Genomic DNA, 72,089 nt, shown 5'->3' with positions numbered 1-72,089 from the left:
GAACATGCAGAATTTTCCTCTCTGAGACTGGCTCACTTCACTTAAATGTCCTCTGGATCCATCTGTTTATCTACAAATTACAACATTTCATTCTTCTTTAATGACTGAGTAATATTTCATTTTTTTTAAATCAAGTCCCCCTTAATGGATTCTTTTTTTTTTTTTTTGTTGGGAAGCAAGGAAATCATTCTTGCTAAATTATTCTTTAATGTTTACTATGTAAAATAGTGGTACTTTTACAATCAGAGCTGGAAAGTGTTGATGAGGGCTTTGCAGGGGATAAAAGCAGATATGAAGGAGAGAGACTTTGTCCTTTCTGTACCTGCCCGTGGATCTGTCAAAAGACAAAATTACAACTTACTTAAAGATCTAAATTGGCTTTATTTTTGATTATAGAATCAGGCTACACTTCATTCCATAAAATAAAATGAATATTCAAATGGGCTGAGCAAATAGATTAGTTTATAGACAGAGAAGAACTGATAAAAGTAGAAACAAAGAATAGAGAGCAGATTGATCATTTCAAAGCCACTTTTTTTTGTCAGGTGGGATAAGGGTGGGGACAGACAGGAAGACAGAAAGATAGAAAAATAATTGATTATTTATTTTTAAGGATTGAAGCAGAGAGGATTTTATTATCATGAAACAGGCCTGTTTAGGAAACTTGCCTGTTATCTCTTCTGGTTTCCGAGAAGATCAGATAAAAATTTATTTTCAGATGTTGTCTAGTTTTTTGGAGCCAGTGCAAGAGCTTAGTCCTGCACTAGTTTATTTAACAGATAACAATGGACATGTGGGACTTCTAAAATGAAGTCTCACTCACTCTTCTTTCAAACAAAAAATGTACTCATAGTTCAGGAGCTGTGGCACACACGCATAATCCCAGCAGTTTGGGAGGCTGAGACAGGAGAATCACAAGTTCGTAGCCAGCCTTAGCAACTGAGCAAGGGCCTCAGCAACTTAGTGATACCCTGCCTCAAAATTAAAAAAAGATGCTGGGAATGTGACTCAGTGGTTAAGCACCCATGGGGGTTCAATCCCTAGTTCCAAAGAAAGAAAAAAAAATGTACTCATAGACACATCATCTTTACCCTGTACTCATGAACAACTTATACATGTGTGTGCCTATAAATCTGGTGTATGTATGATCCTTCCTTTAAACCGTTTCATTTCTCCCTGAGTAGCCCTTCATGGTTATGCAAAATAATTATGCACATAAACCTAATTGAAATATAAACTATTCAGAGAATTTAGATTTCCAGAGAAGAGTACAGCTGCTGATGGATCAGGATTCCTGTTTTGAGGGGGACAACGAACACCTTCACTGAAGGGCAGGCAAAGCCACTGCTCCCTGGCAGCTTGCTGTTCACTTAGGTGGTGTGAGGTCCAAGTGGGTGCTCCCCATGTTCTCCCCATGTTGTGGGGCAGGGATCCTATGTCCTATCTCAGTTGTACCAGCTTTAGGAGAGGCTGTGGAAAGGCAGGGAAGGGACATGAGGTTAGGTCGTCCTCAACATTCAGGACTGTGGACTCAAAGATCCTTTCAAGAATTTCCAGATACTTCCAAGTAAGAATTTGTGGGAATGACAAAGCAAATGGGTCCTTACCATCTGAAGTCAAAGGCAGTTCAAAAGAGCCTTACTGGTAAGGCTGATTCTGTTTTCATGTTCTGCTTTGGTGAGTCCTTGTACCGACCGAGGAGGGATAAGAATAGGTGGGGGGAATGGCAAAGAAAGGCAACGATAAAGTTTATACTTGTTATTTATTCATAGTCCTACTGCCTGCTTTGAATGGAGAATGGGTCAGTGGTACGAAGATAGAAAACCCATCTTTATGTATTTATAGTAAGGCCTGGTTATATAAAAATATGGATAAGGAAAACTTTAGTGGGAAATTAATAAAAGGGTACCAGTGGTGGTCTCTTTCTGTTGGAGTTTTGAATGCACCTTTTTCTTTCATTTCCAAATTTTATGAACAGAATAAGACATTTATCATAAAAATAAAATATGAAAAAAAAGCCATTTACCTCTCTTTTGCAACCTGTACCACGTATTTTGTCTGAATACTTCTTCAAAGGTGGTCATCTTCAACCTTGGGGACATGTGTCCCCTGGAAAAGTTAAAATTTGCAGAGATTTTAAAGACTGTTTGGGGTGTTGATGCACAGCCCAGGTTGATGATCAATGAGCTTATGGTTTCCATAGACTTCTCATTAATCTGGGTATAATAACCCTGTGAGGGCCCAGGTAAATGAGGCTCTAGACCAGCATCACTGGAGCTGAAGAAGATGTCTAACTGCTGCCCACTATCATGACTATCAGATAACGGGGTGTGAGTCTCTTTATTACTGCACCCAACTCCATGTGCTTGCTGCTTTAAAGTTACAACTCGGGAGACAAGAGTTGGTGGGAAGGAAATTAGGTTTAGGCAGTGGCTGATCCCCTGAGAAGATGTGGGGAGCTATTGTCCCCCCAAATAGAAAATCTTTGAGAACTCAGGTATGAGAAAGGGGCTTTATAGGGGAGGAAAATAGGTTCAGGGGGCAATATGGAGTCTTTTGTTATCCAGGGCATACGTTTCTCTGTTTTTCTGGCTGGAACATTATAATCAGTCTCAACTTTGACCTTCAGGGGCTGGTTCTGTAATTCTTTAGACAAACATATTTCTTTTCTACAAGTTAAATATCACAGAAATTTGTATGCTTTTTTTGTTTGCTGATGTACAGAACTAAAGAGTAAGAAGGGATGTTACACATTCTGATGTAATTTGCAGGTTACCAAGTACTCTGGGTTCTGTGACTATAAGGAAAAGTTGCTATTTAAAAAGTTCCTTTTAAAAGGAATAGCTAATCTTTCAGTTAATCATTAAGATTTAGAATAGGGGAGGAGAGCCAAAGGGCAGCTTCCACAGGAGAACAATTTTAACCCATTAGGCAGCTTCGACGAGAATAGCACAGGTAGTAGGAGACTAATAATATATTGCTCAGCTGTGTGACCTCCAAAATCAGAGTTTTTTAAAGTCAACTAAAAGTATATGAAGCTAGAAGTTTTATTAGGTTTTTCCCTCCATTATATCCTGTACACATGCATTTGAACAGGATTCCTCACAAAGGTTTCCATGTTCCCTATTAGATTATTTATTGGATATTAAAAAATAAATAAGTTCATCCTCAAGGCAATCTTCTTTAAATTCATTTTTTAAAAAAGTATGGATCTCATAGCACTCATGGAAATGCTAGAGGGTTAATGAAATGAAATATATAAGGGACACTACAGGTTGGGATTCACCTTGTTAAATAAAAATTACAGTTGACCATTATTTTGAACTAAAATCCTGCACTAATCTTCAGTAGTCCTGACTAAAAATCAAAATGGTGTCTGTGTTGGTGTGGATTTGATGCAACCTTTATAAGATGGGATCTAGTGAAAGGAAGTGAGGTCACTGGGGGTGTTCCTTTGAAGGGAACACTAGGACCCTGACCTATCCTCTCTCCAAGTGGCCATGATATATGTAGTTTGTTCTGCCACATGCTTCCTCCATGATGTGCTGCCTTCCTTACTACAGGCTCAAAGGCAACAGGGCCAAGAGACCATGGATTAAACCTCTGAGACTATGAACCCAAATAAATCTTTTCTCATTTTAATCTGATTTTCTCAGGTATTTTGTCATAGCAATGGGAAGCTGACTAACATTGTCACGTAAAAGCTTCACTTCACCAAGTTGAAACTAAGCTCTTCATCTGACCTTCTGAGAAATCAGAATTAGGAAGAGATAATAGCCAATTTTCCCAGTCTTTTTTCTTTTCTTGTGCTGGGGGTTGAATTCAGGGCTTTGCACATGCTAGGAAAGTGCTCTATACTGTGTTATACCCACAGTCACCAAACTGGCCAATTTTATTTGGCATGATAATGAAGTTCCCTTTGCTTTATTTCTTACACAAAAAGTAACCTGATGTTAACCAATCAATTTTTTTTTTCTACTGTCCTACCACAACCTTACAGGGAAAATAACTTTGAAATGACCAATTCTTTTTGTTCTTTTGTTTTTGTTTTCTTCAGGCTTTTCTGTCTGTAAAACCAGCTTCTTTGGCTCAGTTCATAGAATACTCATTGCTATGTTTCCTGGAATGAAGCATTGCCTGATTCTAAAATGGAAAATAAAGCCAATTAAGATCTTTAAATTGCTGTAGTTTTGTCCTATGACCACCTCTTAGATGATTAACAGATGGTCAATAGTGACAAGGAAGTACCATTTTTTAAAATATCTAAACATGTGTAGGAGGATCATAAACTGTAATATATGAAATGATACAAATCCTCAAAATCAGTTTGCAATAAAGAGAAAAGATCTGGTTCAAAATACTGTAGACTTCGATTTAAAAGTAATATCACCACTTAAGATATTTTTATCTTAATTACCATCTCCTAGGAAAGGAGAGTATTTTCAGATTCTAGAGAGCCTATAAGTAAAAATTTCCTGAAATACAACCATACTTAAAAAAGCAATTCCTGCGGGGCATGGTGGCACACATCTTTAATACCAGCTGCTTGGGAGGCTGAGGCAGGAGGAGCACAGGTTCCAAATTAGCCTCAGCAACTTAGTGAGGCTGGAAGCAACCTAGTGAGACCCTGTCTCAAAATAAAAAATAAAAAGGGCTGGGTTGTAGCTCAGTGGTTAAGTGCCCTTGGGTCCAATCCTTGGTGCCCAAAATAAAGAAACAAATAAACAAAGAGAACCAAAGCACATGACAGACAGTTTAAACCTACTAGGCAGCTTCAGCTAGAGACTCATCTCTAGCTGTGGCCTAGGCCTAGGCCTGTAATAGGGAGCATCTGGGGAGGCTGAGGCAGGAGGATTGCAAGTTGGGGGCCAGCTTTCAGCCATTTATAAGGCCCTGGCTCAAAAATAAAATAAAAAGGCTGATGCAGTTCAGTGGTACAGTGCTTCTGAGTTCAATCCCCAGCACTGAAAAACAACAAACATAAAGAGCATATTCCTCTTTAAATGAGTGGAAATGAGCAGGGTAGGAGACACTGCTGGCAGTCTCTAGCCCCTCTCTCTGCAGAGTTGCCACAGTTCATACTCAGGAACAACAGTCAGGTTTGCTACACAGGATCTCATACCTGTGTTAATGGGATTAACAGATTCTCCATCCTGGGAGCTTTGAATCAGGACTGTGAGATGCTGTTTAGTCACCCTGCAGGTCAATGAAGGGAGGATACATAAACTAAGGACAAAGCGCATTGGGTCTTGCGCATGCATGAGCAATGAATGCTGGTTTGCCAAGAGATCAACAGACCAGGCAAATTTGCAAGAAGGAAAGCGATGGAAACTGCTGGTTTCCTGGCCCCATCCCCTGTGGGGCCAGCTAAACTCCATGCCCTTGGATTCCATTAGCTATCTCAAGAGCCTTCCAGGAAAGCCTTTTTGCTTAAGCTGGTTTGAAGTAGTGTTTTTAATCTCATGACTCAAAAAGTCTTAACTAGGAAAAAGCAAAATGTATGATTTAATCAAATAATTAATATTGAGAAAGAAATGTAAATGGAAGCAAACATTAGATTATATTAGTCATTTTCCCTGCTGAAAAATTTGAATTGTCCTTTTTTTGGCTTTTTGAGAGTAGTAATGGAGAGAATTATTTAAGAAGTTCATGGAAGTTATGGGCCCTCTCTTCAGAAAACACACACACACACACACACACACACACACACACATTTCAAGTATAATCTATGGACCACTTGGTAAGTACTTGGTGTTCTGAGCCTTAATATATGTACTCATATGGCTGCTATTCTCATCTATCTCTCATTTAGACTCCAAGCTTCTTTCTAAAGGAAAAAGTTGTTGTTACTTGGTAAATTCTCTTTAGTTCCTTTACCTGGTGGCTCAATTAATATTATTCAATAAAGTTATTATCTGTTAAATTATAGGATGTACATTTTCTTATGTTTCTGCCATTAAAATAAAGTACTATGTAGAAGCAGTGGAAATTTTATTAATAAATTAGTTGACCCCAAAGAATGAGTTTAATCTTGTGGACATTATTAATATCCTTTTTGAATGTACACCATGATCTATGCCCCAAACTTAGTAAATGTTCTGTTAAGGGGACTAAGATTATTTCACATTGAAATTAACCTTCTCGCAGACTATTTATTTATTTTTTAGTATTGCATTACTTTTTTTAACCTTTATTTTATTTTATTTCATTTTTTTTAAGAGAGAGAGAGAGAGAGAAAGAGAGAGAGAGAGAGAATTTTTAATATCTATTTTTTAGTTTTTGGTGGACACATCTTTGTATGTGGTGCTGAGGATTGAACCCGGGCAGAATGCATGCCAGGCGAGCGTGCTACCGCTTGAGCCACATCCCCAGCCCCTTAACCTTTATTTTATTTATTTGTTTTTATGTGATGCTAGGGATCGAATCCAGTACCTCACACATGCTAAGCAAGCGCCCTGCCCTTGAGTTACAACCGCAGTCCCTGTAGACTATTTTTTTTGACTCTATTGAATTTGTAATTTATCAAAGAAGGGCCCAAGTAGGTATGGAAGGGAGAATGTCTTGCTTGAATCCAGGCTCTGCTACCTACCACAACATATCTGAGCAAGTTGTTTAATCCTGGGCTAGATTTTCTCACAGGTGAATGAGATTAATAGCTGTATTTAATCATAAGGTTTTTGTGAGGTTTCAGTAAGATAATCCACTAGGAAGACACGAAGAAATGTTAATTTTTTATCTATGTGAATTGACATAGACACTCTTGACCCTTTTAATTCTCCACCCTTACACCAGCCAGCAGTATTGGGCCAGGGAGGTACTTTCTACACTAGCAAAGCAGGCCCCACAAAGTTGAGGCAAATTTTTGATATTTTTGTTTCAGTCAGGGCACAAAATTTCTGCAAGTTAACAGGCAACCACAGCTCACATTTGCTTAAACACTTGGAAAATGTCTTATGTATCTATGAAAGTCTAGAATTAGGTTCTAAAGTTGGGCTCAGCCTCATCTTGAAGCATCTACATTTTTTTCTATCTTTTCTTTCTGCTGCTTTCCCTTATGGTGGTAAGGTAGCTGCCAGCAGTAAACAGGCAGCATGTTCTCCTATTCACATCCAGTGGGAGAAGAAAAATCTCCTCCCCCAACTATGAAATATAAGTTCTTCCCTTAACTTGTTTTAGGCAAAACTTAAGTTACATATGCTCTTGTGAACCAGTGAAAGGTTAAATATTCATTGGAATGGACTGATTAAGTTTAATCCATGGTTTGAGTGGATAGTTGGACAAAATTGAGAATCTGTTAGGAAGGGGGACATTGGATGCTATGGTCTGAATATTTGTGGTCTACCCCGAAATCATGTTGAAATCCTATTTACCCAAGGGAATGGTATTAGGAGGTGGGGCCTTTGGAATATAGTTAGGTCATGAGGGTGGAGTCCTCATGAGGGGGCTTAGTGCCTTTGTAAAAGAGACTCAGGGGAGTTGTTCATTGAAGGAACCATATGAGCCAGGAAACTGCCCTTACCAGACACCAGATCTCCTGGTGCCTTGATCTTTGACTTCTCAATTGCCAGGAATGTGGGAAATAAATTTCTAATAAACCACAATATATAGTATTTTTTAATAGCAGCCCAGAAGGAAGAAGACAGGGAGGGTGGATGCTTGACCTTCCTCTAATGTGGCTCTTTTGTGCAAAGCTGTAATACAGGGAGGGGCTTCCTATGAGGCAGAAAGAGGGAGGCCACTTTAGCAGAATATTACGTACAGCATGAGAGTTTGCTCTCATCATATTTTATATTCTTCTTCTTTTTTTTTTTTTTGAACTAGGATTGAACCCAGAGGTGCTTTGCTACTGAGCTATTATACCCTCAGCCCTTTTTATTTTGACACAGGGTCTAAGAGCTGATGATAAGTTTGCTAAGTTGTTAAGGCTGGCTTTGAATTTGTGATTCTCCTACTTTAGCCGCCTGAGTTGCTGAAATTACAGTGCAACGCTCTCTTCATATTTTAGTATTTAAAACTAAGATGCACTTGGTTTTGCCATGTGGCAAAAGCAGATTTTATTTATCTGTCTGTCTGTCTATCTGTCCTATCTATCTATCTATGGTGCTTGAGATTGAACCTGGGGCCTTGCACATGCTAGGCAAGTGCTCTTCCATCCCTAAATCTAATAACTTGCTTATAATTTAGTAAAGAGCTTTCTGTTCTTTTTGCTACATTATGATAAAGTTTAAATGTAAAGAATGCCATCTGGGATCAAGTGTGGGCCGTTCTTCTGATTACAAAGGATATGGAAGACCATGGCAAAGCTTTCCTGGCCACAGGGTAAACCCTCAGTCACAATCTTCCCTTTTGTGCGTAATCATTTAAGCAATATATATATCAACATCTACAACTGTGCCAGCCTGCATTAATAAAAAGGAAACATTTTAGGCACAGTTATGGGGTAAACTGAAAGACTTGAAACCATTTTTTTTTTTTTTTTTGGTACTGGGGATTGAACTCAGGGGCACTCAACCACTGAGCAACATCCCCAGCTCTATTTTGTATTTTATTTAGAGACAGGGTCTTACTGAGTTGCTTAGTGCCTTGCTTTTCCTGAGGCTGGCTTTGAATTTGTAATGCTCCTACCTCAGCCTTCTGAGTTGCTGGGATTACAGGGGTCCAGCTTTAAACCATTTTGTTAAAGGTGATCAAGTTCTAAACTGGGGGTGTTGTTCAGTGGTAGAGAACTTGTTTAGCCTATATGAGGCCCTGGGTTCCACCCCCAGTATGGCAAAAAAAAAAAAAAAAAAAAAAAAAAAAGATTAAATTCTAAAAATCTGTTCTGTTAAAGTCAAGCATATCTACTTCAGCAATAAGGGACTCTAAAATGTTCTCTTCATGAAAGTGAGGTTGTTCTTTTGAAAGTATACATAGATCACAGAGGGCTTGGGCAATTCATTTTGCTGTTCCTGCAATTGACAATTCCGAAGCTATGCCTTAGAAGCCTTGCTTCCCTACCCAGACAGAATCTGTAGTGAGTTAAAAGGAAAAGTCAGCTTTCTACAACAGGCATTCATGAAATGATAATATATATCTCATCAAAATTTTATTTTAAATTTAAAACAGATACAGCAAAACATTCACCCATTGTTCCTTTGGTGTCAAGCTAAAAACGTGGAATGTGGGCCTGCTGATGGGATTGCTTGTAAGACATCTATTAACACAGCAAGAGTCATTATGGATTTCAGTTTCAGTGGAGTGAGGACTCAAAACATTTATGAAGCAAAATGAGAACAAAAGCCTTCTATATTTTGGTGCTCCCCTCTCCTCCATTCAAATTTTCACAGTGTTTTGCCTACCCCTAATTCCACAGCATTTAAAAAAGTCTTTTATTAGACCTTTCCCAAACACTAAATTTATTTTCATAAAGGTTACAGCTTATTCACCCTCAAAATTGTTTGATTTTTCATACTGATTTTTGATTTTTAAATTTTTAATTGAATTATGTAATTACTAACTACAAATTGCATAAACAAAGTTGGGAACAAATAAAATTAACTTTTGGAAAGCAAACAATGCAGGGAGAGATGTGATTGACCCACCAAGGTATAGGTTACTGACTAGTTGTGAAAATGAGGTGGGCTTGAGCATCTGGCAGTATTTTTCACACGGAGCAGAGACTGGTTCAAAGGTCTGAACCATACAGGTAAGAAAGGAATATTGAGCTGGTTTAAGATGTGGAAAATCTAAATTCAGGGATTTTGCACCACTCAGACTCTTAGGAAAGGAAGAAGTTTTGCTGAAATCCTAATGAGAGGAATGCTAATGAGAAAGATTTGACCAAACCATTCTTTGCTAGTCTCAGTGGGACTAATCATGCTTCTCTGTGGGAGGTCAAAATTCTTGCACCTCTCTGAGTGTATTTAGTGTTGCAAGCCTAGACTCAGCGATTGCTCTAAAATATTTAAATATATCAACCTTTGAAGGAGGCTGGAGTAAAGCTGTTTCTAGTTTATGTTTAGTAAAGTATTAAAGTCTAAAGTGTTCCTAAAAATGGGTCAGATTACTAAGGGTAATAAGTCTCTAATAGCACAGTGTTTGCTAGCCAGTGGTAGGAGAACCATGCTGTGCATTGGTGCCCTCTTGTGGTAAAGCTTCAGGTCTGCAGTAGGAATTATGGAGCTTTAAAACAAAAGCATGGGAAAGAAATCTTCATTTACCTTCTTTAATTTAATGGCAGATTGCATGCTAAGAGTTAGTCCCCAAAATGATAAAAGTGGTGATGTTTGAGAGTGAAACATGAAATTAGAAGTGTTTTTTCCCCATCTTCTGAGTTGTGTAAAATGAAATTGAATCACTTTTACCAGTGAAAAACAAGACACTACTGCAAATTACCACCATAGTTAATTAGTAATGATAAACAGACACAGTTTATAGCTTTGGACAGAATGACCTGGGGCCTGAGGTTGGGATCCCTGTTTGGGTATGTTTTAATTGAATTCAGTAGATTAAGTTATTCTTTTTTTTAAAAAAATTTCCTATTCTTTTGTCTTATGCAGATTAAGAATTTAAAGATTGTGAAGACTTGAAAAAAGGTAAATCCATATCTGTTATCTTAATTAGTATTTGAAAGCTCTATCTTGAAAGGTTTAAAAAAATCTTCCAACAAGGCAACATAGAATATGGTTCAGATCATGAACTTTGGAGTCCAAATGCCACTTATGAGCTGAGTCACCTTGGACAGATAATTATCCTTACCCTCTCTAGGCTTCAATTTCCACAGCTGAAAAATAGGGAGAGTATCATCTACTTGATTAAAAGAATTAAAAACCCATACAAACTAAATTCACATGAATACAAATCAGAGATCCTCTAAATCTAAATTTTCTATGTGCAGAATGGAATTTGGGTGCCCTCATCTAGAGTTCCTTCTTTTTCTGAATGAGAATGATCTGAAGGCTATATTTACAATTAGAAGGCTGTTCAGCGAAGCTTGCAATTAGAGTCAAAATTTGTGTTATTCACAAGTCACAGTGGGAATTGATAAACTGGTCCTGCATCAACAGAATTTTTGGTCACTAAATTGTCACCTCTCCTAGATTCAGGACCTCCTCTTCAATGAATAGCAGTGCATTCTGTCATATTTTGTTTCTCCAAAATCTGTTTTGGTAAGTCCACTATTTCTGTTTATATTTTCCTTCCTCAAATGAGTTAACATTCCTTAACAGCTAACAGAGTACCTGGTAAACACTGAGGCACTTTTTTTTTTTAAGGTTGCAATATTAAATAATTTGCACAATGTACTTAAGAAAACTATGCATCAGTGTTCAGAGTAAGCAGTTGAAATTTAAGCTGTAATCTTCAGATCGTTTAAGCACTAGGCTCTTATCACTGTTTTTTTTTCAGTGTTGGGATCAAAATCAGGCCTTGTACATGCTGGGCCAGTGCTCTACCACTGAGTGCCACGCCTAACCCTACATGGTGATTCAGGAAGTCTATCAGTCTGGGGGTTCTTTGTACCAAGTCCTTAGGGTGTCTCATTGTTGCCCCCACATACTAGCAGTAGTTTGGAGAGGCCATTCAAGCAGTTTATCACAGCTTGTTCAGAGAACAGTTTAAAACCACCATACAATTTCAAAGACAGTTTTGTAATTTTATCAGAGGTTGAGAAGTAAATGGTAGTTATAAAAAATTGCGCATTTATGCAATGTTCTCCTTTTTTCAAAAGCTCTATGTTCAGTTTACTACAATATGGTTCTCCAACTTGAGTTGTGACTATTCTTTCCAAAATCAAATCATTCATATTAGGAACAATTAGGCTAATTTGTACTATTAGTTTCAGAAATTTAAAAACAGTTTTCCCTATCCATAACTACAATTAAATTTGAGAACAAAATTTTAAGTCTTTTTATCTTAGTATTATCTTTTTTTCCTCTACTGATTCAAAAGGTAAAAAGTGTATTCTATTAAATGTATATTCTTGGATTATTAAAAAATATTAAAGAATATTGATTGGTAACAGGAAAAAGGCAAAAAATTTTATACATAAAAATATACAGAAATATGTTTCTAAATTGGTTTTGCAGATTATATGCTGGCTTCTGAAAAGCAAGAGTGTTAATTACAGAAAACCACCCTTAAGGGGCTGGGAGTGTGGCTCGATGACAGAGTACATGCTTAGCAACAGGAGGCCCTGAGTTCAATCCCCAGCATCAGAAACAAAACAAAACAAAACAAAACCAAAATATGCATTTACAATGAAATTCTCAAAATTTTGTATACTGTGTAATTAAGCTACAACAAATTAAATAACTAATGATTATTACTATGTCAAAATAATTTCATAAATTTATAAAAATTTCAAAATCTTTTAGTTTTATTGTCCTCAGAAACCCAGGAATATCACTAAGTAGTCTTTTACTTGTCATCTTAGGATTCTTTCTGAATTTATATTCTTTCTTTTTAAAAAAGACCTTTATTTATTTATATGTGGTGCTGAGGATTGAACCCAGAGTCTCAACAGCCCCAGCCCCTAAAGACATCTTTCCCTGATTACTTTGTTTTGCTGAAAAGAAAAAAAAATTTCTTAAAAATAAGGTGAAGTTTAAACTAATTCAATAGCTGCTGGTATTTCATCTGAAACTTTAAACAGCTACAAATCCATAAGAGGAAAAGTAAGTAAACACATTAGCTTTAGTGCATCATAAAAATTAAGATAGTTACTTTGGGAAGATTAATGCAAGCCAAACTGATTGAAGCAGACTTACTAAAAATTCTGTCATCAGCAGTTTTATTTAGTTTAGCATATGCTAGAATATAATACATAACCTCATGCCATTTCTTATCATAGGTAGTCTTTTACATAATTAATTTGTGCCTAACATTTTATATAACAAAAGAAAAAATGAATCTGTAAATTATCAGAAAAGAGCATAGGTATAGGAAAATAATACATTTTTATATAAATTATAAAGGACAGTTACAATGGAAATCCACTAATTTCCTCTCTCTGTTTTATCAAATAAAGTCAACACACATTATTCTGTGAGCTGCTAAGAATGTACAAACACTGTGGCCCTTTTGAAAGAGAGTAGTCAAAGTGGGAATGTTATCTTGATATATCCTGTTCTCAGTTCTTAACTGGAGTTGAGGTTCCTTTCATAGTCTTCTTTAGGTGGTGATAATTTGGCAAGATTTTCATTAAGAAATCCAGTTGTAGAGTCTGGGGCTAAAAAGATAAGATAATTAAGATTGGTAGAAAGCAGAGTCAAGAATATTAGGTAGAAATGATTCCTATTAGGTCAAAGAATGATAGGTAATTTTCATTGACTTATTTCTTACCTGTTTGTGTTTTTAAAATATATAACAAAAATATATTGGGGTCTGGGGATGTGGATCAAGCGGTAGCGTGCTTGCCTGGCATGTGCAGGGCGCTGGGTTCGATCCTCAGCACCACATAAAAATAAAATAAAGATGTTGTGTCCACTGAAAACTAAAAAATAAATATTAAAAAAATTCTCTCTCTCAAAAAAAAAAATTTGGGCTGGGGTTGTGGCTCAGTAGTAGAGTGCTTGCCTAGCATGTGTGAGGCACTGGGTTTGATTTTCAGCACCACATATAAATAAATAAAGTCTACTGACAATAAAAAAATATTGATTGGTAACAAGAAAAAGGCAAAAGATTTTATATATAAAAATATACAGAAATACGTTTCCAAATTGGTTTTGTAGATTATATCCTGGCTTCTGAAAAGCAAAAGAGTGTTAATTACAGAAAACCACCCTTGTAAAATACTCAAGAGTATATTGCTTTCTACACAGATGAGACACAGTCATCAATCTTTACTATTCAAATGCCAGCAGTGCCCAAACTGAATGTAAAACTCACTTGGGGTACTTGTGAAAAATATGGATTTTTTTTAGGTCTGCGCCTAGATAGAATCTCTGTTTTTATTAAAGACCTCTATATAATTCTTATGATCAGTGAAATTTGGAAAACAGTGTCATACAACATTAAAAATTAAGCTACAGAATCTTGCTTACTTAATTCTAATTTCCTTTTTCCAACTCCTGCTTCATTTCTGTCTTTAATCATTCTTGTTTTTACATAGAAATAAGAAATTACTGATTTTTTCTTTTTAGTTTATAATAGCAGTTACTTGTAATAATAATAATGCCAAACATTACAAAAATAGAGTAAGAATTAAGAGTTTTAATATTTGATAAAATATGTCTAAGAAGCAGAGGCAAAGCAATAAATGTCTTGAAAATATTTCTTTGCAGGCAGGAAAAGGAGATTAGGTAATTAAAGGAATATATATTGAGTATGTCAAACAATGATGCTCAAAACTTCAATCTAATGTTTTATATTCAAAGGAAGTCCCAGATGTCTTATATTTTTTATTGTTTATTCTAACATTAAGGTCCAAATATACATTGCTCATTATTCTTTCCTGGTTTATTAAGAAAATATACAAACACACTTGCTTATTCATAAGCTGTTTTTATAATCAAGCTGTATTATGCTAATAAACTCATAAACAGATCCACGTTAATTTGGTAGGGCCATTCCTTTGGTAGGGCCTTGAAGATTGATATTTTAGGATTGAATCAATATGGTCTGTGAGGTTTGATGATGTATCTTCAGTGAAAATGCTAAGACCAGGAATAGCAATCTGGATTTTCTTTTTCCTCATAATCAACTTGTCATTGTCATTTGTATATCAAATACACACACAAACACAGGACAGTTACCTAAATACTCAATGACTGAGCTGCAAATTAATCCAAGTTTCTTAGAAATGTTTCTCTGATATTTTATTGTATTTATTTGCTTTTTTTTTTTTGGTTGGGATAAAATCCAGGGCCTCATTCGTGTTAAGTATGCACTCAACCAACTGAGCTCCTAATCATTTGCTTTTTAAATGAACTTGTTGTCCGTGAAGACAATTAGCTGGTGTTGGGGAGGGTTAACAGTCCTAGAATGAATTCTTTTTTAAAGAGAGATTGTTCTAGTACCTGTGGTCGCTCAGTTTGCACCCGACGAAGGCAGTCTGCACCATAGATCACTGTATTCTCAGGGATGACTTCAAAAGTATTTAGGTTGCAGCAAGCCCCAATGATGCAACCACTTGTCAATATTACATTTCTGCCTACATATGCTGCAGCAAAAACAGAAAAAAATTGCAACTTAGGACATCATATAATTATAACACTTTTTGTTGTGTTTACAACTCTTTTTTTCTCTGAGATTTAGGTATAAAAATGCAAACAGGCCTTAAGAAAAAAACAACAACAAAAACTAAAGAAAATGCATCAGTTCAGAGTTTGCATAGATAGCACAGGGGAAGGCAGTGCAAAGCATTTAAAACAGAACTCTGCTGCTGACTATTTTTGTGGCCTTGGGCATGTCACTGGTCTTTGAACTCAAGTTTATCTATAAAATGTGGAGACTACCCCACTTCATATTGCAATGAGAAAATAAAAGTACTAAGTTCAATAAAATAAAAGTACTAAGCTCAATAAAATAAAAGTACATAGTTCAATGAGAAAATAAAAGTACTAAGCACAGGTTTGACACATAGTAAGCTTATAATAAAGAATGCCAATAATGATAATAATTGGTAATCTAAATTAAAATTATGATCATTAAGTAGGTTAACAAAAAAGTATGATCTGATTTAAAAAAAGAAGCATTTTTTCCCCCATGCCTTTGAGGACCAACAAACCACTGTTCTTAAAGAAGTGTCACTTTTCAGGTTCTTTCTGCACTTTAGTGGGATAAGCTCTTGGAGCTGGTTCCCAGCAGTTCTGGTGACTTGACCCAATTTTGGAGAGTAGATATTTGTTTCTGATTGGCTGGGGGAAAAGTAGTTCTAAAATAAAAGAAACAAACCTGCTTGAGTAACTAACTGATTTTTTTCTATGACTACACTAATCAACTAAAATATCACTACACTAGGATTTAATAGAATTTTTTTTCAAATCTTTCAATGGAACTTTACGATTTAATCCAATCACAACTTAAAAATACACACCAGCCTTTTAATTTTAATGTATTTAACCACATTATCAAATAACTACATAATTAGATTAGGTTCTTTTGAGGCAAATAATTAGTTTGACAATGACTTAAGTCCAATTCTAAGCATACCACCTTGTCATAGTTTGAACTCTGGTTGTTTCCCAGGACATGACAAAAAGAAAGTAAGTAATAAAACTCTGAACATAGCTTACCTTTTGATTCAATGACATTGTTATCCCCCATTTTCATGGCTTGGGAATCTGTGAGCCCAGTTAAGTAAATACTATAAATAAGTTCACTCGCGCCCCCCCACCCGTTTTACACAGTATGTCTTTACATTACACTGGAGCACAGAGACATGGGAAAGACTTTGCAGGCTTTCCCTTGTCAAAAATCTTTGCTCAGGGAAACCTGTAATAAAGTTTTTTTAAAAATATTTTTTAGATGTAGACAGACACAATACCTTTATTTTATTTATTTTTATGTGGTGCTGAGGATCAAACTCAGTGCCTCAAATGTGCCAGGCAAGCATTCTGTCACTGAGCCACAACCCCAGCCCTATAATAAAGTTTTAACCCTTAAGTATAAGTATCTCGAGGTATAAATAAATGAATCCTTTTTTTAAAAAAGAGTAACATAACCTTGATTTTATATATTTTCACATTCTTTTAAGAAAAGCAAAACTATCCATTACCCAGTCACTGAAATACAGTAGACAGTGTTTTACGTTTTGCTGACACCATGGAAAAGTTTTACTATTTTTTCAGAGTATAAGACAAAGCAAAAGAACTGGTGACACCCTGGGAGAAAAGAAACAATATATATAGAATAAAATATTTTCACCCCTGCCCACCATATTTTTGAATCAGACAACATATTGTCTATTTAAAATAATAGAGAAATCAAACTGACAAAGGTGTGGTTCTTATATCAAGACAGAAGCCAGAATTACTATTTCTGTGTCCACTGCCATTCAGTCATTGCTACTTGACAATAAGTTATAGTTCCAGCAAAAGGACTTTCAAAATGCTGAGCTAAAGATGTATGCTTGTGTGTCCGAAAATGGTATGTGATATTTATTCTACGAATTAGTCAACAGATCAGGAAATATATATTTTTCTTTTTTCTTGCAGTGCTGAGAATCAAACCTCACACAAGCTAGGCATGTACTCTACCACTGAGCTATAGACAACCCCAACCCCAGAAAAGATTTTTTAATATACTGCAAATACGTCTGTACAAAAAGCAAGACAATGTACTCTTAAAAATGTCATTATAGTTTATATTATAAATATATTTGATAGATAAATCCTGATAATTTCTACAGGGGGAGATCTGGTGACCATAGGACATCTGGGAATGATTTATGGCAGAATAGTAAAGGATACAACAGCCAACTTCAAACACATTGTTGGTGCCAATGGTCATAGTTTTGGGTTCTGGATCTTCAGTGTCAGGAGTGATATTATCTGGATGACTATGAAAAGAAGAGATAAATGATAAAACAAAACAAAACAAAAAAACCAGTAACACAATAAGCTGTTTCCCTTTCCTTTAAGAGTTTGGGTTAAGGGCTGGGGATGTGCTCAAGCGCACTGGCCTGGCATGCACGGGCTGCTAGGTTCGATCCTCATTACCACATAAAAAAATAAAATAAAGATATTATGTCCACCTAAAACTAAAATATAAATATTAAAAAAAAGAGTTTGGGTTAATTCTCTCAATTTTACTTGCATCAAGCTTAAACTATACCACTGTATCAGTTATTTCTTGGTCCAAGTGAATCATTTCTTCTTTATGTTAAAGAAGCTTGATTTTTTAGTTGATCAGAAATGTATATAGTAAGGGACAGCCTTCCTTTATTTCTTAAACTCAGAATTCAGAGGAGACTGACTCTACTTTTAGCCTGTTAAGTTAGATCATACCTAACCTGAAACTTTTCCATTCTTATTAATCATTCAAGATTGTAAAATATAAACAGATATGCACATAAAATAATTATTTTATGATATTAGTTGAAATATTTGAAGACAAACGCTTGTACTCTTAGGAGGAAACTGTTTTAAAATGGTGTTTATCTCTGACAGTTGAGTAACTGCAGAATATTGCTTTTGTTAACTGACTTACACTGAAGGTGCCAAATGTTTTTTAAAGAGAAATTGCTTAATATACTGAGACTCCCAAATCCTAAAGCATTCAGACAAATCAGTCTTTTTATCACAGTTAAATATTTTCCCAAGGTCTTTCTTACAAATTCCATACATTGTTGCTATAAATTAGGTATAAGCCAAATTTTCTTGCCAACATTTTATCTAGAAAGACTTATAAATGCTTATGAAAATTTCATGAATTAGTTCACTGAAGATCACATACATGTTCTAATATTTTATTATTTTTTTATCTTTAAAGTTTAAAAATTGCCTCTAGGATCACAAATTTTTCACCTATAACTCTTGGTATTATTGTGCAGAACATGGGAAAACATACAGTTGATTTAAGCTCAAAATTTTTTGGGCATGAGTAATATTTCAATCAGAACCAGGAAATCCAACCAAAACTCTTCATAGCACCTGGAGGTTGGAGGTGCTCAGGAAGTGTTTGCTTAAGAGAAGGATGACAAGATGATACAGAAGGGGAAGGTCACTGGATCCAGAGGTGGAGATTCTAGTCAGCCATCAATCAGTAAGCTCTCACCCTGGGCAAATCTTTTCCTCTACTTGGTTTTTGGGTTCCACATTTACTTGTGTTGAAATAGATCCTTCATGTTTCTCCAGCTCTAAAACAGTGGGCATTCCAAATGTCAGGTATAATTTTTGATTTTTTTTTTTTTTTCAGTGCTGGGGATTGAACCCAGCGTGTTAGGCCAGTGCTCTGTGAGGAGTGAGCTACAGCCTAACCCCCAAAACTTATATTGATGAAAACTGTTACAGGTGCTGCTTAATTCACAGTATCTGTAAGTCTTACACATTTATGATGAGGGCCTGTTCTTCTATCAGGTTACCTTCACCAATCACTATTGGCCCAGCTTCAGCAATAATTCGTGCTTTGGGGTGAATCACCGTCCTTGGTCCTGTCAAAAAATCATTTGAGAAGAAATTATCAGTGGAGATCATGCTTCCAATAGCGGGGTGGGACGTGACCAAGGGTGGGTAAGGCTATTGGGAACAGGCTATGTACTTTACAAATAATATGTCCTGTTATTAGTAGTTAGTGCCAGATCTCAAGTCAAGGTGAGTGAGAGTACAGGCATGAAAGCCAGACAGTTTTGGCTCAACCTCCATTTTGAAGCATCTGTGATCTTAGCCAGGAACAGACGGCAATCTTGCAGGGTTATTGTATGGGTTAGGTGAGATGATGGTGGAGACAAGGTATGTGCCACATAGGTGGCAATAAAAAGTAATTTCTGAGTTGGGTTATTAGTCAGTTGGTAGAGCATTTGTCTTGCATATCTGAGGCATTGGGTTTGATCCCCAGCAGCAAGTAAAAGCAAATAAATAAAGGTATCATGTCTGTTGCCAGCTAAAAAACATTTGAAAAAAAAAAAAGACTGTTTGGGTGTTTTTTTTTTAAAGTAATTTCCTTTCTTTCTTTCTCTCAAAAAGGTGAGGCTCTCTGCTTATGATGTGGTACTTTCTTGTGCTAGTGCTCCACAGGATTCCTCTTATTACTTACTACAAGATTAAGAGGAAAATATAAGTGGACAGTAGTCAAAAATATATGGGATGTAATCTTAGCCTGTTATCCTTAATGCAAGCATATCCACTAGAAGGAGGCAGAGCTTCTGTTGTCTGATCTTGGATATGATTTTGACTGGTTAAAGTAGAAAAGGTGAAAGGAGAGAAAAGGAACCAAAGATAAACGCTGAGGTCCTAAGACTCTGGTGCATGGAGACCTGAAGAGATGCCTCCAACCTCAAATCTAGGGGAACAAGGAGGGGCCTTATCACGTACACTTCAAGAGCAGGACAATGGAGATATTGCACTCCTAACAAGGGACCCTGATTCTGGAATGCTAGCACACTCTCCTTTCTTGGCTTTTATCTACCCACAGGCCTCATGTTCTGGTGATAATCAAACTACTGATAAGAAAACATATCCTTCTATCTCCAACACACACCTTACTCATCCCTCAATATCAAGACTACTTCAATGGGTAAACAACTGGATAAGGAGTGACTAACTCTGAAAGTAAGGAAGGGTGGACAGAGGATCCACAGAGGGTGGAAAGGGGGTCAGGAAGGTGACCTTGTCCAGAAAATCTAGTATTAATTGTTAATTAAAAAAAAAATCATTATCTGTTTGTGGTAGGTAAGATGCAGCACTATACAGTATAGGGAAACACAAATGAACACGTGCTGGAGTGGGTGTATAGGCCAGTGGTAGAGTCTATGCTTGGCATGTATGAGGCCCTGGGTTTGGATCCCCAGCACCAAATAAATAAATAAATAAATAAATAAATAAATAAATAAATAAATGAACATACACTATTTTTGCCCCCTTGAACTTGTGATCTTGAAAACTGGGACTGCTTAGCACACTTACAAATGTATTAAACCAAATAAGGATGTGTTCTTGGTGCCCAGGGAATGGGAGGGAGTCTCAGTGCAGCTTATTTTTTTTCCTGACAATGAAGAACTGCAGGGATTGATACAGTGGGTGGGGGCCAAGACAGGATGCATGTCCCAAGATGCACTGTCTGGTAAGAAAGCATAAGAGTGGCCTTGATATTTCTCTGTCCCCAAATTTTCAACAGTTAAGTATAAAATTCCCAGTCAAATTCTCCTTCTCAGGATAGAAGATGTGATCCCTGGGAAGTTTCTCAAGTTGATCATGAGTGTGAACCTCTGTGCTTTTCTTCTCTTATAAATATAGCTCCCCCGACATAAGTGCACAGATACAATCTAGACACGTACTTATTTTTTCACATATATATTTTAATAAATATAACTATTTTCCAAAACAAACAAACAAAAAACCAAGAAGAGTGATATTGCTTCATATTTCTGCAAATCTTTTTATTCCCCTCTTTTTTATTAGAGCATCATAATTATACATAGTAATTGGGTTCATTTTGACAAAAATCATAAATATAAGGAATCTGATTTTGAGTCCCATCCTCTCTCTTTTCCTTCTCTCCTAATTCCTCCAGTCTCCCTCCTCTACTCTATTAAACTTCCTTTCTTCTACATACATGTAAAAGTGAAATTCCCTGTTATCTTTACATATGAATATCACATGATTTGTTAAATTCATTTATCTTCCCATTTCTCTTTCTCCCTCCCATTCTTTTATGTCCACTCCACTGATCTTCCCTATATCTTTATGATATCTGATCCCCTTATTTATCTATAGAAGAAATAGATTATCATTGCCAAAAATTCAAAATAATGCAAAAAGTGAAAGGTTCTGTCACACTTATTTGATTTCCTAGAGGCAACAATTCTTAAAAAAATTGGGTTATATTATTTCATAATAAATACTGCTATATACTTCAGATCTGTAAGTACCGCTATATATAAGCTATATCATTCAAAAATTCAAAAATAAATGCAACTTGTAGAAAAACTATGTATTACAAGTGCATTCTTCTCTAAATGATAATTTTTTTTCATGTAAACATATCTAGGTAGATATTCTTTTTACTGGGTATAAGGTATCTCACATTATATTAATATGCCACAATTTACTTAACTGACTCCTTAATAATGGACACTAAGAGGTTATAAACCTTTGAAGGAAAGATGCTAAATAATGCTGACACAAATACTGAATTCCTTTGAAAGGAGATATTCCTAAGTCTTCCAGATATATGAGCCAATTAAAAGTTGCAGTTTGCACAATACTAGATTTATATTTTATTTCAAAATGTTTCATATTAAAAGGAACCTATTTTAGGTTCTTTGTAATTAAAGCCACAGCCAGTACCCTACCCTTTCTAGAAAATCTGAACTCCAGATTCTATCACTTAAAGGCTATGTGCTTCCTCTCTCAAAGGTCACCCTTCTCATCTATAAAAAGGATGACATCCTACCTCATTGGGTTGCAATGTGAATTGTATGAAAAAAAATGTTTTAAAAGGAGCTCATAGGTTCTGACACATAGTTGTTAAAAATGAGAAGTTCCTTGCTATTTGTGGCTTGTGAGAGCTAACGAGTGACTTTTCAAAAAATTTTTTTTTAAATTAAATTCAGGTCCAAGAAACAGAAGTGTCTGCTTTCCTCTTCTATTAAGGTATCAAGGTATACTTACTTTTAATCAAGGGGTGAAATTCCGTACCTTATTATAGGATGAAAAAAAATTTATAATAAGAATGTTTTCTATAAGCAGTTTTAAAGATCTTAGACACGAGGCAGAGATCACCATGGCTATGACAGAAAGCAAATCTTTTGCCCTTGCTAAATAAGTAGTCAGAGGCACTAGACATTTTGATGGCTCTGAAACTATAGCTTTTGACAAGCACCACTTGTAAGGAGCTACCTCTGGATAGATTAATAAGCCATAGGTATCACTAAGACTTGTGTGTGTCTTTAGAAGTTCCTATAAAGTGCAGTTTTTGTTTTTTTTAGGGGGGAGGTATCAGGGATTGAACTCAGGGGCACACCTATTTTGTATTTTATTTAGAGACAGGGAATGAGTTGCTTAGCTCTTCACTGTTGCTGAGGTTGGCTTTGAACTTGTGATCCTCCTGTTTCAGCCTCCCCAGCAGCTGGGATTACAGGTGTGTGTGCCACTGCACCTGGCCTAAAGGGCACCCCTGAAAACAATTGACATTTAAATTTTTCTTTTTCAAAAATTATGAAATACATGCTCATTATATTAAAAAGTCCAAAAAAATAAGCACAAATTAAAAAAAAAAATGAGACAAATCCCAGAATATGCCTTTTTCTTTTGTAGTAGTAGGGACTGAACCCAGAGTCTGGAGCATGCTAGGAAAACTTTCTATTGAACTACACCTCCAGCCCCATAAGATGGCTTGTACAATACTTTAAAACAAAGCTGTCATTTTAATCAGATATTTTATTATTTTTATTATTATTAAGTTTTGTAATAGGTAACTGGAAAACTCTTGGTTATAAATCTGAGGGCCCGTGTTGCATAGCAGCAACACAGGTGACCCATGACTTAGACCCCACTGCCTCCTGCTGGCAGCATGGCCAAACTACAGGTCCCAATGTGCAAGGGTTGCAAGAACTGCCCATTAATCCCTAAGTTTTCAATTAGTTAAATTAAATTAATTATTTAGTTTCCACAAATGATATATTTCTTGTTCAATTTAAGTTTTTATAGGTGTTCCACATCTGAGATGATGGGACAAAAATGGATTAAGAGGTGAAACTATTAACTTTGTGAGGTGACAGCAAATGAGATTGGCAGTAATAAATTGGACAGTTCCCCTAAACCCTCTTGTAGGTCCTTTTGGGCAAAGACTAGAAAGATTTGAATACATGTACTTCAGAATATGTGATTGCTAAGATTTTGGTTAGACAGACTTCTTCAAGGAGTCTGTAGCTTCAATGAATGATGTGGACAATCCACCTTTGTCTCTGTAAGGTTCTGTGCAGCACATTGGGCAGCAGAGAGCTCAGTAATACAAACACAATTATGCAGATATAGTTTACTCCACTCTTTCCTGAATACCATGAGAACTTTTAACTAGAATGGGTCTGAATTCAAACCAAATTTAAAGGTCTTAAGGTTAAAATGTTTTAAAAATAAAAATTTGTCATCATTGAAAGTTTTTCCTTTTAAGTCTGTTGTGAACCTTCTTGGAACTCTTTCTGGCAGGGAAATTAGTGTATTTTCTTACTGAATGTGCTGAAATCCTATTTGGCTTATCTCCTTGTTTGGATAAATGTGTCTCGAGTTGGAGCTGCCTTAACTGGTGGATGCATTATTTTTCTAAATGGTTGGCTGGACTTGAGGCAACACAGCCAGAAAAGCATTCCTTGCATCACATTTCCATTTCCCTCATTTGGTAAGGGGCACTTTTCCTGTCTACCTTTGTTACAGAAAGCAATCTCTGTAAATGTTTTCCTATGTCAATAAATAATTTAAAAAGCCCCAAGCTCTCTCTTCAGAAAATTAAACAACTCCCTTGACCTATAAGCTGAAGTACCCATCTGAGCTCCTTTATAAGCAATGATTTCTCAAGTCAAAGCCACAATTCAGCCATACTGAAAAAGACTCTTACAATAAAAAGGAGGTTTTTGATTAGTATTAAAACTCTGCTGGAGAGAATGAATTAAGTGGGACAAAGTATTCCATCACAAAGAGTTCTGCCTTCATATTATAATGTCCCAACCAAGCCCTGGCCTAACACCAATAGTGTGCCCCTAGCCCTCTAATGGACTAGAGGACTGTGCTTGGAGGTACCTTTCTGAAATATTCTTCAGCTCTCAAAATGAAGATTTTCAGGAAATAATTCATGCTGCATGAATCAAGGCAGCTTAATTAAAAACAGGCCTGATGCTATGAAACTTTATCCAAGTTATAATAATCAGGAGAGCTGTTATTTTTCCCCAGGTCTATTTCTGAGCAGCCCCTAGTGAGGGGGTGAGGTATCAGCAGAGATTCAAGTCAAAGGCTCCTGGATAAGAACTGTAATTTCAAGCTTCTGACTAATTTCTCTGATAAACGAAATTACCTGATTTTCTTGGAAAACAGATCAGGTTTAACATTCCACTGAATCATACCAAAAGAAAAAAAATTACTTTCTTTCTGAAATATTGAAGAATGGAATAGTTTGTAAAAGTTTAAATGACTAGAAAATGGAAAGTGGCACAAAAACATCTTGAAAAATCTTCAAACTGCATTTGAGTTTACTGGTACTTAACCCAGAAAATAGGGTTCATTAAGTACTCAGGTCTCCAATTCTATAAGCACATAAGACATAAGAAAAAGACTTAAATCAGTTATTCTAGTAAGTCAAAACACAAAAACAATAAAAGTTCTAAAATAACTAGACTGCTGGGGAGAGCTGTAACCAGATGACTTATCTTTACTCTCTGCCTGGATTTAACTTCATAATTATATCTCACAGGAGGTTTTTAAATCTGATGTTCTTTTAGAAAAATGAATAGCAGCCAAAAATTAGAGATATTTTATACTAAATATAAGAGTAACAGAAATACCAATTCTGGAATATTTATACAAACACATGTGCATATATATATATGAATTATATATACATATAAATTATATATATATATATATAAATATCCATTAGAGATAAGAATTGAGGCTTGAGTACAGAAAAATAAAAGAAGGAAACATGTATAAAAATGAGGTAAAAACTGTGGAAGACATAACATTGTGTAATTATATCACTCTTCTGAACTTTTTCTTTAATTTAAAAAACTGATTTGTTTCTGTGAAATATTTGAGTAAATTTTCTTGTTTTAAAAATTTGGAGGCAGATGTGATGGCACATGCCTGTAATCCCAGCTACTTGGAGGGCAGAGACAGGAGGATTGCAAATTTGGGGACAGCCTTGGCAACTCAGCAAGATCCTGTCTCAAAATAAAAAAATAAAAAGGGCTGGGGATGTAGCCCAGTGGTAGAGAATCCTGGGTTCAATTCTAATACAAAATCCTGGGTTCAATTCTAATACAAAAAAAAAAAAAAAAGAATCAAAATAAAATAAAATATAACATGGGTTTGGAGGTGGAGCTATTTAAAAGGAGCTGACTCTCCTATAATACATGTGTTTTTGTTTACACGCCTCCCTTTTCTCATTCGAGGTGATTCTTGGTAGTCAAACATCACTTCCTGACCTGCAAGACCAGAGTTCCACGCTGGACAATCAATTGATCAGCCCTAAATTATTTACTTCTAGACTTTTTATATGTAAGAACAAATCTTTGTGTGCTTAAACTACCATTACATGCAGGTAAACCTTGTCTTGATATACACAATTACAAAGATGAGAAAATGAAAGTTAGTAAGGTTAAGTAACATGTCTGAAATAACCTAGCAGGTAAGGAGTACAGAGCAAGCTAACAGATTTGTGGACTCCATGGTGCATGTTCTTAATAAATCACTCTAGAATGCAAATTCCACAGAGGCAGGACTTTTCTCTGTTATGTTCACTGCTTTTTCCCTAGTGCCAACAGTGCTTGGCACATACATCATGGGTACACAACTTCTATGTCTCAAATACATGAATAAATAAACACTGTCTTATTAGTATTTCAGCTAGAAATTTAAACATGGCCTCTACCATATTATATTCTTTTCAAAATATTATACATATGAGAAAACACATTGTTTTGTCAATACAATTAGGATACTAATAAAACAGACATAGAAGGTAGTAAAGCACTAAAATAGATTAATACATCAATTCTTAAGAAACAACATTAATAAACCATTTTCTTACCTATAGTAACATCTCCTCTGATTTCACTTTCTACACATACAACTGCTCCGGGAGCAATCTTCACACTATAGGAAGAAAACGGTAACTTTCATCATGGGAAAGACCAAAAATAGAAGCTATGCTGGGCCTGGTGCAGTGGTGCATCCTATAAATCCCAGGGGCTACGGTGACTGAGGAAGGAGGATCCAAAGTTCAAAGCCAGCTTCAGCAACTTAGGCCCTCAGCAACTCAGTGAGACCCTGTCTCTACATAAAATACAAAAAGGGGCTTGGGATGTGGCTCAGTGGTTAACACCTCTGGGTTCAATCCCTGGTAATAACAACAACAACAACAACAACAACAACAAAGAAGCTATGCTGGCAGTGTAGTGAAGAAAAGCTTAAAACAATTGATGGAAAAATGGAATGTCAATTTTAAGAGGGCAAGGTTTTAACACATTATAAATTTCTCAAGTGACATATTATCTGTCAGGCCAAAATCATATATACTGTTAAAATGTTAAGAAGAAAAAGAGCTTTGATTTTTCCTTTGAATTTAACACCAGCTCTACTTCTAAATAGCAAAAAAGCTGAAAACTACCTAAATATCCATCAATAGTGGACTGGATAATAAATTATGGTACTCTAGGAATTAATGTACAGTTATTAAAATGAATGACCAATTCTTCATGTAAAGATTTGGGAATAATTTCCAAGCTACATTGTTAAGTAAAAATAGCAAAGCCAAAAAAAATGGGCATATGTAATATGCTACTATTTTTGTAAACAGGGAAAATAAGTATGTTTTGATTTATAGTTGTTAGTACTATTTAGAAATACATTAATTTTGTACATTGACTTTATATCTTGAGATCTTGCTAAACACATTTTTTATTTTTCAGTGCTAGGGATCAAATCAAGGGCTCTGTACTTGCTATGCAAGCACTCTATCATTAAGCCACACCCCCAACCCCTAAACCCATTTTTGTAGATTGTTTGGAATTTTTTACATAAACAATTAGATTGCCTATGAACATACACAATTTCATTTTATTTTATTTTTGGTCCTGGGGATCAAACAACTGAGAGACACTTGCCCACTGAGTCGCAACCCCAGAACTATTTTGTATTTTACTTAGAGACAGGGTCTCACTGAGTTGCTTAGTGCCTTGCTTTTGCTGAGGCTGGCTTTGAACTTGTGATCCTCCTGTATCAGCCTCCCCAGCTGCTGGGATTACAGGCATGAGCCACTGTGCCCAGTAGAGTTTTATTTTTTCTGTTCAGATAGCATATTCAGATAGCATGCCTATGATTTCTTTTTCTTGTGTTAATTGCTCTGGTTTAGCCTTCAAATAGATATTACAAAGAAATCATGAGTGGAGACTTTCTGCCTTGTTCTCAATATTATAAGAAACAGTTCCATAAAGCCACTAAGATCCTAAGATCCTAGAAACTATAAATTAAACTATGAAATTTGCATTTTCAATATTAAGTGGGCTGGGGATATAGCTCAGTTGGTAGAATGCTTGCCTCGCATGCATAAGGTCCTGGGTTCAATCCCAGCAGCAGCAGCACCACCACCACCATGACCCAAACCACACACCCCCTCCCTCCCACAAAAATGGTAAGTGAAACAATTGAAGCTTTGTTGACCACAATGTTATTGCATCAATTTATAAATTTTTCAAAAACTTATTTTCTCATTTCAGTAAATATGTTCTGCAACCAGCAAGGACTGGAAACCTAAATTGAAATGTTTTACTAATTTACTTTTTTCTGAACTTCTATTTTAAATATTTATTCATGAAAATGTTTATTTTTAACTTATGGTAGATAACATAAAAATTAGTGGCACTTTCTAGTTATGAGACTTTTTCAATAAAAACGTGCTGAAAGATTTCATTTTTAAAAAATGGACTTATGTTACTCTTTCAAATGTATATTCCTCAATGATTATTTGAATACTTACAAACTATCACTGGAATGACAGATAAAATATGAATACTAGTTGTCTTTAGAGAGGTAATTGTGAAATATTGTTAATAATGTTGGAAGGGGGATAAAAATACAGTCATCAACTATGTATTTTCTAACAATAAAAATAAGGTGAAACTACATAAAAACATTAGAATGCTATACTTCTATTTAAATAAACATAAATGTTTATAACAGGGGTTGTCCAAGCTCATTCATGAAATATACTGTCCATTGCAATATTGGTGCTACAGAGTTGAGTAGCTGCAAGACTGTGAGATCTCCAAAGCCTAAAATATTTGCTAACTGGTCTTTTACAAAAAAGTAGACTCCTGTTCTACATGAACAACTCATCTCTGTAATTTCACTCCTCTAAAACTTTTATTCCTCCAGTAAAGAAAAGAGATATTATTTAAAAAAAACCCAACAACAAAGAGCAAGAGAAGAAGCAATAACAGGTAAAGTTACAGATTTCTAGGAGACTGTACAGAAGGAAAGCAGTTAACAGGCTTAACTTAGAGGTACTAGGTTATTTAGGGAAATGTATATGGAGTCCAGCGGGAGAGCAGTGGAGATGAGAGATAAAGGATATACAGTAGAGCTGTTGGATACCTCAGCCCTTCTCTACCCCCAATGTGCACAGTCAGATGACCCCTTTCTGAGGTGCTCTGTTCAAGATACCAGACCCAGAGGAAAGCGGGGGATAATGGTCACAGTAAACAGGGAAACCATCAGCTCTACTTGCCCTGTGTGCCTCCCTGACCCTCACAAAGAATTTGAGGCAGTCTGGAGAAACTACCATACATTCTGAATTCTTTAGTGAAAAGGCTGGTTTCCTGGCTGCCTTTTTCTACCCTGAGGCTCATCAGAGGATCCTCTTATGAATATACCAGAGCTACCAGGTATTTAGTCTTCATTTTTTAATAATGTATAGAGAACAAAATATTATCAGACATTTGAGGAATGCTTCCAACTAAAAGAAAAAGAGAAAAACACATGGGGGGGGGGAGTCTAAGGGAACACAGTCAATTCAGGTAGCAAGTAGTATATCTTAACAATGAACAAACAAACAAACAAACAACCTTATAATTAATCCAGAGAAATCAGATTGTTTTTGCATTTAAAAATCAAGATAGAAGTCTAAGAAAGAAGAGTAAGAGTCTATAAAAGAGTTCCTAGGAAGAAAAAAATATGACCAAAGTAAGTTAAACATTCACTAGAAGTTAAAATCAAGGGTTGCAGTTTTCCAAATGAACTTTTTAGTAAAGTATGTACTTGTGTGCATCCATTAGTTTGATAAAAAGTACAATCAGTATTAAATAACAGGAAAGTACAATTTTTTTAATGTAAGAAGGCTCAATATTAAATACTAAAACACAATTTTACCTATTTAAAATACACATCTAGGCAAAGACTAGAAAGTAACAAAGGAAAAAACCTCTCTTTCCAGGTTGAACATCACTGAAATTAGTAGAAATATCCAAAGTAGGCAGAAAAAAGGGCAGATGAGGCTGGGAAGCAAAGGAAGGACCACTCATGAACAAATCTGTATAGGAGATTCATACTTGTAAACAAGATGTTCCTAAAGGCTTCTCATTCCCAAGACAACAACAACCAAACTGTATTTAGATAACTGGTGTTTATAAGATGAAGTAGTGGGAAGAGGGCCTAGGGAGCCTAATCCTGCAGAGATTACCTGGGCCTGAAAGGAGGTGGCAATACTTAGAAGCTGTAGGTATGGCTAGGAAACTGATACGAGACTTGTCAACAAGTACTATAATTAATAAAATCTGGCTTTGAGGAAAAAAATGGGAGATGTGTACTTCCCATTCCTTGTTATGACCTATGGACCACAAATTATGTATTTACTTTCTTCTCAGAGCCAGGAAAATATGTTTGACTAAGGAGGGAATGGGGAGAGGGGTGAAGAGTGAAATAAGGAAACTGGTTAACCATTCTGTCCCCTTCCTGGAAGGGATGATTCCAGATGGAGAGAGGGGCTCAATATAGTTGCTCTGACTCAGTTTTCCATTAGTGCCAGAAAACCAAGCAAAGGTGAGGAGCCAGGGAGCAAAATCAAAGCTTCTAGGTTTCTGATTTGCAGGACTGATGGCACCAACAGAGAAAGTCTATGGGAGAAGGGCACATTTCAAGGTAAAATCAGTCTTAAGTATTTATAGAAAAGGAAGGAGATACTCCCAATAACCACTGAAAATACAGATCTGGACTTATGAGAGAATTCTAAAAACATAGCCCCAAGAATAAAAAAAAGTATGGATTCTCTTTTAAATATGTCTCTTCATCATTTAGATTCCAGAATCCCCAATATTTCCTAATATAAATGTAAAGCAATTCTCAAAGTATTTTTAAAAATCACACTAATTTCTCTACTGATATGAAGAACTAAAAAAAGAAGCTTTCCCATCAACACCTATTTTGTAAAGATCTAAGTTAAAAAAAATGTATACACACACACATATATAAAATAGAAAAAAATGAACAATCCTTGGGTCTATTTCATGAAATGCTTGCAAGATGAGACAGCTATATCTGATTCCATCATTTTATCTGGCACTGACTTTCTACAAGGAATAATTTAATGAAATTCTTCCAAGTGATCCGTTCAGAATTATCCTATGTCCTATCAAGAATCAATCTGCTGAAATCACAGAAAAAATATAACCTTCATACTGAGATCAAAAAAGAAAGAAAACTTTAGTAAGATAGAGCAAAGTAAAAAAGAGGAAAATCATCTCTTTCAACCTTCTCAGATTATAGACAAGGAAACACATTCAGAGATTGGAATTTCTTAAAGCAAAGTTTATTGCTGGGGCATCATTGTCCTGTCATTAGTCATCTCTTTTCTGTTAGTTCAAAGTTGTCTGGAAACATCCTGTCACTCTACATATTTTTTCTGTGATAAATGAATGATGCTGTTCTTGAACATATCACCATTCATAAATGCCACTTTTCTGATACTTTTCATTTGACGTGGTTTTTTGTATTAAAATGCAATGGTATTAAGCTCTGTTCAAATAACATTAGCTTCTACAAAATTTCTCTTCTTTTAGGCCCTTATTTCTCATTGAAGTTTTTCATTCCCTCAATCCCTTCTCATTATTTAAATAGTGTCTCAAGTCGGGGTAGAAGAAACTCATACATGATCTGTCTTTAGATTTATGTCCTAAGAAGAGATCATAAGTAGTGTTTATGTCGCCATCTGCATGCTTCTTCGCGACGTACTTAACAATTAAACAAATTAAAACGTTGACCCCGTTGGACCTCGGAGTATGGGAGTATGGGGTGCAGCGGGAAGAAGGCAGTTCCGAGGGGAGGGCAGGCATGCAGACTTATTAGAAGTCAATAATACCTCCCTCTTCACCTTATGCTACGAATATACGGTATATAATATTTATAGTAATGTTTTTCTTTAGTTTTTGAAAAAAATTACAGATTACCCTCTAAGTGGAACAAAAGCCTAAATTTCAACTTATGGCACAAAACCAATATCGGTTTTGCCAGAGTCAGCAGAGGGCGCTCAACACAGTTGCTTTTGGAAATGCTTTTACGTAGGCATTTCTCTTATCCAAGCTGTTTCTAGGTGGAATACCAAGAGTCCCTAGCGAAGAAGCAACCACAGTTCCTCTCCCCCAAGTTGACAGGGAGCTCCTACACGCCTGGCAGAACCAGTCACAGACCTGGCCCAAGCACGGCCCCCTTTCTGACGCGCAACCTCGAATCAGTTTACACCTCCGCTGCCATCCAGAAAACCCATAGGTTACTAGGGTGTGACCAGCACTGGCGCCGGCGTCTCGCAACAAAGTCCAGCAACAGGCCGTACGCGCACTGGTAACAAGAGAATGGGAGAAATGAAGGCGGTTTCACCCAGCGTCCGGGGAATAGGCCGGGACCCTTCTGCGCAGGCGTGCTGCGGCAGAGGGCGTGAGGGAAGCAAGAACCAAAACGGTCGCGATACCAAAGCTGTATCCCTTCTCCGTCCTCTCTACCCCCACTGGGTCACCTCCTCTCAGCGGAAGCCAGGTCTTAGGTTTAGGTACCAATCAGCCCAAGCGCCCAGAGTGAGACACCACCTCAGTCCCCAACACTGGCGACCAGAAATAGGTTCCCCCCGTGCGGAAAGTTTAGAACAATCTTTCCTCAAGCAGCAGACGCACCTCTTTTGAGTCTTCTCCGCCATTGTACGGGCCTGATCTACAGCTGGAGCCGTGATCAACACCACAGACTGGATAAAGCGACAATCTCTACAAGCGATTGGACAGCCTGACAGGATTGGGACGGGGCGGAGCCGCTGGGCCTGCGCGCGGCGTGGGCAGGGGCGGGGCCGGGGGAAGGCGCCGGAAGCTCGCAGACGTCGAGGATGGCGGTGTGCGCTGGGGTGGGCCGCTACGCCTGGCCCACTGAGGACCTCAGCACTGACCAGGGATGCATCGAGTCGATTTTAAAACATTTATTCCAGCCCAGCTCACATCGCTATGACCCTATTTTACATCCTTACCACCTTTTGATACTTGTGATCACACTATGAAGGTGTCCCTCTGACCTCCCGAGTGTTCCTTTCAGTCTCGTTGCGGTTTTCTATGTTAGAGTTTCGCCTTCCCACCCGTGGCCCTTTTCTTAATCTGAGTGATCTTATCTTTCCCATAGGTCAGTTGTGGCCCTCTACCTGCTGTTTTTTTTTTTTTTTTTCAACTTAGTATCTCTAGTTCTGTGCTCTGCCGGGCTTCACACCTGATTTTAGATTGACTATTTGACACCTATTTGGATGCCTAAGTCTTATCAAATCGAAATCAACCTCAATGGGAGCTTTTGATTCATGACCTTGCCCTCTTTCCAACCAGTTGTTCCTTGATCTCCCTCTCTGTAAAGGAATTCACCCTTCTCCCAGTTGCTCAAGCAACTGGAAAGTCACCATTAGCACACCTCATCACCACATACTTAATTCACCTGCAAGTTTTTGTTGAAATTTATTTCTTCCACTTTGCACCATTTGCCCCACCATCTCTAATCTCCCTGCATGTTTCTCCACTGTTGTTCCTTCCATCTTTTAATTTTTTTTTTTGGTTGTAGAAAAACACAATATCTTTATTTTATTTATAAACCCAGGGCCTCACACATGTTAGGCAAGTTCTACCACTGAGCCGCAATCCCAGCCCTGTTCCTTCCATCCTTGACCTGTGAAATCACTCCCACCCCCAACTCTCATCCAGGTCATTCTCTTACAGCAAAACCATCCTTTAAAAATCAAGTTCAGAAACCATGCACACCTTTAATCCTGTTGTCTCGGAACATCCTGCTACTCTACGTATTTTCCTGTGATAAATGAATGATGCTGTTGAACATATCACCATTCATAAATGCCACTTTTCTATACTTTTCATTTGATGTCGGTTTTTGTGTTAAAATGCAATGTTAGTAAGCCCTGTTCAAATAAAATTAGCTTCTACAGAATTTTTCTTGTTTTAGGATTTATTTTTCATTGAAGTTTTTCAGTTCCTCAGGGAATGGGAGGCTGAGGCAGGAGGATCAAAAATTCCAGGCTAGTCTCAGCAACTTAGCCAGGCCCTAAGCAACTTAATGAGACCCTGTCCCAAAAAAAAAAAAAAAAAAAAAAAAAAAAGAAAAGAAAAAGGACTAGGGATGTGGCTTGGTGGTTAAGCACCTCTGGGTTCAATCCTTGGTAATCAAAAAAAAAAAAAATCCAATTATTTACTTCCCATTCTTTTAAAAATCTTTCCATAACTTGTCTCTGGATCAGATCCAGCCAGACTACATCTCTTGTCTTGCATTTCATGCTTCTCTTCCTCTTTCAGAGGGCCCCATTTTTTTTTCTCCAAGAAGCCAAACTGACTTTCCACCCTCAACTGCTTCCAATTGTCCTCCACCCCTAACATCTATGACCTCAGATGTCACATACTCAGTGTTCAACTAGAGAAACAGAACCAGCCAAAGACATATATTGAGAGATTTATTGCAAAGGATTGGTTTATGTGATTGTGGGGCCCTGGCTGGGCAAGTCCAGAATCTGTAGACCAAGCTGGAACTCTTATACAAAGGGTGTAACTGCTGTCCACAAGTGGAATTTCTTCTTCAGGGAAGCCTCAGTTTGTTCTTAAGGCCTTTCAACTGTTTGGATCAGGTGTTAGATCAGGACGCAAGAAAAGACCACTGACTCCAATTAAAATCAAATTAAAGCAAGCTTGTTATTTTGACTGGCCAGGCTGCCTCTCCCACCCCAAACTGCAGGAACAAGACAGCACCGCAGCTTTCTTGCAGCCCAGCTTTATAGCCCAGAAAGTTACACAAAGCGGGGTTACAGATAACAAAACTTTGACGAGCATAAGATTTTTGCTGGCTCTGGCATCAGAATTTATGAAGGTCATTAGAGCCTCAGAGAGGGTCGTTATCTGGCCAGGGAAGGCCAAGATTTATGAGGCGTCACTAAAGTTTCAGAGAGGGCTGCTATCTGGTCAGAGAGCCAGGCATGGGTGAGTTCAAGGCATGGGCAGGCATTCCAAGCAGGTTCAGAATTTGTAGTAATTTATAGTAAAGCCAAAATTAGCTTTTCATGGCTTTGTGGCGAGGTGGCTCCCAATTTTAAGAGAAAAATCAGGTTGGGTCTATCACAGGCCCACAAAGATTATCTAGAATAATCTAGGATAAACTCCCTTCCTTAAAATCAACTTGTTATGGATTTTAATCACATTCACAAAACACCTTCACATAGCACTTATGTTAGTGTTTGATTGGAAGACTGAATATTGTAGCCTTGCCAAATTGACAGGAAAAAGAAAAAAGAATCATCATACTCAGGAAGACCCTCCTTGGTCATCTGTCTCAGGCCATCTTAGCTGTTCTAACAAACTACCTTAAATGGGGTAATTTATAAAGAAAAGAAATTTATTGCCCACAGTTCTAGAGGCTAGGATATTGGAAATCTAAGCACTGGAGATTGTATGTCTGGTAAGGGCCCAATCCTCATAGCTAATGCCTCTGCTGCATCCTCAGATGGTGGAAAGGGCAAACAGGTTCACTCAGGCCCTTTTATGAAGACACTAATCTCATTCATGAGGGCAGAGTCTTTGTGACATAACTACCTCTAGTTTTTTTTGCTTTCCATTGCTGTGACAAAATACCTGTTGTAGAAAATACCAATCCTGCCAAGGCTACTTGCTCTTTCATGTCTCTTTGTAGATGAAAAAACAGCTTGTTAGGGATAGCCCTATAATGCCCAGGGATCAGCAGATGGATCTCCACTAGCTGAAAAATGTCCTCTCATTCTTCTTTTGGCTCTAGGAAGTCTTCTGTATTACTTGTTCATAGCCGAAAGAAAAGATTATTTAAAAATGTTTCTTCTCCACATTTTTGCTTCTACAAAACCTTTTTTTAAATTTTTTTATTTCTTATATACATGACAATAGTGGAATGTGTTACAATCATAATTATCCATTCACAACACAATTTTTCATAACTCTGTATAATTTGACGTGTGTTCACGTCAAATTATGCCATTGTACATGAGTTCTTCTTCTTCTTCTTCTTCTTCTTCTTATTATTATTATTTTGCATTACAATTCTTAATACACCTTTATACCACCAAAACCCTTTAAACTTTAACAAATATTTATGGAGTACAAAGTACATATGCAGCATTTCTCTGAGTGCTGGGAGTATAACACCAGATAAAACGAAGTCCTTCCCTTGTAGAGCTCACATTTTGCCTTTAAAGGGCAGGAAATAAACTAACCAAGAAATAGATACACAAGGGATGCTGATATGAAAAAAAGTAATGGAAGAGATTGGTAGTTAGAAAGGGAAAATCTTGTTTTCTGCCTTTAGAAGCTGCTTCCCTCTTCCTGCTCCTGTTCTTGTTCCTCTTCTCAGTCCAAGGAGTTGTTTGAATACAACTGGAAAATGAGATTTTTTTTTATTATCTTAGTGAAGAAAATATGACAGTATGATGACTGGAAAGGCAAATAATGTGCTATGTAATCTAAAAACCACAGCTTCTCAAAGCAAAGTAATAAGACCGAGATGTGTTTTGGTTTCCATGGAGCAGTTTCCTTTATCAGAAAGTCAATTTTTGTTCTACTTATCGCCAGTGCTTTTGTTTTGATTTTGCTTAGCCAGATCTTCCTAAAACATATAAAAAGACCAGAGAGCCTGGCTGTGGTTTCTCTTGCAGGAAGGCACCAATTAAGGATTCTAGGAGGACAGTGTATGTTCCAGTTCAGAATGGATTGGCTTCAGCAATTCTTCCTCCATCCTGTGTCACTTTATCAAGGGGCTGCTTTTCCTTTTGCACTGCTGTTTAATTATCTCTGCATTATGGATTCATTTTCCACTCGGGCCAGGTAGGCTGGATGGCTAATTTTGCTCTTATGCCTGGGAATACTATAATAGAAAGCAAAGAGTGGACGGCATCTGTGAAGATTATGTACTAATTACACTTATTTTTTTAGCTCACTATCCCTGCCACTGGTTGTTTGTTTCTTGACAATGAATATATATCATAGAGTAAAACTGACCTGGAAATTGATATCATGTCTACATTGACTCAAAATTGGATAGGTTCACATTCAGTGGGAAATGGATGCAAAATAACGGGAGGGGGGGTGTGAGATGGATGTTAAGATGGAAGAGGAAGTCTCCAAATGTATCTCTCTGGGCCAACCATAAATCCCAGATATACTTGAGCAGTCCTAATTTTATTTTCAATAAAATTAAATATCATGTTAAGTAATACTAATGTTACATTTATAACAATGTGATTTAAAAATGCCTTTGATTTCTCAGAACAATGTCAAACAATAGATTAGTGTATCTCAATTTGAGGTTCAAAAATTGTCACTAGAGATTTGTTAAGTTGATTGCAATGATTTTTTTTTATGTCCAATAACTTCAATACATTGGAGATAGTACCCATTTTTAAAAAATGTTCAGTGGAATAATCTTTTGAAAAGTGAAAATTCATTGCCCAAAGGCCACCTCCTAAGAGTTCTCTAACTTTGAAAATAAGATTTTTTTTATATATCAGGATTTCTTTTCTTTTTTTCCTTTTTTTTTCTTCCTCTCCCTGCCCCCTACTCCCCCAGAGCTGGAGATACAATCTTAGGACTCCTGCGCTTGGCAAGCATTCTGTCACTTGCACTACATCTGGGCCCTAATGTGTTTCTTAAATAAAATCTAGCCACATTTGATAATCACTTGAGGTTGTTGAGTTTCATTAAACTGAGTTTTCACTAAACTCCTTTCTTCACAGCTAGTTGATGATCCTTACTTTCATTTTTGGGATATGACAGTGGGGAAATATTTATAAAGAAGTTTCTATTGAGAATCACAAAATACTAAAGCAGAACTAGTAAAAAAAAAAAAAAAAAAGAGTTAATTCCCAGGGAGTCACTGTAGGTTTAACATTACTCATGAGAGAGTCAGCCTACAGAACCCTCATTCCTTGACTACTCAGTGTCCTTGTATAGAAGAGTAAATACTTTCTGAGGTGCCCTTTCCTTATCTGTAAAACAGAAATAATAATGCCTCTTTCAGGGCATTATTTTAAGGATTAAATAATACTAACTTATAAAGGATTATTAACACAATACCTGGAATGGAATGAAATGGAAAGCACTCTATAAATTATATATTTTAATGTTTCTAAGTCCCTGAGGGCAGTTGCCTCTGGACAGGAGGCTTGTTTCGAGCTTCTCCTTCTATTGTGTTAGGAATCAGTGTCCTCCCATCCTGCCCTTATTTTCCCAAAGGAAGTGAGGGCTTAGGCCACAGTATGAACTGGGATACTGTGGGGATGAGTCACCCCAAGCACAGGCTCAAAAGCCCAGGAATGGCCCAAGGATTTTGTCACTTGCAAATGACAGAGGCTTTCACAATGAGGAATTTACCTTGCTCTTTGGGGAAAGTAATTCCTGCCAACCTGTGCCTGGCACTGTGTCATAGAGTCGCTATATACATCTGTGACAGTGTTTCCTGCTTCTGAGGTGTTAGAGAAAATGTGGGCCTCTTTAACACACCTTACCTCTCCCTTATCAGTCCATGTTGCACACTGTTTCTGATCCCTTCATTCAGCTTTATTAATTCAGCACCAATTTAAGAAAAACCACATAATGCAGAAAGAACCTAGTCTACATAACATGAACTCTTCCAGGCTTCTGCAGATCCTTATCTACTTGGCTTCTGAGAGAGGCATGGTCCACAAGCCATTTCTTTGAGGTGGGTACTTTACAACCCTGGGGAAACAAAACAAAACAAAACAAAACAACAATTGTACCTTTCCTCCCTGGATGCCTGAGGATCCACCAGTATCATGGAGACAAAGAATCTGTCCAGACCAGGAAGTTCATGACCAACTGACTACTTCAGTGGAAATGAGTGGTCACTGATGTCAATAGTACCAAGAAAGAAATTTGGGAAAAACTAGCCCAAATGCACAAAATCACACCTGATGTCATCTTTGTATTTGAGTTAGAATCCTGTTTTTGTAGTGACAATTGTTGTGTTGGAACATACAAAGAAAAATGAACCCAAACCCAGACTTGTAAGATATGGCTAGTAGGGGAAGAAAAAGACCTCAAGAAAATGGCCAAAGGAATGTGGGAACAGAATGAAAAAGTCAGGGGGACTAAGAAGACCAATGTTGGTACTAGGAAAAAGGAAGACAGATTCTGCAACAACTTGATCTCCACATTTTTCATAAGAGGATTGATCAACTTAAATAGATAGACTTAAAAACCAGAATCAAATCATGAATTCATAAGATCTAAAGTTCAGCAAGGATGAAGGGGAGATTTAAAAGATTTCATCATTGAGTTTTCAAACATTTATTCAAAGGAAGTATTGAGTCTTTTATATATCCTGGGCTCTCTAAAATGTTTTGGGGCAGTGCAAACCCTATGAGAAGGAAAGACACTTGGGGGCTGGAGTTGGGGCTCAGCAGTAGAGCGCTCACCTGGTGTGGGCGGGGCCCTGGGTTCGGTCCTCAGCACTACATAAAAATGAAGGTATTGTGTCCAACTACAACTAAATAAATAAAATATTAAAAAAAGAAGAAAGACACTTCATGAGAGCAGGTCTAGAGAGATCTTCTGGATCCTCCACACTGGATTCACATCACTTCTCAGTCAGACAATGCACCAGTAGCTTTTAAAGATGCCTCTACCAGCAAGCCCTCCAGAATTTCTAGAGCCAGTGGTGGAACACTTTGGATGGGAAGCACTTGAATGGTGGGTACCCCCTTAAGAGAGGGGTTGCCAGAGTCACCTGGGCAGGAGTCAGGGTTTGTCTCCTGAGGTAATCCTTCACAAGTTGGCCCTGGCTTTTTGTCCCATGTTTGTTTCCTTCAGAAGAATGAAAGGAAGGCTTTGGTGTGATAACATCATGCTTTTTTTTTTAGATGTTATATTGGGGCCTACCTCAATTGGCTTCCCTGGAATGACTTTTGATGTGATTAATTTGTCTGTCCTTTTTCTTTCAGGTACCTCTTTCTCCTGGCTGGAGGAGGTGCCCTGGCCTTGGCTGCCATGGGTTCATTTGCCCTGCTGGTTTTTATCCCTGCTTTCTGTACCGTGGTTTTGGTCTCTTCTCTTGGCCCACAGGAAGTCCACAGGCAGACTTTCTTCTTTCAGATGAGCTGGCAGACCCTGTGTCACCTAGGTCTGCACTACACCGAGTATTATCTGCAAGAGACTCCTTCCACAAGGTAAAGTACCCTGCTCATTTGGCTGTGCTTAGCTGACCTGGGGTTTGCTTGCACCATAGTTATGGAGAGAACATGAGTGCTGACTTTGAATCCTAATTTTTTCACATTTGAGGAGTGTGGTCTTGAACGTGTTATTTAGCTTCTCTCAGACTTTGTCTCTTTTTCTAGGAAAAAAATGTGGGGCTAGCAATACCTATTCTGCAAGAGTGTTTTGAATGTTAGAAATAATGAATGTAAGTATAATTGTTTGATGACACATAGCTAGTACTTGTTGTCTATGCAGCACAGTATCTGGCACTTAGTTATAATTGTCATTGTATCAGAGAGGAAGGATGAATCAGGAGTCCTAGAGGCTTATCTGGAAGTGACAGCACAGTTTGCTCATCTCTGTAGGGTAGGTTTAAACACACAGCCAGAGAGTATGGATCCACTGTGAACCCTGGCTGCCTTCCCATGGCAGCTGCTGAGAAAGAGGCAGTTTACTGGGTAAGAATTTTATCTTCATACAGACTTCCAAGAAGAGTCTTCTCCCAAGAAGGGAGGTCATCCAATCTAGGAATAGACAAAAACAATAACCAAGAGCTAATTGCAATCTAGAGAAGTGTTTTCATGAGTCAGTGAGATCACCAAGATTAGGGAAATGAGTATCTTGGTGCTTTTGAGGCCTAGTATTTCCGGTTTCCTCTACTTATTGGCTGGTGTGGTTCTCTGTGTCACTTGGAGAGCAGAGGCTGTGGTTCCTCTATGATGATGATGTGGTTGTTGTTGATGATGATGATAATGACAGGAGGAAGAGGAGAAGGATGATGTTCATGATGATGACAGTTTTCACCAAGGGCTTCAGGCTTGCTTCTCTGAGGATAAGACAAGATGGCAGCTGGGCAGACGTAGGAGGTACTGAATGGGCTGTGGTGAATCGGGATTTTAGTAGGAAGCCAGAACCTGATAGGGGCTGGAAGGGCGAGTTGAACAGGAACTGGCTGGATGAAAGGAAGGTGGAACCAGACCTGAAATGAGAATGTGTATTAGTCTGCTAGAGCTGCCATAAAAAAGCACCACAGAATGGGCAACTTACCCAACAGAACTTTATTTCTTCACAATTCTGGAGGCTGGAAGTTCAAGGTAAATGTGTGGGCAGGATTGGTTGCTCCGGAGGCCTCCCTTCTTGACTTTCTTTTCTGTGTCTTTCCTTGGTTTATGTCTGTATCCTAATCTCCTCTTATGAGGCTTCAGTTCTGTTGGATTAGAACCCACCCAGGTGACCTCACTTTAATTACCTCTTTAAAGACCCTGTCTCAAATACAGTCATACGTGGAGCAACTAGGGGTTAGAACCTCAGTATATGAATTATTTTCTGGGGGAGGGATACAAATTTGGCTCATAATAGAAGGTAAGTTAGCAGGCTAGAGGCCTTTGGAGGCTGCATGACTGTCAGGACGAGGGGGTCAGATTTCCTTAAGTCTTCCGATATACAGATGAGAACAGCTGTGTTTGGGCAGCAGTGCTGTTTTCTTGCCACAGGATGACTTTCCTGATTATAGAAGGTTCCACTGTACTTTTCACTAATTGTTCTCCTAAATAATCTTGTTAGCAAGCTCTTCCCCATGTGGAAGCAGTGAGAGTTCAGGTGGTTGGTGAGGAACCAAATTCCAATTGCTAATGATTCACCACATACCCTGAACCATTCCTCAGCATAAATCCCAGATCATGCAGAATCTTGCAGTTAGGGCCTGGGTAATTTAAAATCTGCAACTTTCTGTAATAATTTGACTACTAAGTGTTTGTTTGTTCTGTGGCAAATTTCTGATCTAAATTTTTTTTGGGGGTACTGGAAATTGAACTCAGGGGCACTCAACCACTGAGCCACATCTCCAGCCCTATTTTGTATTTTATTTAGAGACGGGGTCTCACTGAGTTGCCTAGTGCCTCACTTTTTTGCTGAGGCTGGCTTTGAATTGGAGATCCTCCTTTCTCAGCCTCCCCAGCTGTGCCTGGCTCTGATCTAAATCTTTATAAGCCATTCTTAGAAATATTATAAATATTAATTTATATTTGTTTAAAATATTCTTCATTGTACTCTTATTTGTATCTCTAATGGTTAATTTCCCCATTTTACCTTTTGATCCTGTCTGGAGTAGTGTGTATGGTTCTGAATTTATCCAAGGGTTTTTATGGGGCATGATTCTCTATGGGGGTCATGTGTGGCAGACTGGAATGGGAGAGAGAATAAATATGAGATGTTTCTACATTAAAAAAAATTCTCTTTCAGGTTCTACATCACTCTTTCTTCCCTCATGCTCTTGACCCAGAGGGTCACATCTCTCTCTCTGGACATTTGTGAGGGGAAAGTGGAGGCTGCAGGAGGAGGCATCCAGAGCAGGAGCTCTTTGTCTGAGCATCTCTGTAAGGCTCTGCCCTATTTCAGCTACTTGCTCTTTTTCCCTGCTCTTCTGGGAGGCCCTTTGTGTTCCTTCCAGAGATTTCAGGCTCGTGTTCAAGGGCCCAGCTCTTTATGTTCCAGGATTTCTTTTTGGGCTCTGACTTGGAGGGGCCTGCAGATTCTTGGACTGGAGTGCCTAAAGGTGGCCCTGAGCTGGGTGGTGAGTGAAGGAGCAGGACTGACAGGTTGCCAGCAGCTTGAGTGCATTTATGTTATGTGGTCCACAGCTGGTCTCTTCAAACTCACCTACTACTCTCACTGGATCCTGGATGACTCTCTCCTCCAGGCAGCAGGCTTTGGGTCTGGGCTCAGTTCAAGCCCTGGTGAGGAGGGATATATCCCTGATGCAGACATTTGGACACTGGAAACAACCCATAGGATATCTCTGTTCACAAGAAAGTGGAACCAAAGCACAGCTCGGTGGCTCAGACGGCTCATATTCCAGCACAGCAGGGGCTGGCCATTGTTGCAGACCTTCGCCTTCTCTGCCTGGTGGCATGGACTCCATCCAGGACAGGTACTTGGTTTTTTTTGCTGGGCCGTGATGGTAGAAGCTGACTACCTGATTCACACCTTTGCCAATTTATTTATCAGATCATGGCCTATGAGACTTCTCTATAGAGCCCTCACCTGGGTCCATACCCAGCTCATCATTGCCTACATAATGCTCGCAGTGGAAGTCAGGAGCCTCTCCTCTGTCTGGTTGCTGTGTAATTCTTACAACAGCTTCTTTCCAATGATGTACTGTATTTTGCTCTTTCTATTACTGAAGACAAAACATAAATTTAACTGATATCTTTCTCTGCCTTTCATCCTACGCTCCCATGAAACAGAGTTTAGAAGTTGCTACATGATGCAATGATGATGTGTGTCTTTCAATTTTTCAATAATAAAAGTTTTAAGCATTAGATGGACATACCTTGTGATTTGCCATAAAAATTTGCGTGTTGGACTGGGAATGCATAGTTCAGTGATAGGGTGCTTGCCTGGTGTATTCAAGGCCCTGGTTTTGGTCACCAGCATTGCAGGAAAAAGAAAAAAAAAAAAAGAATTGTGTGTCTACTTTAACAAGCTATTTTGTTACCACTGAGGATATAAAACAGAAATAAACATGGCTTCATTCCTTAGAGTTTGCTTTCTAGGTATGGAAGCAAAAGAATAAAAATACAAATTACATTGAACCACATGGAAAATGGTATATACATGAACATCCAAAAATTGAGTTCATTTGGCCCACTTAATCCTGGAATGTGAACTTTGGCAATACTGTTTTAGTTTGCTTTTCATAACCATGATGAAATATATGAGACACACTAACTTAGAAAGAAAAGGAGGCTTATTTAGCCCTTGGTTTTGGAGGTTCAAAGTCCAAGATTGAATGGGCCTCACTGGTTTGGCCTCTGGTAAGTGCCTAATGATGGATGGTGTCACATCATGGCAGGTATGTGTATGGGGGCAAAGGATCACCTGTCAAACAGGAAGCCAGAGAGCTGGTTGGGGCCAGGATCAGGCTTTTATAACACCTCAGGAGAACTATCAAATGGTTTCATGAGAATTAGTTTGATCTCATTAGTGGGAATACTCTCAATTAACCTCCTAGTGGATTCTACCTCTTGAAAGTTCCACTGATTCCCAACATCACCATCCTGGGCACCAGGCCTCATAAAGGATGACCACAGCAACAAAAGCAAAACAAAATCTCCACTGTATTATCATTCATCTATATAACAATATATATATACACACACACACACAATATGAATTAGATACTCATGAGTTATGGTTCATGTATGAGGTGTCCCCCAAAAGTACATGTGTGAGACAATGCAAGAAAGTTTAGAGGTGAAATGAATGATTGGGTTATAAGAACTTTAACCTAATCAGTGAATTAATCCCCTAATAGGAATTAGTTGGGTGGTAACTGCAGGTAGGTAAGGTGTGGATGGAGGAGGTGGGTCCTTGGGACTTGCCTTTGAAGTCTATACTGTGTCTCTATTGAGCAGAGCAGTCTTTCTCTGTTTCCTGGTGCCAAGTCCTAAGCCACTTTCCTCCACCACACACCTCCATCATGATGTTTTGCCCCATTTCAGGCCCTGAGGAATGGATTTAGCCACCTATGAACTGAAACCCATGAAACCATAGGCCCCAAATAAAGTTATCCTCCTCTAAAATGTTCTTGTTAGGTCTTTTGATCACAACAATGAAGAAATTGACCAAAACACTTCTCCTTATTCATAAGTTTGAAACATTTGGTCTAAACTTGGAAATTTGAATGATTAGATCTGATAATGGAAAGACTGACATTATTCTCAGACAGAATAATAGATGATAATCCACTTATAATTTGATAACTACTTATATAATTGTTAAATATAAAACTGACTCAAAATGGGAACACTCTAATAGCAGGAATAAATGCTATTTTAGTAGAATTTTGAAAGTGAGTCTTATTCTTTTTCCTTTGTGTATCCTAAATAATTCCCTCTGTTTCTTCCTTTGATAGGATTTAAAATACACTAAGAACTTGAACTTCCAAATTGAACTGATGAAATAAGATTTAACAAGCACTTTCACACTACTGCCACATCTGTGGGCACCTGAACTCAGTGGTAGAGAGCATATTTAGCATGCACAAGGTCCTGGGTTCAATCTCTAGCACCAAAAATAAATAAATAAATAAATAAATAAACAAACAAACAAATAAATAAATAAAAATAAAACTCCAGGGAAAATACTGGGGAGTGATATTGGGCAAATTATATTGTCATATTGTGTGCATGTACGAATATGTAGCAATAAATTCCACCATTTTGTACTACTATAATCCACCAATAAATGGCAAAAATAAAACCTACTCTCCTTCTAGGCAATGGTAATGAAGAAAACTGGGTTTGGTGTACTAATTACATTTTATTCTTTTAAAAAATACTTGTTTTTTAGTTGTAGTGGAAACAATTCCTTTATTTTATTTATTTATATGTGTTGCTGAGGATTGAACCCAGGGCCTCACAAGTGCTAGGCGACTGCTCTACCACTGAGCCATAGCCCCAGCCCCCTACATTTTATTCTTACATTTACTAAAACAAACATATTTGTTTAGAAAAAAGTATTTGTATACTACTTAAAACCATCTGCTTACCCAGGTGACATGTCACACCATAAAAAGCATCATATAGGGACTGGGGGTACAATTTAATCATAGAGCAAATGCTGAGCCCCAGTTGAGATCTATTCTACACCTGAATCTATGGATAATGAATTGATAGGGTAAGAAATCTATACAGCCCTCCCTCAGCCCATAAATGTCTCTGGAGAAAACAACCATTCAAACAGTACTCCATGAAATCTGAGCATTAGTTGAATTCTGGCACCTAAAATTTATATGCTACCAAGCAACTATTCTCAGTTCCGAGTATAGATTTGAGCTCACTGGAGGTTTTTATGCAATTATTTAATGTTTAGGTCAGGTGATGTCCAATAAGTGGCACTGGCAGACATTGAGCACTTGACATGTGAGTAGGCCCTCATGTTGAAATGGCAATAATTTTGGATATATAGGATTAAAGGATATTAGTTAGAGTGCTTTGCATCTTTCTCATTGAAGTTTAGAAGTACATCTACAGGGATATTTAAGAACATATGCATGGTTCTCCTGGTTTCTTTGTGTAGCATTTGCTGAAAATATGGCTTCTCAAACTAGAATGTATATTAAATTCCATGTAAGTATCATTAGAATGCAATTCTAACTCTATAGGACTGGGAAGTCAATTGTAGGCTGGACCTGAGTAATTGCTAATTTACTTTTTTATATTCTTTCCCAGAGATCAGGGCATTGAATATTGACATAGCCAACAATCAACACACCATTTCTGAGGAACTAAAGCATGTCCACCAGGATATTTCTTCTGTATATTACACTTTGGGTGTTTTGTCTAAGGTAGCTTTGATTAGAGAACACAAAAATACAAAGATTTTCTAGTAGTTAGTATTCTTTAAGTTTTATAGCTTGGTTCTTACATTTAGGTCTATAATCTATTTTATTTTATTTTATTTTTTTTTAAAGAGAGAGTGAGAGAGGAGAGAGAGAGAGAATTTTTAATATTTATTTTTTAGTTCTCGGCAGACACAACATCTTTGTTGGTATGTGGTGCTGAGGATCGAACCCGGGCCGCACGCATGCCAGGCGAGCGCGCTACCGCTTGAGCCACATCCCCAGCCCTATAATCTATTTTAACTTATATTTTGTATATGATGTGAGGCCAGTATCTAAATTTGTATTTTTCCATGTGGCTAACCAGTTGTTGCACCACTATTTACTGGGTAAACTATATTTCTCTCATTGAATTGCCTTGGCATGTTTGTCAAAAACCAGTTGACTACAATGTGTGAGTGTGCTGTAGCTCTGTCTGTTCTGTTCCATTGATCTAGATGTCTGTCTTTATGCCAATACTACAGAATATAAGTATATAAGCCTAATTTCCCTAGTTAAAATTTGCATTTTAAATGCTATTGGAAATGGAAATGCTCTTCTAAATTTCTTTGTGTATTTCTCATTGCCGTTATATAAACTTATTCATAGCAACTATGCAGAAATTAATTATTAATACCCTGGGTTTTCTTGAGAAATCTTATGGGAATTTGAAGTATAGGATCCTGAATTCTGAGAGTAGTGATAAAGCAATTTCTTCCCCTATCTCTGGTATAGTTCTTGTCTAAATGCTCTACAGAGAATTTCCACATTCAATGATGAGTGGCAGTGAGAAATATTAATATCATGATCTAGCTGCTGATTATGTCCAAAGATTTGAGGATTCAATGCCACTAACATGTGCATTTACAAATTATTAATGTGGGTAACATTATGGCTATTTCAATAAATTTTTTTCTTTTTTTACTGAAACTAATTTACTTTTGCCTTTTTACTTTCTCTACAGCATTTAACAGTTTTTACAAGTTGTTATAATACATACCCACACTTCTTTCTCATTTTATCTTTTTCTGGGGTACAATAAAATCTTTCTGAGTATTTCTGAGAATCATAGAATACTCTGCCACTTTTGATCAGTTGGGCTCTTGATCTGCCCATGATATAGAAACACCGTGTGATGCTTCAAACAATTCCTACCATAAATACAAGTGCCTTGCAGAAACTCCATGCAAATTTCAATTCCATTCTCTTTATGAGTGTGACACTGTAGCTGACTTACCAGCTCAAACACTAGGTCAAGGGAAGCCTCCTCACTTTTGTCCTGGAAGAGCTCAGTACTCAATTTATCGCTGATGTCCCAGTGTACTGGATTATAAGTCTGTTGTCTTGAAAAATCCCTGGAATATAATCAATCCATTACAATGTATATGCAGTCGGGGCTAGTAGGAATATCACTTGAAACTGAATGTGAATGTTTTCTCTGATAAGTAGATACTGATCCATAATGGGGGAGGGGGAAAGGGAGGAATGGATGAACTTTGGATAGGGCAAAGGGGAGGGATGGAAAGGGAGGGCCATGGGGGTAGGAAAGATGGTGGAATGAGATGGACATCATTACCCTAGATACATATACGAATGATGTGACTCTACTTTGTGTACAACCAGAGAAATAAAAAGTTGTGCTCCATTTGTGTACTATGAATCAAAATGAATTCTGCTGTCATGTATGACTAATTAGAACAAATAAATAAATTTTTTAAAAAGGTCAGTCTGGAAGTGCCCTGCGGTCGAATGGACCACTGTCTCACTCGTGGTTTCTGGTGGAAAGCTGTGATTTGGATTGGAACCGTTTTTTTCTGGAACATCAGTGGAAAGATGGGCTTCTGGTAGTTGGTCCCCCACAGGAATCAGGACAGACACATCATTTTCTTCTGTTGGACATGATGGATTAATCTACAGAGGTTTCATTTCCATAGGTTCATGTAAACTGCTCTCATCACCACTCTCGTCTCTAGATCTAAAATCCCCATGAACTGATCCAGATTCTAGCAAAGTGTTTAACATTGGTCTCAAGACCTCTTTGAGTTCCCAATCTCTTCTGATCCTGCTTTTTCGTAGAACAGTCTTCAATGGATTGATCTTCTCAGAGTCTCATTTGGCATGAAAGGTCATCAGGACAAGAGGCAGGCTGCACTGCACTGTCTGGCTCAGGTTCGGTGGTTTCCATTCCCATGATGTGGATCAGCTCCAATTCCTCCTCAGGGTCTAAAAACCCTACCAGAAAAGGAAGAAAGATGATCATTTACAAAATGACAATTGAATCCCATTCATTCATTAAAATATTTTGTGTTGGTTTGTGACTAAGTCACTGAAATCACTCCTCCTGTGCTGTATTTATTCTCTACCAGTCCATTTTAACTTTTAAGAAATGAAGGCTCCAAAACAGCATAAGCTATTCAAAATCAAAGCACAGGTAAAGGCAGGTGAGAAAGAATGACTTTGAACAGGACTTGGCAATTATTTGTGGACTTAACACTTTGTAATTCTGCTGGGTTATGAATTTTTATCATAAGGCCAAGGTGGGGTAGGATAGGAGACAGACATAACTGTGTCTAGATGAAGACAGCAAAGAAAACACATCTCAGTTTGTGGTTCTCTTTACAGTTGTTTATGTATCATCGGCTTCATGAGTTGACAAAAACTTGGTTTCTTTGTGAGGGGAAAAATTTCATCAAATGAAAGATAAACTTCAAAATTAAGTAGTGAATTTGGGGTATGAGTATATACAAAGAAAACAAGAGACTCTCAATTGAAGTGTTACATGGGATAAAGTCAGAAGCCTGTTAAACATTTCTATATTCATAAAGTTCCAATATACTCCAAGAATATGAAAGGCTTAGTATGGCAATTGCCAGAAAAACATTACCACTACTGAGAAAGAATACCAGGTTTTCAGCTTCAGCAGTAACCACACTGCATACTGTGTTAAAAACCAAACAGGACTCCATTATAGGTAAAGGCCTCATTTTTGTCTTCAGAAAAGTTACATATGTGCACTTTCAAAAGCCAGTAAAGGCATAGTATAGAAAGGCAGCATAAAATACACACAAAATTTCAGATACTAAATGAACTCCCCAAAGAAATTAAAATGTTCTTGCAAGAATCAGAATCCTTGAACAAAAGTGAAATTTGAGAGTATTGGCTGAGATTATGCCAAGCAAGAAAGATAATGAGCAATTGATTCTCTTCTCTTTTCCTCCAAACTGAAAGGACATGTGAAGCAAAAGCCTATGCCTTAATCAAATATGCATGGAGGTGTCCAGTACAGTGCCCAGCACAATGCACACAGTGGGTGTTCCATACATATTTCTTAGCTGAATTAATGAAGAAAAAGGCATGCATTAAATGCTAAGTTTTGGGTTGCTTTTAGGTCAAAAACAAAAACTGAATTTTGAGAAAAACATTAAAGTCCTAATTGGAGAGATTCATAATTGATCTATAGAAAGTGAATAATCAAACTTAGAAACACAAATCACAGAGCATGGCACATGACAAAGCGTTTGCCTAGGTACAAAAGGAAGAAGTGGAAAAAGGAGCTTTCAGAGTGAGTGGTCATCCTTAGGGAAAGCTTCCAAAGCAGGGACCTGACACAGACAGAAATCAACCAGGAGGCAGCCAAGCAAGGCCTGTTCTTCATCCTCTGGTGCTCCTGCCTGGAGGCACAACTGGCACAGCCCGCGGTGTTCCCTCTGCACCACCTGAAGCCCACGCATGCTCACCGACCACTCACCTGGCCCCCACCCCGCGCTGGCGGACAGGTGGGTGCAGGTTCCCTCACGCGCTCAACCGCGGCCCCTACCCAGCTCCAGGGCGCCCCAGGCGGCAGGCCTGCCTGGGTGGGCCGCGGCACCCAGTCCCCATCAGCGGGCACCACAGGGACGAAGGTAAGGAAGACACGGGTTGCTGCGCGCCATCCCCGCCGCGGGTCCCAGGGCTCCTCCCGGAGGACACCTGCCCGCCGCCCTGGCGCGCGGGGCAGGCAGCGTCCTAGCGGGAAAGAGGCGCCCGAAGTTCTGGTTCAGCCACCAGCTTCCAGCTGCCGCGGGCCGCGGGTCTCAGGCCGCGGAAATGGCCGCCTCGGCCTGTCCGGCTTTGCACACCTGCCGGCGACTGGCGGAGCGTGAGGCCGGGCCAGTGGATGCCGTGCCGGGCAGCGCAGGTAGCGACCAGACCGGGACCTGAGCGGCACCGCCATCCCGCAGGATCCAGCCGTCCAGGCTTCCCTTAGCGGACGCGGGCGCTGGGAGGGACCACGGCCGACAGTGCGCCCCCTGCTGGCTGGTCGGCCACTCAGCCGCCAAGCCGCCAAGGAAAGCGCAGGACTCTGCAGCTATTTCCAATCAAAGGCTGAATGTTCTCTCTGATAAGTGGATGCTGATCCATAATTGGAGAAGCCGGGATGGAGGAACTCTGACGGGGCAAAGGGAGGGAGGAGTGGGGAGGGGGAAATGGAGGCTGGAAAGATGGTGGGATGAGATGGACATCATTACCCTAGGTCCATGTAGGAATGCACAAATGGTGCATCGCGTACACCCAGAAAAATGAAAAGTTGTGTTGCAATTGTGTACGATAAATCACAATGCATTCTGCTATCATATACACCTAATTAAAATTAATTAATTAATTTAAAAATAAATCAGCATACTACAAAAAAAAAAAGAATTTTAAAGCTCTCTAGAAGCACATGGAGTTAACAAGGAAGCCAAATGATCATAAAATATTGAGAAAGAACAGTGGGGACTTGACAGGACTCCACAATGGGCAGGAGGAGTGGCGAGATGGAGATGCTGCCTTTGAATTGTACAGTGCGTTTATTATGTTTTAACCCATTGGTAAATTCTCCATCCCACGTTGATTAGCAGGGCTTTAGCTAGAGAAGCCAAGGCTCCACTTCTCATGCCCTACTGATCCATGCCTTTATATTTCTTTGTCCACCATAGATCATGTCCCAGCAGCAACTCTATCTCTTGCCACAGTCTGGCTGGGCACAAATCAGGAGCCACTGTAGCAGGAACAAACTTTATTTTTGAACTGCAAGAAAAAACCTCACACAGGCTCCTGGGGAATCCTCCCGAAAAAGCCATGGGGCTCCTGCAGGAACCCTCAGCGGGAAATAGCTCCCCGGGAAATCCCTCCTCCTGCACTTCGCCAACCAATGGGAACTCCCGGGGAATCCCCGGAAATCCCCATGAGAACTCAAAATAGCGCAAGAAGTCCAAAATAGCGGGAGAATGCAAAAGTAGCGGCAGAGGCGGATATTAATGCCTCGCCTGTCAATCAATACTGTTGGCAAAATGCCCAGGAGCCATACAGACTCGGCTGTGGCTCTCAGCAATCTCTGAGTGTTTTTCTACCACCTCCAACCACTCCAGCCCTGTGTCCATACCCTGCTGCCTGAGAAATCTTCAACCAGACCCATGTATTGACACTTACTCTGCTTTCATGTAGAACATCCTGTGGATCTCACTGAAGAGCTTCCAAATTAGAGGCATAGATTCCTGAAACTCCAAGTGGAAGAGCCTTTGTTCTGATTACACTATCTTGTGGAAGGCTTCTGATTGCAAAGAACCCAGGGAGAGTGAAAGACCCCAACCACTCGAAGTCAGAAAGTGAGGGAACACACCAAGTTGTCCAGAGATCAGTTTATTTAGCATAGGTAGAAGCATCTGCAGCAGGAGTGGTGTGGTTCTAGGGACCTATATAGCCCCTAAGGGAAATGTGCCAGATTACAATTGGCCAGGTGATTGTAAGTGCCTGTTGTCAGTTCCATATTGGGCTCCTGGGCTGCTGGTGGATCTTTGGTGGGTTCTTTTGGCTGGCTTTTCCTCCTAATCAGCAAGAAGGATCTGGAAGCCTAGAGTCCTAGAGGTGGCTGCCATTGTTGGGCGGTGGCCCATCCCTGTCCTGACTCTGTGCCCAACAGAGGGCCTGACAACACAGAAGTCAGAGCAAGAAGATGCTGTGTGGCCCAGCATTGACTCAGCAGTAGGAGCAATGGCAGAGCCACTCTGTAGCCACCTGGTGTTTGTTTCTGTTTTGTATGATTGGATCCTGGAGAGTATCTTTGTCTTCAGCAGTGAATGGGATGACCCACTAGACAGTCACACACTGAAGGTAGGACACCAAGGGAGCAGGTCTCTGTAAGAGCTGGAGGACACTGCTGCTTTTGAACCTGGGGAGGGAGTTTTGAATCCAAAAATATATGTCTGAATGCAGGTCTCTTTATAGTTTTCATATCTTAATGACCTTGTGTCAAGAGATCTGATTCCATGATCTTTGAGTGTGCTGTGTTACCACCTTTTCTAGCTCTATATGGAAAGTTGACCTTTGTCAGGAGATGAGCTCATTCTCTCCTTGTCACCCAAACATCTAGCCTTGGGCTCTGATTGCTGATGAGCTCTTAGGCAACAAGCCCAGGAGATCTTATTTGGGATGAGTGTTTATTTCTGCCTAGACTCTTTCTGCTCTGCAACAAATTACCTGGGGATGGTCATCTAAGAGAAAGAGAAATTCCTTTCTCACACCTCTGGAGACCATGGAGTCCCAGATGCAGGTACTGAGCATTGGACTGCTGAGGGCATTCTTGCTGTGTCTGTGCATGGCAGAAGGCAGGAGGACAGGGCACAGGGTCGGGGTGGAACTCCCACAGGCACAACCTGCAGCCAGGAGACAAAGTTCTGTCATCTGTCAGGTGGAGGGAGGGCAGTGCACCCACTCTCTGCAGGTTCAGGATGTGCAGCAGCATCACCTTCTCTTCCTCACCATCAACATCTGAATAACAGGGCACAGCGAGGACTGGATAGTTCAGGAGTGTTTTGTCTGGGATGAGTGTGTGTACCCCACCAGTGTGGGGAGATGAGGGGAGAAGGAGAACCTCCTGCACCAGAATCCAGTTTCCTGGAAGAAGGAGATGAGAGGATACTAAGAGGAAGAGGGGAAGTGTGAGATTTGGGGGCTGGATACAGAGTAAGACAAATGGGTGCCCATGTTCTAAAGTGCCCGGCTCACTTTTTTGGCAGATGACGTAGGAAGAAACCAGACACACTGGGGGGAGCTCCGCAGAGGCTGCTACCGTGTGAGCTCACAAGTGGAGACAAGAGGATGGGACGATCCACGTATTTCATTTAAGCAGCCTCAGAACACTCTCCCAGGGAATCCATCACCACTCCATAGCTGCTCCTCCTGCTGCCAGGATGAGGCTCCGTGTCTCCTTTATCCAGACGCAGAGGCTGCAGGTGCTGCTGGCACCAGGGTGTGTGACTGGGGTGGGGGCTGCCCACTGTGTCTCTGATGGAGATGCCACTAGAGAGGTTCAGTCTCTTACTCTGCAGGGACTGACAATCACTCTGCCTGTCCAACCCCAACTCATCAGGGCCATGGTCAGTGAATCACTAGGTGTGGAAGGACTGGGAAAACCTGGCCTTCAGAGTCTCCCAGGCTCCTCATGCAGGCAGGAGCACCCACTGCACCCAGATTTGCAGCCCTGTGGGCAAGCAGTCCTGGCCTCAAGCAGGGACAGTATGGCTTCAAGGACGAGTGGGACACATCCCAGTCCTGGAATCCCTCAGCTGCTGTGAAGCCTCCTAGGACTTGGGACACATTTCTCAATCTGAGGATTGAAGGACGTGGTGTGTCAAGATATATATCACTTTTTGCACATATGCCACATTCAACCAAGTCCAATACCTATTCATTTCAATGCAGTACTCATGTGGAAGATCAGGATTGTGGTTACTTATCTTCCTTTTTTCCCCTTTTGTGACTGAGAATCAAATAATATAAATATAGTCAGTTTTTTTCTTTGTTTTACTTTTTCTAATTTTTTCTGATTAGTTACGCATGAGAATAGAATGCATTTTGACACATGACTCATAAATGGAGTATAGCCTCTCATTCTTTGGTTTGAATGTGATGTAGAATCATACTGGTCATGAAATCATAAGCCATAATTTCATTCTTCTTTAAAGCTGAGTAATATTTCATTGTGCGCATATGCCTCATGTTTTTATCCATTCATCTGTTGAAGGGAACCTAGGTTTGTTAAATAGTTTATCTATTGTGAATTGATAAATATTGATAAACTTTGATGTGATTACATTACTGTAGTCTGCTGATATTAAGTGCTTTGAGTATAAACCTGAGAGTGGGATAGCTGGGTCAAATGGTGGTTTCATTCCCAGTTTTCTGAGGGATCTCAATACCACTTTCTATAATGGTTGCACCAATCTGCAAGGCCACAGGCAATGTATGACTGTACCTTTTCTCCCACAGCCTCATCAACATTTAATATTGCTTGTATTCTTGATAATTGTCATTCTGAATGGAGTGAGATAAAATATTAGAGTAGTTTTGACTCGCATTTTTATAACCACTAGAGGTGTTATAAAAATTTTCATATATTTGTTGGTTGATTGTATGTCTTCTTAGTTAAGTGTCTGTTCTGTTCCTTAGCCCATTTATTAATTGAGTTATTTGTTTTTTTGGTGTTGAGTTTTTTGAATTCTTTATATATTCTGGAAATTCTCTATCTGAGGTGCATGTGGTAAAGATTTTATCCCATTCTGTAGGCTCTATCTTCACATTATTGATTGTTTTCTTTACTGAGGAGACAGTTTAGTTTGAATATATCCCATTTATTGATTCTTGATTTTACTTCTTGTGCATTAGGAGTCTTGTTAAGGAAGTCAGTTCCTCGGCCAACATGGGACTACTTTTTCTTCTACTAAACCCAGGGTCTCTGTTCTAGTGCCTAAGTCTTTGATGTACTTTGAGTTGAATTTCTACCAGGGTGAGAGATAGGGGTTTCATTTTATTTTTCTACATATGGATTTCCAGTGTTCTCAGCATCATTTGTTGAAGAAACTATCTTTTCTCCAATGAATGTCATGTGTATGAAAGAAGATTCCTTCCTACATAGGATCTAGCCAATGCAAATGCAGACAAGTTGGCAGAAGAATTTAAGAGGTTTGGAGTTACATCAAGGGTAAGAGTATGTGAAGCCACTCTAGACACTCCTCTTGTGGAGAAAGAAGGCAACCATGTGCTCGATTGGCCTTTTACTGATTTTGCACCCCCCTCCAACAGATTTTTTTGGCTCTTGAGTCTTTGGAAAATTACCTTTCATGCAGCACCTGGCTGTTTCATTGCTGTCTGTGGCCCTGAAGGCCTTGGGAGGCTCCAGTGTGGGTTGCTCTAGCATTAGTTGAAGGGGCAGTGCAGTATGAAGATGCACCACAGTCCCTAAGACAAAAACAGTGTGGGGCTTTGAACAGCAAACAACTCTTGTATTTAGAGAAGCATCATCCCAAAATGCAGCTGTGCTTCAAAGGTTCCAGGGGGCACAGGAACAACTCCTGCGTTCAGTAAGTTGTGGTGCCTGATGCTACTGCCTTGGAAATGGGACGTGTGATGGGACCTAATTGGGTGTAGATATTAGCTAGTGTGTTGGTGTGCTGGATGGGTCTGATGGAACTTCCATGGGAATACTGGCAAGGAGTTTCACCAGGCCACAAGGTAGACAGAATTACATCATCAATGATCTGGTGATGATCAACCTACGTAGACACTGAGCAAAAACTACTTTCTGTTTGGTAATTAAAATGCGTTATGCTTTGGGTGTGAGTTGTCCCCCAAAGCTCATGGGTGACAATGCAGAAATGCTCACAGTGAAGTAATTAGATTGTGAGTGCTGTGGCCCAACAGTGGACCTAACAAATCCTGACTTTTTAAAGTACTTTTATTTTTATTTATTAATTTTTTAAATTGTTGATGGATATTTATTTTTATTATATGTGGTGTTGAGATTCGAACCCAGTGCCTCACACATGCCAGGCAAGTGCACTACCACTGAGCCATCACCCCAGACCTCCAAATCTTGATGATTTTGAGTGGATGATTTGAGAGGACTACGTATTTGGTGGTAACTGCCACCAGGTGATGTGAGTCAGCAGGAAGGAGGTCGTGGGCGCACGCCCTTGTGGGTTTACATTTTCTCCCTGGGAGCTTGCTCTGTCTCTCTGCTTTCCTGCTGCCATGGGACAGGGTAGTTTTCCTCTGTCATGGGCTTTCACCATGATCTTCTGCCTCTGCTCTGGCCCAAAGCAATGGTGTCAACTGATCATGGACTGAAACCTCTGATATTGTGAAAATATCTTTTCTTCTTCTCCGATGTTCTTGTTAGGTATTTTGGTCACAGCAACAACAACAAAAAAAAGGGACCACAATAAAAAAATTTATATCATTTTTTACAGAAAAAAACAATATCCTTTTATTTTAAAAATTCTATCAAAATAGTTTTCCATATGACACTGCATTTTTAAAAAAATTAATGTTAACCAGCCTGTGGGTTAGCATACTATACAGACTTCATCAGAGCATTCATAGATGCTTAGAATATTTACAAATGTTGTTCACTAGGTGGTAAAGTTCTGTTGCTATTTTTCCAGTACATATTCCATAGTAAAAGAAAGGGCATATGTTGGAATTCTTGTTTAAAAATTCTTAACAAATGGAAAAAAGCAAAATTTTCTGAAAAAAGATTTTTCTTGAAATAGTTCTCTTAAACAATCAGGAATATAGAAATGCAAAATAAATGTAAAGAAGAATAAGAAGGTTTAAGTTCATATTATTCTTTTAAATTATTTAAAGTAACATTAAGGTAAATTTTTACATTCATTATAAAAATGTTGTCCCACCTTCTGCAAATGATTTAACTCTGATTGCTGCAATGGAAATTTCACTTATTTAAAAAAATATATACATGGAAGAATAATATCTTGCTTGCTACCTGTGTACAAATTCCAGATGACCTCAGACTAGTCAGGCAAGATGACCTTTGAGAAACATCAGTCGCAGAGTCTGTTGGAGTCACTACTCAGTCTTGCAAACTGAACAATATTTTGACAAGAGAGCCAGGAACTCACTGAGTCTTCAAGACTGTGCCAAACAGCCTCCAATGATCTTCTCCATGAATGCTTGTGAAATATGCATGTGGAAGAGGTGTGCAGAAATTCTGGAATAACCAATAATCGATTGATCAAAATAATTGATCAGAAGAAACACATGATTTGGTGCAATTCACATAGAACTTTGTTGGAAAGAATCTCTGCATTTTCCTTAGCAGGCAATTGGCCCTGTTCCTAGTCCCAGTTTCTGCAAGCAGTTTAGGAGCCAACCTGTGGCAGACTGGCTGGGAGTGTCCCTGGCCCAATGGGGCAGGCCATGTTTTCACACACTGGCCCTTTCCTAGAGGAGCTTCATCTTCTTTTTCTCTTTGGCAAGCCTCCTGGGGAAATCACACATGGGCGGGATGTACTGTCTACACCGTCGTCACAGTCTGGGCTGCTGGACAAATTCAGACACAAGAGGTGCAAGGCCTTCTTGGGTGGATCCCTCCCCACCTCGTTGTCACAAGGGCTGAGGCCAGGGCCAGAGCACAATAGGAATCCTGTCCCACTGAGGACGTGACTTCAGCTGGCAAGGCCAGACTGAAGCCTATGTGGAGCCCATTTGACCTGAATAATGGAGCTTGCTATATTCAGGGTTGGTGCCCTCTCCTGCAGCAGACCTCACAGGGGCTCCTGTCCCTGAGGCTGTTGGAACTGTTGGAGGGGAAGTAGTTCTGCTGTAATCCTCTGAGTTAGAAGATAGAGAAGTTGGAGTCACAAGAACCAAATTATTGCTGTTAGGAGAACAAGTCTTTGACTTCATTGTTTTTAGGTTTTGGTTTTCTGGTTTGAACTCCCTGTTTTTTCGTAGGAAGAGGTTGAGGCACTGCATGGAGTTTCTGATAGAGTCCACAGGCATTGCATGCAGGTTTGCCTTCAGCGTTTCTGCACCATAAGGTCATGATGGTGGTGTGCCAGTTGTCATGGGATAGTCCTAGCCACCAAGATGAAGGCATGTGCTTCTGCTGCTTGATGAGGGGCAGACTGAGGTCATTCATCTTAGTGTAGAGGCTGCAGGCTTTGCACAGGTAGGGGCCAGTTCCCTCCTGCCACCAAGTAGTGTCTAGATGGAGCCACAGTTTATGCATTTGGTGCTCTCTGGCAGGTCCTCCAGTAGATTTGCAGTGGGGCCCAGAGGCACTGCAAGCAAGCCTCAGGCTTGGCTGTTCAGACTGTGCAGCAGTAGAGTCTCCAAGGATCCAGCTGTCCAGGCAGACATCAGTGGCAAACCTATGTAGGGACTCAAACTGAGTCCTTTTGAAAACTGCAATACAATTTAGTAGTTTGACTGACAGCCTCGTTTCTTGAATAGCCTTGGCTCAGGCAAGTACAGCAGCTGAACTTGGCCAATGCAGTGTCGTAATATTGTTGTAAGCAAGGAAAGGATTTTGTGCCTCACGTCAGTTCGTAAATACTGCCACATGGCACTGCACACATTAGTTCCATGGACATTTTGTGATTGTGAGGGCTTTCAGAGAATCCAGTCATTCCAGTTGTTGATTTTTGTATTTCTGCTTGCTCAGATAAATTCTATGGAATTGAACTTATCTAAAGTTATTTTTTCCTTTGAATATCAAGTAAGAGCTTATTCATCTTAAGGATGAGGGTGTTATCAATATTTATATTCTATTTTCATCATTAAAACATACAACTAGAGGTTCAGGGATTGCTGACCAGGGTTGGCTGTGCTTAAACTCTGAATTCATCCGTGGGCTGGGTACCCACGCTCTGGGTAGGTTCCTGGTTTGGGAAAATTTCCCCACTCAGTCCCATGGCCCTCTAGTAGTTAGGATCCAGCTCTCCAATAATGTCCCTGATGACCTTTGCAGCAGGGCAGGGACATACCCTCTTGCCAAGGAAGTGTGCAGACTTTGCAATCTCCTGGAGGGTTGGACAGCTGCGGTGGCATCTCTTAGTCTGAGAAGTCAGAGTACAAGAGCTTGGCCACAGTGATCTTTTCTGCCCAGTGGTGGACCTGGTCACCCAGGTAAGGAGCTGGACTCCTCCTCTGCAGACTTTAGAGTCACTCTCATCGCTTTGGTGCCCAAGGATCCTGGAGGGCAGAAGCCAGAACTTGCCTCCCAATGAAGCTGTGGACCCCTCCAGGCCTACAGGCCTGAACACAACCACTCAGCCAGGCAGTGGCCTTTGTGGCTCCCAAAGCCTAGGGGCCCTCTCACCTCCACAGGCACAGATGAGCACTTGCTGCTGAGAACTGCAGGTAGGAAAGGATCTAACCAGCACTGGAGATGAGCCTGTGCATGGAAGGAAGAGGCATCAGGATTGGAAACTGGTGCTTGGTGGGGAAGGGACACCCACTGGGTAGCACCTGAATTCTGTTCCTGTCCCCAACCCCATACCTCTCCATGCCCCATGCACCTGGCATAATGGCCACAGCAAGCAGCTTTTAGTACATCTCCTGGACAAAATGCAGGGCTTTCAAGGGCATGGTGAGCTATTTCTACATTCCCCCTTGTTCATTCTGGGGTCCTGAGAAGACAGAAAGCTCCTTTTATGTTGAAAACCCAACTCCAGTGCCTAAATTCATGGCAACTTTGGCAAAAGCCACAAGCTGGATGTAGAAGATGGAACATGACCCTGTTGGAGAGCCCCATCCCATGTATACTAGTCACCTGCATGACCAGGTGACACCCTCTTACCCAAACACTGTCCTCACTGGCCAAGTAATCTGCCCTCCAGGGGGGTGCAAACTGAACTCACCTATACTAGGAGGTAGATGTCTCAGGGTCAAGAGGCTGGTGACCCCATCTAGTGCCCAAAGCCTGATCAGATATGGAGGGACAAGGAAGAGAACCAGTGGGGCCAGACAGGGGAAGAATCGCAACTCCCCTGTCATGAACTGCCTGGCTATTGGTGGCAGGGCAGAGAGGGGTGGCCTAGTGAGAACCTGCACATGGAGGAGCCTGGTCCCTCCAAAGACATCTCCCAGACCTGCACCCCCATGCCCTACCATAGGAGGCTGAAGTGGTGGAGGGCAGGCTACCCTGAAAGCCTGAAAGATCTACAAGGGATTGTATTGTGAGCTGCAGTCCGTCTCTTTGCTGGTCTTGTCTGGACTTGGAGGGCTGCAGGTTGTTTCCTACCAAACCTCCAACCCCACTATCTTCATCTGTCCAAGAGATTCTATATTGGCAACTACGCTTTTAAGCTGTGTATCTCTAAGGATGCAGACTCCTGTCACAGTGAAAGGAAGGGTGGGTCCACTTAGCTGGCAGTATTCCAGTGGGCACTTGGTACATAGGATTGCTGTAGTGGGGATGGTACAAATGTGTTTGGAAAATCATGGGCTGGTGTGGCTAGAAGGGGCAGTGGGGTCCTCGAATCTAGCTGATACATTGTCAGTCCTGCTGGGTTGGGGGATAGTGCCCTGTTTGGGGGGACCACTGGCCCTTGTCTGAGGATCAAAGCACCTCTACCCTCCTATGCTAGTCAATTTTTGGCACTGTCAGGGAGTTCCATGTGTGATGGTTCATGAATTGGATTGTATGTCCCTTAGTTTCAGGCTTTGGGTCACCTAAGGAGCCCAGTATCCCTTAAATAGGGGAAGTACCTGGGGTCAACCTTTATTTATCTGGGTATGGAGATGCTCCGCTGTTCTAACTTTTTAGATTTCAGGGAGAGGCAGCCATGGTTTCATAGCATTCTTTCTCCCACACACCCAGGACCTCTCCCACTGTTTCAGTTACCATTTCCTTGTGTCTGAAGACAAGTCATTATCAGGCTCTCTGTCTTCTCATATGGGCTGACCCCCTGGTACCAGAATCACCTTCCTCTCACACATTCCATTGCCTTGAAGGGAAGGGATTCATCTGTCACATTTGGATAGAAACCTGCCTGTGAACCTGGAGTTCTGGAGCCACAGAGGAGGAAAGAGATTGACCAGTGCTGTAGTAGGTGATTTTAACCACTGAGTAGTGCTACAAAGGCTGTGGAGCGGGAAGGTCAACTGCTTGTCTGAACACTGTCCTGGGGCACTTGATGGGAGAGTTCAAGGTGAAAGGCAGGGCTCCTGGGTAGCAACTGGTTCTCCTCCACGGGCTGGTGCTATGCTGGCAACTGGAGGGATAGACAGAGCACAAAGGATGATAAATGACCTAACCATAGAGGTAGGATCTTGAGAGTCACAAGGGCCTCCTGGCTCATTGGTCACTCGCTTGTCTTAAACAGAGATGGAAAGCTACATTATCTTCCAGGTCCCAATCTATACATGTTCCCATATCCACCCCCCAGTAATGATGACCAGAAGTGACCTAGTGAGCCCAGGACACACAGTGCTTAGCCCAGATTCTCAGGCAGCACTGGCCCATGCTGTTCGATGGGAGATTACATTCCATACCATGGTGAAGATGAGGCTTTCCTCTAAAATATGTGGTTCAAATTTAAGAAATAAGGGAAAGGGACTTAAAAATTATTAGTCAATCCAGGTGTGGTGGTGCATTCCTGTAATCCCAGTAATTCAGGGGCTGAGGCAAGAAGTTGTTGAGTTCTAGGGTAGTATCCCGAAAGTAGTGAGACCCTGTCTTAGAATAAAAAGTAAAAGATTTTTGTAAATCCCAATGGAAGAGCACCTTTGGCTCAATCTTCTGCACACACAAAACATGTTGTTATTCCAAATTTGTATAATGTCTAGCTCCACACATTACCATGAACATATGTCACATCTTTCTTTGACATCTAATCAGAAAGCAAGATAGATGCATAAAAAGAGTCAGAAAAACTAGAAACAATAAAATTTATACACATTTGCAGGGCAAGAGCAAGGCCATGGAGGCAAACACGTGAGTTCTTAGGAAGCCCCTTTAGCTAGCAATGAATATCTTAGCCAGGTTGAAGGTCAGGAAAATTGCCCAGCTCAGATCAAGCAGGTTACCATCAAACCAGAGTGTGGGTTTTGTGATGGTGTCAGGTTAGGCATACATGCAGATCTCCTCTATGCTCCATAGTGAGTGTTTTAGATGCACAGTGTTTAACCCTGGGCTTCAGTGTGGACCCCAGGACTTGAATGAGCACTTCAAAACCAGCTTTCCCTCCAGGCCCAGCAGTGCAGGTTTCAAGACCACTTCATGCCTGAGAGGGAAGCTGGCAAACGGGAAGTCTGGATATGATGTCCCATATCCAGCCCACCTGTGACAAAGTCCAAGCCTGTCCTGGAGACTCTAAACCCCTGCACTGCACTATAGGAAAGCCTAGCCAGCTGTTGAGTGATGTGCACAAGGGCATCTGGGTTGACATCATATCCACAAGACCAAGCAGCCCATTGCTGCTATTCAGGGTTGAAGGGTTGGTGAGTTCAAGCCCACAGCCTGGGCTGAGCTTCCTGGGTGGGTTACACTAATTGAATGTGTTATGTCACTTTGTTTGGATTGTATTTATACACACAAACTCAACATAGACAATGCAGTGAATGATTACTCCACTTAGGAGGAGTTAACTTAAGAGACTATAACATATAGACAGTGAAAACTACTTTCGTTATACACTCTTACCATCCCATAATTGTGTTAACAAGTTCTTTCTGAATTCTTTCTAAGTTTTAGGTTCCCAAGGTCCACAGGCATGATTTGTGATCTTTTGGAAGTTTTCAGATATTTGTATGTCTGTTTATATTCCTTTCTCGCTTGTAGAATTTTCTTTTCTTGTATTGTCTAGTATTTTTCCTTAAAGTGATCTCTTTTAGTTACATTCAGTTTACTGCTCTCCCAGAGCATTCTTTATAACTGCAGGTTAAGTTTTTAGGTTACACCTCAAACTTTACATAGTTTCTATCCTTCCTGATGGGAATCACCCCGTTAGTTAGGAAAACCACAGTATTTCTATATCCTTTATTACCTTATTGTCCTCTGATGTCTCCTAACATAACCACACTTTTATATATGAAAATTAGTTACTTCCTCCAAACTAAGACAAAAAAGATCTTTATTGTCTCCAGTCTCTGTCCCTGTCACCAAGGGAATTATGATAGAGTGCTTAAACACTGCAATTCTTTTAGACTTTTGTTTCCTAGAAGCATTACCCTCCCATTAGTCTGAAATTACTTGAAAGTAATGGCCATATTTATTTTGCTCATCACCAGTTTATAGGTAGTACCATGCAGAGAATATACTCAATAAATACTTATGAATGAGTAATTACTCTTGACGTTCACATTGCATATGGAGTTAGTGTTGTAACTACTACTCCAGTTGTATCCTCACATTTTATCATAATCATCCTCTTCCAGAAATGATATATTCAAGAAAGACTTTTGGTAATTGTTAATACAAAACATAAAATAGAATTTGAACAGATAAACTTATTTTCCCTCACACTTTGAAATGGAAGAGAAAGAAATTACCATAAAAATAAACATAACTTTGACAGATTTTATTATAGCAATCTAAAAATATTATTTACTTATATATTTAGATCAAAATCATAGGGAAGCACCCAAATATATAGTTCTAAGTAAACTAAAATGAAATTTACAATCCACAGTTAATTCCTAAGTATTGATTTGACAGATGAACTGATGAAATCTTATTATTAATCTGTTTTTTATTCAGTTTAGTAGTATTATCTTAAGTTTATTGAGCAGTTATTCTTGTTGTCAGACTGGAATTAAAGAGATGAAGCTAATAAGATGTAAGATCTATGAATTAGTTTGTAAAACACACCCATATTTTATTAAAAGTGAAGAATGTTAACTTTTCTCATTTGCAAGTTCTGCTTTAGCTCCCCAGAAATAAAAAAAAAATCATAAAGGGAATAAATGACTCATGGCCAAAACATCTAATAAAAATTGTGATCAGTCTTTCAAGAATTCTTTTTCCTGACACATGAATTTTTCATGTGGTAGTACTCTTTTTGTGCACTTTACAGTGGAATGGAATTTGAGCATGAGTATCTTTTCTTCTATTCCGCAGTGACCAGTAGTCTCTTCAGAAGACAATGAATGATATCGAGGGTCTCACTGAGACAATAAAACTACCGTTCCTCCTTTGGTTGAAGCTAATGCAAAAAATGAACAGTGTGGACCAGTCCTCATGGCAGTGTGTCTGATTTTCTTTTCCCCTTCCTCCACTTGGGTGGTCTCCATATGGAACACCTCTCCACCTTGCATCCTTTGTTTCTTTGGGGAAGTTTGAGTTCCCTGATGGGCCAGTCCAGGTGGTGAGTTCATTCCTATGGCAAAGGAGGTGGGGCCTGCAAATGGGAAGGAGTAGAAAAATCAGAGTTAGAAAGACACTTCCAGGGAAAAGAACATTGGTTCATAGTATTCTCTATTGGGTGCTTCCATCTTGCCCTCTGTCGGAGCCAGCTGCTCAGATATATTTATTCATAGTTCAAAGCTAGTTGAGGGTAAGTATCAACAAATATTCAACAAGCCTTAGCCTAATTCACCAATGGTTAGCTGAGTCAAGAACCTCATTCCCTTGGTGCTGCAGTGCTCTGCTTTCAACCTGTGATGGGCTGAGTTCTCTGCTGCTTGGTACTGACCCTGAATACTGATCCTCCTCCCCACAAGGTCAACTGCTATATTTGATGACAAATACGCCACCTGAGGATCACAAGGCCAGACCCAATGTGACTACTCATGTCCCACATGTTAGAAAGGTCTTCCTCCAATTGAGATTAAATTGAATCTTTTTGAGAAATAGAAAGCTGCTCTACTCCAGCTTCTTCAATATAGAGAATGTGAAGCAAAGCAAAGCATGGTGTACAGAGTCATGGAAACGGGCACCTCAGGGTTCTCATGAGGACACACACACATCATGGAACAGTTTTATGATCAACGTCATGGTGCTATCAAACTCTTGACAACTTACGTAACTTCATTGCTGCCCTGTTTCTGGCCTGCTCACATTTCCTCCTGTAAAGCCCAATTCTGTTTTTCTATGTAAACACAATCTGCAGTCATTGTTACATCAGTTCCAATCCATTGTTATTTACTCTTTATAGTAATTTTAGATATTTTTTACTCTGCAGGATTTTCAAACTTTAGAAATACTGTTAAGAGAATTCCATATGGGAATTCTTTCCTAATTGATCTAATCAATCTTGTTGAGCAAACAGCTTTTAAAGATTTTTAACACATCATTAATGAGGGAGACAGGTCTATATTATAATAGTTGAAAGATTCATCTATACATGTGAAATACTGAAGTGTGTTTGCAAATGAATGCCAAACTTTTCTTCCTAGTGGGGGAGGGAAGACCACTGAAACTGCCTGGACAAACTTTATTTCCTGTCTCTCCATGAGAGTTATTTGGAATGTCTAGGAGGAGTCACAGACTTTTCACATTTTGCCACATGTACTTTCTCTTGCCTCTTTCCCTAATTCAACCTTTCTGAACAGTTTGAGAAGAGTATTTGTGTCTCCTACCCCTGTGCACTTAATGCCTTTACTCCGCTGTGAATTGTCCAGGACAGCACATTCTCTCCCATAACCCTGGAAAATTCCTACGTTCAGGAAACTAACATTGACACAATACTTTCCTCTAGTCTATAGCCCAATTTCTTAGTTGTCCTGTTGTCATCCTCCATGCTTGATTTAAGTCCAGGCTCCCACAGTTCATACACTTATCACATCTCTTTAGTCTCCTTTATAGTTTCAGAAAATTTTCAAGTTTGCCTACTTCTGAAACTTAGAGACAAAGACTGTGGCATTTCTGTGTATGTGTGTGTGTGAGTGTGTGTGTGTGTGTGTGTGTGTGTGTGTGTGCATGTACACATATGCACTGCTTCATTGGTGATTATGTCTTCAGCTATTATGTCAAAAGCCAACAAATCGCAAATATGTGTCACCAGGCCTACAATATAGAAATAGCTGTGGACGTGTCTGCCCTGCTTACCAAATTGAGTCAGTCTAAGAACTTGGCAGGCAGGAGGTGACTAGAACTTGACAGCCTTCGAAGGAGGGGTCGTATCCATGGGCTCTTCACTGGCAGCCTGGGAGGTTGGTGGTGCAGAGGCCTTCTGTGCCAGGGTGGAGGCCGGTGAGTGGTCCTTCACTGGCAGCGTGGTAACCGTGGGGGCATTGGGAAGAGAGGCTCTTTGCTGTCCAGCAGGGTTCCTAGATGTAGGCTGAGGGGTGGGTGGTGGGACAATGGAATGGGACAGATTGGGGTTGGGTTGGGAGAACTGAAGGGTTGGGGGGCTGGGGAGGACCGGTCCCTTTGCTGGCTGCCTGTGCTGCCTATGGCCATGGACATTGCTGTCACTGGATGCAGAAGAGAACAAAATGACCGCCATGGAAGGGGGAGTGGTGTCCATGGCCGTGTCCTCAGGCAGCACAGCGGGATTCTGGGAAAGGTGAGCCGATGACATGGCTATTAGGGTGAGAGGGACACTCCTAGTGGAGTGCTGGCCCTGGGTATTGGGGTTTGGGGTGGAAGGGACAGGAGTGGGTCTTGGGAAGGAATGAGGAGGAGGAGGAAGAGGAGCAGCAGGAGGAGCAGCCAAAGGAGAGGGAACACTAGGAGGAGGAGCAGGAAGGGGAGGAGGAGGAGGAGGAATAGGAGCAGGAGGAAGTGGAAATGTTGAAGGGGGAGAGGGAAAAGGAGGAGGAGGAGGAAGAGGAGGAAAAGGAGAAGGGGAATGAGGAGGAAGAGAGGGAGTAGGACGAGGAGAAGGAGGAGGGGGAGGAGGAGGGGGAAGTGGAGGAGGAGGAGAGGGTGGGGAAGGAGGGGGAGGCGGAGCAGGAGAAAAAAGTGAAGGAAGAGGAGAAGGAAATGGAAGAGGAGGAGGAGGAGGACAAGGAGAAGGAGGGGGAGGGGGAGGAAGAGGAAGAGGAGAAGGAGGAGGAGGAGGAGGATCAATGCACATGGGAGTTGGGGATTCCATTCTGGAAGAGGTAGGATTGGAGGGGAAAGGGACCTGGGTAAGAGGTGTGGGAAGGTGAAACACATTAGGGGTAATTCCAACATGGGGACTGGGGCTGAAGGGAGAAGGAGGTTTCCTGGGAAGAGGCAGTGGAATATTAGATGAGGGGGAAGGTGGAAGGATGGGTAGGCTCAGGGGCCCAGCAGGCTGGAATTCCATTGGGATGGGGGAGGGATCAGTGGGTGGGGGGAGGGGGCCTGCATTCCAGGTAGGGTCTGCAGGTGGGGAGGATGAATGGACAGTGGTGGTGCAGTCCTCCAGAGCCTCTCTTCCGCCCTGGGCGACCTGTGTCTCAGGCTCCACATGGTTACTTCTGGCACTCTGAACCCTCCTCGGGTGCCTTTTGAACATAAAAGTGGCTGCTTTGCAGGTGGAGGCAGTCCATCCTGATGCCAGGGAATCAGTGATGGCAGGGCCACTGGCATGAGCAGCTTTCTTTTATGCGGCTTCCTGGAAGCAGCAGTTAGTGAGGCTCCAGGCCCTGGTCTTGCGCCTGGACGACTGGCCTGCTCAGGAAGAAGAATGCGGGAGGCGGTGGTGCTCAGGCAGCTGCCCAGGACCTTATGCTTCCCACAGCTGCCAGGTCTCGCTCTGTCCATGAGCCCACTGTGTGTCTGCTCACCCCATCGCCTGATATAGCCTCTCTACTGAGGAACTAGGTTGTCTGCTAGGTTGGGGCGGTCTTGGGAGAGAACCTCACCATCCCCAGCCACTTCCTGAGTGGACTGTGGGTGCAGAAAGCAGAGGTCCTAGGACATCTTCACCCCCAAAGTGCATTTCTGTGGCTGTGGGTGGCAGAAGACCAAGACAGAGAACTCGTTGCCCTTAGACTCCCACTGCCACCTGCGCCCTCCACCTTGTCCCAGCCCAGGGATGCACTTGGAGGGTGAGGATTTTCTAGGCCCCCCCACCTCCCACCTCTGCACTCTGCTACCCCAGCCCAGTGGAGATGTAGCTGGGGAGGGTGGGTGCCTTCTCCCAAGGCTGCCTCAGCTGGCAGCAGGCCTACTCATCCCTCAGAGGCTGCAACTCAGGGGGGGGGCAGGGTGAACTCAAGGATTAGGTGAGCAGCCTGGTGGACTCAAGGCCAATGCCAGGCATTGTTGGAATGGGCAGCATAAGGTCCTCAGCAGGTGTCTGGCTACCACCTGCTCCTGCACCCTGCTTTGTGGGCAGGTAGGCCCTATAAGGAGCAATACCAGTTGCCTGGAGGAGCCACTGCAGAGGCCATCACAGCCTCCAGTCACCCTCTGACTCTGAGGCCTGCTGTCCCATGCTGTCACCATCACCGCTAACAGAATTCCACACTGAAGCCACTGGAGTCCCCACAGGGCCACCAGTGATGCCGCAGCCACCATCACTGCACTGGGACCAGACTCCTGCCACTGCCAGAGGATGAGAATGCAACTCTCTGGATGCCTGGCTTGACGTTGCCACCTATAGACTCCTCAGTTGCCTTTGCCACCACTGCCATAACTGAACTTCAGACACCAATACCTCCAAGCACAACACATCTTCATCGAATAGCTTAGCAAGACCTTCTAGATAACTTGCAAGAGCTTCTCCATCAGCACTTGTTTTTTTGCCTTGCACTTTTCCTTTATGGAGAGGGGCTTCTTGGCAAAAACATAATGGACCAAACTCTGGCAGTTGCAATGAAGTTGGCCCCAGTACTGAGTGTCACTGTTTAGTATCCATGTTAAAGTCTGGTGGCAGCAGGGTGGAGCTCCAGAGTCTGGCAGGTGCAGGAGCAACATGCAGCTGCATCAGGGGTCTATCCTCAGTATAGGGGTCGGGCACCAGGTGTGGTGTGAAGTACAATGACATTGGGGATTGGTGGGCATTGTTGGAGTCCATCTGGAGTTTGGAAGTTTGAGTGCTGCACAATGGTGGTGGCACCATAAGAGTTCAGAAGCAGGGGCAGCAACAACAGGCAGTGTCCAGCAGTGAGCATCTTCATCCTGCAGAAGTAACTGGGGTCCAGCTGCAGGACAGTGAAAATGGCATCCAGTGGCCATGTGGGGAGTCTGGTTGGCTGCAGCCAAGAGTTCCAGGCTGGCATGGCAGCAAGGGCATGGGATAGTGGGTGTCAGAGTGATAAGGTAACCAGTAGCTGGGATGTCCTCTGTGGTGGAGGCTCCAGGCCCTGGTCTTGTGCATGGTCGACTGGCCTGCTCAGGAAGAAGAATGCGGGAGGCAGTGGTGCCCAGGCAGCTGCCCAGGACCTTATGCTTCCCACAGCTGCCAGGTCTCGCTCTGTCCATGAGCCCACTGTGTGTCTGCTCACCCCATCGCCTGATATAGCCTCTCTACTGAGGAACTAGGTTGTCTGCTAGGTTGGGGTGGTCTTGGGAGAGAACCTCACCATCCCCAGCCACTTCCTGAGTGGACTGTGTGTGCAGAAAGCAGAGGTCCTAGGACATCTTCACCCCCAAAGTGCATTTCTGTGGCTGTGGGTGGCAGAAGACCAAGACAGAGAACTCGTTGCCCTTAGACTCCCACTGCCACCTGCGCCCTCCACCTTGTCCCAGCCCAGGGATGCACTTGGAGGGTGAGGATTTTCTAGGCCCCCCCACCCCCCACCTCTGCACTCTGTTACCTTAGCCCAGGGGAGATGTAGTTGGGGAGGGTGGGTGCCTTCTCCCAAGGCTGCCCCATCTGGCAGCAGGCCTACTTATCCCTCAAAGGCTGGAACTCAGGTAGGGGCATGGTGAACTCAAGGATTAGGTGAGCAGCCTCTTGGACTCAAGGCCAATGCAAGGCATTGCTGGAATGGGCAGAATGAGGTCCTCAGCAGGTGTCTGGGTACCACCAGCTCCTGTGCCCTGCTTCCTGAGCAGGCAGGCCCTACCAGGAGCAATACCTGTTGCCTGGAGGAGCCACTGCAGAGGCCATCACAGCCTCCAGTCACCCTCTGACTCTGAGGCCTGCTGTCCCATGCTGTCACCATCACCGCTAACAGAGCTCCACACTGAAGCCACTGGAGTCCCCACAGGGCCACCAGTGATGCCGCAGCCACCATTACTGCACTGGGACCAGACTCCTGCCACTGCCAGAGGATGAGAATGCAACTCTCTGGATGCCTGGCTTGACGTTGCCACCTACAGACTCCTCAGTTGTCTTGCCACCACTGCCATCACTGAACTTCAGACACCAATACCTCCACAGATTCCAAACGCCAAGGCTGCACACTGCCCAGGCTCCTGCCCATGGCTGTCCTTCAAGCCTGAGTGCAAAACGCAAGACTCTGCCTTTTATTTAAAGAGTACAGACCACTACTGAGTCATTAATGGTTCTAACTTCAATATTGTGTCTTGAAGAATAAGAGGATGGTGAGCCATGATCTGTGGAGCAATAAGAATGTACATATTAAGGTTTTTATCTTATATGAGTGGGATTTGTAGTGCCACATGACAGTTAAAATAGATCATAGTATGAGTTATAATGGCCTAAAATCTTCAACACTCATTAGTCAGTCCCTCCTGCTCCATAACTGGGGCATCTATCTCACCTCCACCTGGATGGCCTGTTTGTGTCCTCTCTCACAGCACCTATGAGCTCTACATGGGCTCCATCAGCAGCTACGCAGTACTGGTGGTGGCACAGCCTGGGGAATGGATTAAGCACTTTTAGGTCAACATAAAAGAATGCCACTAAAAATACTTACAATGCCATAAGAATTAGCATCACAAAAAATAAAATAGAAAAGGTGAAAGATTTATATGATCTGAAGAGAAATAAAATAGATGGTGTGGCCAATTTGGAAAGCAGTATGGAGATTCCTTGGAAAGCTGGGAATGGAACCACCATTTGACCCAGCTATTCCCCTTCTCAGTCTATTCCCTAACAACCTAAAAAGAGCACACTACAGGGACACTGCTACATCGATGTTCATAGCAGCACAATTCACAATAGCAAGACTGTGGAACCAACCCAGATGCCCTTCAATAGACGAATGGATAAAAAACAATGTGGCATTTATACACAATGGAGTATTACTCTGCATTAAAAAATGACAAAATCATAGAATTTGCAGGGAAATGGATGACATTAGAGCAGATTATGCTAAGTGAAGCTAGCCAATCCCTAAAAAACAAATGCCAAATGTCTTCTTTGATATAAGGACAGTAACTAAGAACAGAGTAGGGACGAAGAGCATGAGAAGAAGATTAACATTGAACAGGGATGAGAGGCGGGAGGGAAAGGGAGAGAGAAGGGAAATTGCATGGAAATGGAAGGAGACCCTCAGGGTTATACAACATTACATACAAGAGGAAGTGAGGGGAAAGGGAAAAAACACAAGGGGGAGAAATGAATTACAGTAGAGGGGGGTAGAGAAAGAAGAGAGGAGGGGAGGGGGGATAGTAGAGGATAGGAAAGGCAGCAGAATACAACAGACACTAGTATGGCAATATGTGAATCAATGGATGTTTAACCAATGTGATTCTGCAATCTGTATACGGGGTAAAAATGGGAGTTCATAACCCACTTGAATCAAAGTGTGAAGTATGATATATCAAGAACTATGTAATGTTTTGAATAACCAACAATAAAAATTTAAAAAATAAAATAAAATAGATAATCTCAGAGGGGAGGGAAAGGATAGCTGTGCTGGGGGTTCTGGCACTGGGTAATGCTCAGGAGCTCACATGTGGGAGATGCCTTTGAAAAATTTAGAACTAGGGAAGTGAGGATACATTCTAGGAGATTGGAGGACTGTGGCCTAATAGTTTCTTGACCTCCTGCCTCTATTGTTTTGGACCCTGAATTT

The 72,089-nt window shown here is 40.4% G+C and overlaps 2 protein-coding genes across 2 annotated transcripts; one reads left to right on the top strand and one right to left on the bottom strand.

Moving 5' to 3' along the window:
• Window positions 1-13,072: 13,072 nt before the first annotated feature.
• Dctn6 (dynactin subunit 6) lies at window positions 13,073-32,611 on the bottom strand. Its single transcript, XM_026414045.2, has 7 exons — window positions 32,507-32,611; window positions 26,380-26,444; window positions 18,967-19,072; window positions 17,391-17,479; window positions 16,215-16,262; window positions 14,997-15,139; window positions 13,073-13,207 (listed from the first exon to the last, which is right to left on the bottom strand). Exons 1-7 carry the CDS (start codon window positions 32,527-32,529, stop codon window positions 13,109-13,111), a joined length of 573 nt encoding a protein of 190 aa, XP_026269830.2. The 5' UTR covers window positions 32,530-32,611; the 3' UTR covers window positions 13,073-13,108.
• Window positions 32,612-36,584: 3,973 nt separating this feature from the next.
• On the top strand, window positions 36,585-43,295 carry Mboat4 (membrane bound ghrelin O-acyltransferase MBOAT4). Its single transcript, XM_026414049.1, has 3 exons — window positions 36,585-36,703; window positions 39,838-40,062; window positions 42,332-43,295. The coding sequence occupies exons 1-3, from the start codon at window positions 36,585-36,587 to the stop codon at window positions 43,293-43,295; spliced, it is 1,308 nt and encodes a 435-aa protein (XP_026269834.1).
• Window positions 43,296-72,089: the final 28,794 nt, after the last annotated feature.

This window comes from Urocitellus parryii, chromosome 14 (genome assembly GCF_045843805.1).
Source record: "Urocitellus parryii isolate mUroPar1 chromosome 14, mUroPar1.hap1, whole genome shotgun sequence".
NCBI classification, from domain to species: Eukaryota; Metazoa; Chordata; class Mammalia; order Rodentia; family Sciuridae; genus Urocitellus; species Urocitellus parryii.
The sequence above is the reverse complement of the archived record's forward strand: the minus strand, read 5'-3'. Positions and strand labels throughout refer to the sequence as shown.

Excerpts from the sequence above, each read along its gene's own strand:
- Dctn6 (XM_026414045.2), bottom strand. The coding sequence starts at position 32,529 with ATGGCGGAGAAGACTCAAAAGAG. Across the intron at positions 17,480-18,966 it reads CAGGCCCTCATCATAAATGT|TCATCCAGATAATATCACTC; the intron begins GTAAGACTTACA and ends TTCTTTTCATAG. Across the intron at positions 16,263-17,390 it reads TGTGTTTGAAGTTGGCTGTT|ATTCCCAAGCCATGAAAATG; the intron begins GTATCCTTTACT and ends CTGGGCTCACAG.
- Mboat4 (XM_026414049.1), top strand. The coding sequence starts at position 36,585 with ATGGATTGGCTTCAGCAATTCTTCCTCCATCCTGTGTCACTTTATCAA. Across the intron at positions 36,704-39,837 it reads TCATTTTCCACTCGGGCCAG|GTACCTCTTTCTCCTGGCTG; the intron begins GTAGGCTGGATG and ends TTTTTCTTTCAG. Across the intron at positions 40,063-42,331 it reads CAAGAGACTCCTTCCACAAG|GTTCTACATCACTCTTTCTT; the intron begins GTAAAGTACCCT and ends ATTCTCTTTCAG.